This window comes from Amblyomma americanum, chromosome 10 (genome assembly GCF_052857255.1).
Source record: "Amblyomma americanum isolate KBUSLIRL-KWMA chromosome 10, ASM5285725v1, whole genome shotgun sequence".
NCBI lineage: Eukaryota > Metazoa > Arthropoda > Arachnida > Ixodida > Ixodidae > Amblyomma > Amblyomma americanum.
The window spans coordinates 107936432-108005035 of NC_135506.1; the positions used below are offsets into that span (position 1 = coordinate 107936432).

Genomic DNA, 68604 nt, shown 5'->3' on the forward strand with positions numbered 1-68604 from the left:
AGACAAAACGACAGCCTCCGACGAGAGCTGACGCGTTTCTAACCGCGAAGGATGGATGGATGGATGGATGGATGCGGCTGAACCCTTTACATCGGGCGGTGGCTCAAGCCACCTAGCCATGTCTTGTGAAATTTTACTCCTGTCTTGCTTTTATCCACCAATCAGATAACCTTCGCTTGGTTACTTCTAACCTCTTAAAATCCACTTTCCCATCACTATCCCTAAACCCCAATGCCTTGGGTAAGTCAGCCCCGCTGCCTTCCACTGTAGGGTGAAGCCCTTTACAGAAAAGTATCAAGTGTTCAGCCGTTTCCTCCTCCTCTCCGCACGCAATGCACAAAGTGTCTATCTCCTGGTACCTGACTCTATACTTCTTAGTCCGCAAAACTCCAGTCCTGGCCTCAAACAACAAAGAACTTCCCCTACAATTATCATAGATATTTTCTTTGACAATTTCCTGTTTAAAGGTCCGGTATGTTTCTAGTGCCGATTTCGTCAGCATCCCTGTTTTCCACAAAGCTCTCTCTGTTCCTTTAACCTTTTTCTTAACCGATAATTGCTGATTTGCCCCCTTACTGCTGTCCAGATATTTGCTTGTCAATTTTCTAGTTCGCTTTCTCCATTTCGTGTCAACATTCTTTATATACAGGTATCTGAAAACTTTCCTAGCCCACCGCTTTTCCTCCATCCTTCTCAATCGTTCCTCAAATGCTATCTTACTGCTAGCCTCTCTGCTCTCGAAAGACGCCCATCCCATATCACCCTGTACCCCCTGATTTGGTGTATTGCCATGTGCTCCCAAAGCTAACCTCCCTACTCCCCGTTGCCTAATTTCCAGCCTTGCTTGAACATCTGGCCTCATACACAGGAACGCATTCCCGAAGGTCAGGCTAGGGACCATCACCCCTTTCCAGATCCCTCTTACCACCTCATACCTATTGTAATTCCACAGTGCCCTATTTTTCATGACAGCTGCATTCCTACTAGCTTTATTCATTACATATTTTTCATGCTCTGTCAGATACTCAACACTGTTATTTATCCACACCCCAAGATACTTGTACTCATTCACTACCTTTAGCACTAACTCCTGTATTCTATACTCGCCGCCCTCTTCATTAAATGTCATGACTGCAGATTTTTCCTTACTATACTTGAAGCCTAATCTATCTCCCTCTGTACTGCATATGTCTAACAACTTCTGCAGGTCTTCCTTGTTGTCAGCCATTATCACTATATCGTCCGCATATATTAGTCCCGGTAATGTCTGTTTAATCAATTCCCCTTGCTTGAAAAAAGATAGGTTGAAACCTAGTTTGCTCCCCTCTAGCTTGGCCTCCAAACCTTGCAGGTACAACATGAACAACAAAGGGGACAGAGGACATCCTTGTCTAAGCCCCCGCTGTATCTCTACAGGCCCTGATACATTTTTTTCCCATTTTATGAGCACTCTGTTACCTCTATATATATCTTTTAAAAGATTAATTACTCCATTTTCCACATCCAATGTGCCCAATATGTCCCACAAATGCTCCTGTGTAACGTTGTCATAGGCTCCCCTAATATCCAGAAATGCTAGCAATAAGGGCCTATGTTCCTTTTCCGCAATTTCTATACACTGTGTCAATGAAAATAGATTGTCCTCCAACCTCCTTTGTTTCCGGAACCCATTCTGTAGTTCCCCTAGCACCCCCTCGTTCTCCACCCAAGCCTGCAGTCTATCCTTTATAATTTGCATCACCACCCTGTAAACCACAGACGTCACTGTTATGGGGCGATAGTTACTTACGTCTGCTTTGTCCCCCTTTCCCTTATATATCATGTTCATTCTACTTAATCGCCATTCATCGGGGACTTTCTCATCCACTATCATTTTGTTCACTACCTGTAATAATGTTTGCTTGGATTTTGGTCCTAACTTCTTTATCAACATAATCGGGATACCATCTGGTCCTGTTGATGTGCCACTAGGAACCTTCTTCTCTGCCCTTTCCCACTCTCCTTGCTCAAGTGAAGCTATTGCTGTAACCAGTCTATCCTCCTTCGATAAATTATGTACCACGTGCTTTGCTGAAAATTTTTCCGTCATCCTTGTTCCTATGTGTTTTATTGCTTCATCCCCTTCTAGTCGAATACCCTCATCTGTAACAATAAACCTTTGTTCTAGCCTAGTTTTATTACTCATTGCATTTAGATGTTTCCAGAATTTTTGGGCTGCTTTTCTATCCTTTTTATTTACTTTTGACATCCATTGGGCACCCTTTCTTCTAATTTTCTCATTAATCAAATAGGATGCGTCCCTTCTACACTTTATGAAGGTATCCCATTTTCTGTCTACTTCGGGTTTTGGTTCCCCCCTCTTCTTGGAATATCTGTGTTCCCTGGATGCTTCCTTGCGCTTTTCTATGGCCCTCTTGACCTCCTCATCCCACCAACTCTTGGGTTTGCATCTTTTCCCTTTTAGCTTTACTCCCACCTTAGCTAGCTCTAGCTCCAGTAATCGAGTTAATTTGGTATAAGTCCATTCTGTTTCACTATCCTCAAAAATTACTTTCTCGATTTGTTTGGCTGCTACTTCCAATTGCTTTTCTGAGTAAAAATTTCCCCCTGATTGTTTATCTTGATTCAGTCCTACATTGCTTTTTCTTCTGAAGCTCAACTTGATACGCTTGTGGTCACTACCTAGACTTCTGGAACCATCTTCATCTATGCTCATTACCCCTAATCTGTTATACATCCTCTGTGACATTAGTGCATAATCTATCGTCGAGTGCAGACTCCCCGCCTCCCATGTTATGAGCCCTTCACACTTCTCGGTGCTGTTGCATACAACTAAATCATGCCTGTCACACATGTCCTGCAGCATGCTTCCTGTCGAATCCGTGTACCCATCCAGGTCTTCTATGTGTGCATTCATGTCGCCTAATATAATTATCTCGCCCTGTCCTCCTAGCTCATCAATGTCGCTTGCAATACATTCTAACATTTTCCTGTTTTCCTCTTTGGCATTAACCCCTGTCCACAGGTATACAAAGCCAAGGAGTGTTTGCTTGCCTGCCACTGTTCCTTTTAGCCATAAATGTTCCCTGCATCCCAGTCTAACCCTTTGAAAATTCATACTTTTATGAACGAATGCCCCAATTCCACCTCCCTTTCTGCTGCCCTCTGTTCTATTGCAATATTCCCATGCGTAGTCTGGGTTACAGGGTGGTTGCTCCATGTCTCTAAGATGTGTTTCCGCTTAACCATATACCATTAATTCCTCCTGTCTTAACTGTTCTTCTATTTCCTCCCATTTCAGTCTATTCCTGCCACCTTGCATGTTAATGAAACCTCTATCTGAATTAACTTGGCCCTGGCGCCTGCGTCTCTTTCTTCCCCTATGGTTCCATTGTCCGTTTGATCTTAATTCTTCCTTCTCTACACTGGTTCCTTCAGAGCTCTGGGTCCCCCCAAAAAAGCTGTTGCCTGGCGACCTATCCTACTACCCACCTTCTTGCCAGTGGCACCACCGTAGTGGATGCCATCCTGTGCAAAAGGGTGGGGCCTAACCTCGTACACTTCCCTGTTGACCTCCATCACCTCGTATCTTAGTCGTCGACTCAATAACCTAATTACCCGATTAGTCTCCACGACCCTCCTTTCCGTTTCGCGAGCCTGCCTCTGGACCTCTGGGATTGTGCATATGGTCACATGCACACTCTCAGAGGCCTCTCTAAGCCTACGCATCCCCACCTCCAACTGCGTCTCAAGGTTCTGGCTCCTCCCCTGCAGTACATCATTGAGACCAGCATGGATGACCACAAGGTGTTCGCCATCCATGCTACCCACCACCACCTCCCGGGCTCTGGCCATTGCATCCACCATGCACTTTCCCGACTGAGCCTCCACCTGCACCCGCCTGTCTGCCTTCACTGCCATCAGAACGCCTCCCTCAACCCTCGCTACATTCGAGTCCCCGACCACCAGAACTCTCCTGTGCCCCAAACGTTCGCTTCCTAATTCCATCTGTTGGCCTCCGGATCGCTCTAGCTGACTCTCCTGCCGCTGTACGCTATTGTCGCGAGTTTCCATGCCCGCTTTAACCTTTTTCATTTCGTTCGCATTTTTCTCACTCAATGCTCGCTGCACTACAGCACTGTACGATCGACGAGCCTCGTCCTCCACCTGACACTTCTCCGAACTGGGGTGCCCAGCCGGCCGCGACCTGAGCGCTTCAACCTGTTTTTCTAGCTGGGTCCGCTTTTCCCGCTCTTCTTTAATCTCGCCCACCATTCGCTTCAACAGGGCGGCATTATTCTCCTCCTTTTTAATCAAATCGGCGACCTGAGCTTCCAGCTTAATCCGATCCTCTCGTTCGACCTGCCGGTCCGCATTAAGTGCATTAAACCCAGCTTCCCATTCCCCTTTTAACGCATGAACGGCGTCCCCAAACCGCTTGCACATCTTACACACGAAGCTAGCCTCACCCGCCTCGGCTAAGCTCCCGAACCCTGTCTCATCTAAGTAACACCAACGGTCGCACTCCTGGCACTGTACTAACTCCCCGTCCTTGTCCTCCTTAACTTTCCTAGCTTGCCGACCCATCGTCCGGCCGACTACGCCTTGTGAAAGCCCGCCAAAATTCCTATGCGTAAAAACCCGCCAAGAATATTACACAAAACTTCGGCACTACGCAACGTAAAAGCCCGCCAAAATTCCTAGAGAAGAAACCTTCGGCACTAGTCAACGTAAGAGCCCGCTAAAACTCCTGCACAAAACTTCGGCACTACGCAACGTAAAAGCCCGCCAAAATTCCTACAGAAGAAACCTTCGGCACTAGTCAACGTAAGAGCCCGCTAAAAATCCTGCACAAAAACCTTCGGCACTGCGCAACGTAAAAGCCCGCCAAAATTCCTACACAAAAACCTTCGGCACTACGCAACGTAAACGCCCGCCAAAAATCCTACACCAAAAACTTTCAGCAATACGCAAGGTAAAAAGCCTTCCAAAATTTCTACGCAAAAACCTTCGGCACACACACTTCCGCTAGCCTTTCTACCCTTAACTCGGTTTAAAACTACTGCCCGAAAGCATGTACAAGCGCAAAAACCAAAAGGCACTTAGCTTCAGACGTAGTCGCTGGAGCTCCGAAAAAAAGCGTCCGCCTCCGACGGTGTCACGAGCGCCCTCTAGCGACGCTGGTAGAATCTTCTCTAAGGGAATCTCTGTCACTGGGGTTACAGCGGCGATAAGTGACCAAGCTTTTCCTACGCAGCCCCGAGGGCCTTGTAATTATACCTTCCAGATAACCAAACTGTGCTTCGTTCCGATGGTCTTCGAGCGCTACCACACGTGCGGACCCGAAGCCGTGACAGCGCATTTCGCTGCCGCATCTTTCATGCGCGGACAGTGCGCGCCGCTTTTCCCTTGACGATACGCGTTTTCTTCATCCTTAGACGTCGCGGGGGTGATGGCTTGCGATGAAGTGATATCAAGATCTTGTTTCAGACACGCGCGCGTCTCGTCTGGCACGCCTGCAGGCAGTTGCTTAGACCGCGTTTTCGTCGCTCTTGTCTGCGATCCTAAAAATGGCCGGCGAGTTAAAGCTTCGGGGTACTTTTTTCTCGCATCACTCCGTGTTAAAAGGACACTAAAGGGAAATGTAGAACCTAGAAAGACGGATAGATTATTCTTCTGGAACTCTATATATATGGATGTTTATGACGCAGTAACTGCCAACTTCTCGTTAGACACCTCAACCGTGCCGAGATGGAAGGGAGGTAGGAGTGAGTGAAAGAAGGGAGAGAGAAACAGGTGCCGTAGTGGAGGTGTGCGGAATAACGCACTAACATCGCCAGCACACAGGTGCCGTTTGCTCTTCGCCTCCATCTAAACGCGGCCTCCGCGGCTGGGATTTGAACCCGTGCTTGTAGGTTCTGCAGAAGAAAGCCATACCCACCGAGCCATCGCTACGGAAAAGAAAGAAGACAGATGTGGAGGGTGAGCAACGTAAAAAAATAAAAATGGGGGGGAGAGGGAGGCGGACCTCGAGACTTCGGATGGGAGTGCCTTATATAAATCAGCAGCCTTGTACAGAAATCTGGCTGAACCTTGTTGAATTTTAAGCAAAATTTCAATCTATGTCCTAATCGACAGCAGCAGCTGGATTATGAAATTGGCTAAACTTGGTTTTGGTTTATGGGGTGTAACATCCCAAAGCCACTCAGGCTTTGAGGAACGCCGTAGTGAAGGGCTCAGGAAATTTCAACCCCATGGAAATCTTTAACGTGCACTGACATCGCGCAGTACACGGGCCTCTAGAATTGCGCCTCCATCGAAATTCGACCGCCGCGGCCGGTATCTAATCCGCGTCTTTCGGGGCAGCAGCCGAGTGCCATAACCACTGAGCCACACGGAGGACTCAAGTATTGAGTTTTCCAACATTTCTCTATCCTTTCATCAGAATTTACTAAAAAAATTATCCATCAAACGGTTTCAGCGGTTTAAGTTTTCTTGGCGCGTGAAATATTATTTTACCACTTCGGCGTTATTCAACAGAGAAATTCATCATTGTTCGCATATTTGAGCAGTAAGTGAAGACCGGGGCTCGAACAGAGGTTCTTTCCTACACTCATGGCAATCACATTTGTCGTTCTGCTGCATAGGCTATCTGTGTCAATCAAACGGAATCTCGCAAACGCCACAGGATAGTCCACGTTTCGTCCAGCATAAGAGGAATCCTACGGTGTATATGACATTTCCAGGGGTTAACACGATTCCACCGTTTTGTAGGAAGTGTCTTTGTATTCGACTCACCTATAAAGGCGCTTTGCAGTACAGTCGTTGTTGTTGTTACTGTTAGCCTATCAAAAGATGGCACATACACTGAGGGATCGGCAAGAATCGCGTGACTATTCACCTGTATTCAGGTAATTGAAATGAAAAGCACGCGGGAAAGCCACACCGTAGGATTCTTCCTCATGAACAGAAAAGGGATGAAAGTTTTGACTTCAAAATTAGTAGTAATAATAATAATAATAATAATAATAATAATAATAATAATAAAGAAGAGAGGATCTGCATGGAACAGAATTATTAAGCCAAAATGTAATAATTGAGAAGAAATAAAATGTTGTAAGCCATAGCATGGCAGTCGGTGAGATTCTAGCAGGAAATTTACAACAGCGGTACAGTCAGTGCAACGATGGCGCTGAGAAGAACCTTCATTCTCTTTCTTGACACTAGACACGTGGATGCTAGACCGTTATGGCTGCCTTTAAGTCGAGGGGCCTTCCGCGAAGCGTTAAATACAATTTTAAACGCACACTGCGACACTGGGGCCTGTGGCCCTTTGCTTTTTTATTCATGACAGGCGCTTTCATTCGCATGTAATTAGATATGAATTATAAAAAAAATGACCACCTGGTTCCCGCTCTTTAACGCGAATATTGGTGAGAACTGTCAATGGCGCATATTGTTGCTAATATTCGCATTACGATTTGGGGTCATTTTTTTATTTTAACGCGTAACGTCATCGCATGGACCGGCACACGGCCGCAGCTGCTTGTTTTGCCTGCCTGATATCACTCTACTTCGGTGACTCACGGCATGTCTAGACGTTTGTTCTGTTTGACCTGATTGAAAGTTTGTTCTTCACTTGCACCGAGTAGTTAAGACTGCCATAGAAAATCAATGGGGTGCATTTTTGACAATAAATGGCAGGCAGCTGCGACCATCCTGATGAGGGAGAATAATAACTAGAAAAGAAATGAACAGTACTCACGGATTGAAATAGGACATTCGGAGCGCGTGGCCGTCGCTTCATGGAGTGCCGCCCGTAGACGCTCATGAAACCAAGGTGGTGCATTGTGGTATGGCGCAAGAGGGAGAACATCTACAAAGCAGAATTGTTCCTTCCACTAGCCAATGAGCCGGCCTGTGGTTTACCACATGCCGCGTGGCACTGCAAGGTTAGCGCTCCGAATGTCCTATTTCAATCCGTGAGTACTGTACATCTGCCGATCATTTTCACAGCGTCAAACTTCGCCCTTGCGTTATATTACTGGTCATATTTTATACATGTAAATATTGTATACTTAGGGCTTGGACTTCTCGGTTTTTCTTTTGAAAATTTGGCGAAATATAAACGGTTTTTATTTCAGAACCGAGGTTTCGGTTTTCTTCGGCGAATATTATTTCCAGGTATCAAATACTGACTTTTTCTGGTATGGTTACGCGGCAATACTATGTGGTCAAAAGCCAATTGAAGTCTGTGTTCTTGTCATCACGAACAATTTATTCACCACTAATTAGCGTGCAAACGTTATTACCACTGGCTGTGCTTGTAGAAGAGTTTGCTGCCTTCATTAAAAGAGTAAGTCAAGTTATACATGATAGCGCCCAGACAAAAACGAAAGCTGAAATTAATTTCTAAGATCTAGGTTGACTTATTAACACTGGGTTGTCGCGCTGGGCTGAGCGCAAGGGCGGGGCATCACGTGGTCTCTTTGTTGATGGCAGTTATTGAACTGCCACCTAATTTTTGGTGGTAGCCAGAACGTACCTTTTCGTGACGCCCGTGCACGGTTCCGTGCCATTGTCCTGCATGCAGTTGATTAACATGCCGAACTGACTAGCTGCTCTAAGCAGGTGATGATAGTGAACAAACAGTGCTTAGCCTGCAGGCGGTGAGAGGGTGTTGCTTCCCGGTCGTCACAGGCGTGTAAACAGCAGAGCAGTACCTCAAGTCACACAGCTGCGCTGCTTATTCAACAACACCATCGTCGTTTCATGCCCCCGGCTTCCTGCTTACTTAATTTCAACTTTCACTGAGTGCACTTGCATTTAACAGCAGCTATCTGTGCCTTGGATGCAAAGAATTCAGAATTAGGTTGAAACTGAATTTTGAAAACTAAAATCAGCCCACACCTATCGTTTTATTTCGGCTTAAAACGAAATGTCCAACCCCTAGGTACACTGCTAGGTGGCTGAGCCCTTTGCGAGATTGTTACAATTAGGCTTGTGCGAATATTCTTTGAAGTGAATATAAAGTGAGTAGTAGTAATTGAAAATGGTGGTGGTGGTAGTGGTTTTATTAAAAATAATAGTAAAAAGGAAGGAAAAGATTTCTTGCTAGCCCCGGCATCTGCCATCGATACTGAAGCACCTGAGCTGGGGCAGCGGAAATTAAGAATAGCAGGCAGAATGGAGAAATGAAATGAGAGAGGTGAGGGGACAGGAAGAGAAGATAGGGGGAGAAGTAATATGTACAAACTATTTACACAATAAGAAATGTGTCCAGGTTGTGCGCGTGATTAGTTCATTTAGAGGAATTAAATCACACATGCGCACAGCACTGTGATGGTTACAACTGGAGTGGGGCGTCCAGTTACTAATCGTTCAAGGTAGAACACGCGGAGCGTTTGGTCACTGCGTGTAACTACCTGACGGAGAACAGACGGGACGTCAAGCCCGTGTGTTCGAGGAATGCACAGACGCTCACCAAAGTTCGCTCACGAGTGCGCGCACTGCCCTGCGGCCACAATAGCGTCTTGATGGAGTCTGGTAGTATGCCTTGCGCCCTATAGGCCGCGAGCATATGGCGACGACCATCGGCGAACGCGGCACAGCGAAGGAGCAGGTGTTCTAGTGTTTCCACTGCACCGCATCCGTCACACACATCACTCGTCGCGATTCCGTGACGCACCCGTCGTTCCCGAGGCCACACGCAGCCAATGCGCGCGCGGAGGATCATTGCACGTTGTGACCTTGTAAGTGCGAGACAGCCGGTGACACTGTCGATGCGCTCACCTCCCGCGATGCGTGGGTCGGTGTGTGTCTTTCGGAGGTGGTCGTGGATGGCCGCACGCACGTCCTCCAGCGCAAGGGGCAGATCGCTGGCAGGTAGTTGGTGTGCAGCGGTCGCGAGGTCGTCAGCTTCCTCGTTGCCTGCGAGGCCGCAGTGACCGGGCACCCACTGTGCACGCACGGCCCAACCTCTCTGCGCGAGGCGCTCGATGCGCGAGCGAATTTCCTGCACTAGTGGGTTACCGTGGCCGTTAGATTGCGGGCGACTGAGGGCGGCGCGGGAGTCGCACAGCAGAGCACTCCTGGGCGGCGGAGGGCCGAGAGTGAGCAGCAGGTCCAGCCCTAGCCGGATCCCCATCAACTCCGCCGTGGTGGAGGAGCCCAGGAAGGCTGCGTGTTGCTGGCTGTGCAGTTGCAGGGCGGGGATGGTGGCCGCCGCAGCAAGGGAGCAGCTGTCGCGGGCCACTGAGCCGTCGGTGTACACGAGGAGATGGTCCTGGAGCTCCTAGTGTATGACGGCTCTGGCCAGGTGCGGCACAGCACAGAGTAGTGTGCTCCGCTTTCCCGCAATGCCGACTATCTCTCGCTGTACCTCCGAGGCAGCAGGCCATGGCGCACAGGAGGCGTAGGGGGGTTGGCCTTGTGTCAATTGCTTATACTCGAGCAGCGCCGCGCCAATTCGTGAGCGCGGGTGCGAGCGCAGACGCTGCAGCAGCGAGCCGCCGTCCGGTGCGCGGTGAAGCTGGTCGATGTGATTCAATGCCCTGCGCGCTGCTTGGAGCTCAAGAGGCCACGCTCCTGCCTCGGCCAACGTTGCGGCGCACTGCGAGTTTTTGGGCAGGCCTAGGCACACGCGCAGGGACTTGCGGTGCTGAAGCTCGAGTTTCTTCCAGCACGGCTTGCGCACCGTGACGAGCGGCAGCGCATACAGCACCGCCCCCAAAGCTGCGGCATTGTATAGACGCAGCGCGGCTTGCTGGGAGATGCCCTGGCCTCGAGCGGTGAGCTTGTGCACGGCGGCGGTGATCCTCTTCATCTGCTGACAGGCCTTAGTCGCCGCGGGGCGGAAGGAAAGGCGAAGTAATTAAAAATTAAAATTGGTTTTCAGGATAGGAAATGGTACAGCAAGTGTCTCACATATCTCAGTGGACACCCGAAGTGCACCACAAGGAAAGGGATAGAGGAGGGAATGAAAGAAGGGAGAAAGAGGTGCCATAGTGGAGGGCTCCGGAATCATTTGGACCACCTGGGGACCTTTAACGAGCACTGACATCGCACAGTACACTGAGTAATTGCAATGTGAATATTTTGAATTATTTAAGGCAGGCACTCTCAATCTTGAATATTTGGCTTTCTACGAGAAACCTCCCAAATTTTCAACTCTGCCCTTTCTTTCTTAACGCGCATGCATAAAAGAGTATACACATGCGTGACCGCTAAAAAATCCAATCAAATTAAATTAATAGTGACTGGCTTTATAGTGTAAGTCTGCTACAATAAATTACAGCACAAGTCCCAAAATAAAGTACGCCAAAAAAAAGGAGGGATTGGGGCAGCTGGCATGGTGGCGGCGGAATGTGTCGATTCGGCAGTTCTCGAGCAATCACATGAGGATGACGACAGCAAAGTGAAACCCAAGACAGTCTAGTGGTCTCCGTCATCTGTCAAATGCTCAGCGTGGAAGACCTGCTGAGGTGGCTCGCGAGCTCACAACATGACCACATGCAATCCTATCGGGCATACGAGCGACGGGTAAACCTGTTGTTGAAGGCGAAGGAAGAGCAGAAAGAAAGGACCATTTTCACCACAAATGACTTTTTTCTCCGTGAGGAATTTACAACATGCTCTGAAGGATTGTTGGCACTCTAAATACGAATTTCTATTCAGCGAAATTTCAGTGTCACAAAGTAAACTGCTGATTCGACCAACTTCGTTAAATCCAGGCCTAACTGTATAACTCGACCTCAGCCTGTTCAAAACAGCAACAGCCGAGGGCTCTGCAAAAATGGAAACGGCACACAAAAATAGGAAAGCAACAAGTGTCTTAATATTATTGGCCAAACAACATATCACGCAGTAATGCGTGCGACACAAGGAGTGCAGCAAGGCCTTCGACACTTTGATGCATGCAGACACTCATGCACTAGCAGCCGCCATTGCTGCATAGCCACCGCTGCTTCACGCTTCGTGCTGTCTGCTCCCAGTGCCCATTTTTTCTTCTCTCTACGGCACTCGTCTCTTCCAGTGCCTTCTCTTTCTCATCGGGCCGAGCCACGTTCGCCTTTGCCCATGCACACCAATAGACACCCCAAGTTAAGCTGTCTTCTAGCAGTTCGCGAATCAAGTGGCGAAGCTCGCTGTAGCTATCATAGAAGTAGCCGAAAAAAAAAACACTATGTTCGTATCTTGGTTTTGAATATAACGCAAGATGTGTTCCCAAACCGACGGACTAAGGAAAAAAACTCTCGTTACGTTCCTGCAAATATGGTAATTGCAAAGGTACTGAGTGGCCATCGATGCAATACCATCAAAGTACCACGGATCCTGATTGCTGTACTGTGACTTATACTTGCATTGCAAAGAGGAGCTCACCTGCTGGCGGAGTTTCGCGATTTCTGCCTGGGTTGGATCGATGTTCGCCTCCGGCTTGTTCTTGGCCATCTTAGCCCGGTCGGCGTAGCACAGTGTGTCCAGGGTCTCCTCACGGTTGCCGATTGCCGGACTAATACGAGCGATCGTTACCGTGTGGCTACTACCTCCCAGCGAATCTGAGGAAAAAAAAGTAAATAAATAAGAATGGGAAGGAAAGCAAACGCTAGGGAGTGACAGATTTTTAAGAAAGTTCCTGCAAACAAAATATAGTGTCGAATGCAGAAGTTAAACTGCACAGTCCACGAGCATACCAAACACAATAGAACTTTGACCAATTAGAAGTCCGTCGGACCTTGAAAAACATTCGAATTAAACCATAAATGGCTGATGCTTCTCATCAGAAAAGTAGTAATAACGGTTCTCGAATTTCAGAGCCCGAAGCTGCAAACTACGCCTCTGTAAGCTTGGAAAGCTAGACAGGTACTTTATTGGCCATATCACGAACACCAAACCACCTTGTGGGAAAGTCAAATTAATCTGAATATTTTATAACGGTCCCTAAAACTTCAAGGAAAACACAAAAGGTAACCATTCATGCCAGAATGTAAAGTTCGCTAGTCAGGACCGCGCACAGACCGAAACATGTCCCCTGAGATTGCTTCCTCGGCAAGAGGCGCTCATCTTGGAGGTCACGTTGTGCGCAAGCCGATGTTGCCTCAAGATGCAAGGGTCAAGATATAAATTACGGAGGGCACTTCAGGCTATTTACCGGTTTTGAATGCGGAGCATTCGTTGTTCATTTTATTTTCTTTATTTAAAAAATGTTTTCCTTCTTTGTAATGACACACCTACTGATTAGAAACACTCATAAGGCAACACATATACTAGGTTCACCTTAGTTCGGCAATCGACCATGCGGATTTTTGTCCAATGTCTGGCGTTCCCTCCTAGCGACCTGAAAGTTCTGGGTTCGATTTCCCGGCCTGAGGAAGGAGTTTAACTTTTTTTGCGAGGTAGCATATGGGTTTTCTGACACGCACCGTCTGTCAGAAATAATTGGGAGCTGTGTAAAAAAAATGTATCATGATAATTTGTGGTTCTAGTGATTGACGATTGATTGGAGTGCGACAGGCAATGATGAGTTAAGTAAATCTTTTTTAATTAAGGAAATGAAGAAATGAAAAGAACTAGAAAAAGCGGTTTCAAAAGTGTCACAAAGTGTCACAAAATATTAATACACCGCGCAAGCCTCCGCTAAGTACATAAGGAGTCTGCCAGGACCGCGTTCCCTAGCATTTCGTTTCGCTGCAATGACGAGGTGTGGTGTGTCGATGTGGCTATGTCTGCAAGGAGGACAGCGAAACGGGGAAAGTACGCTGTGTGCAAAAAGTCGCATTGGCGAGGGAGGAGCAGCGGTGGGAGACAGTACTGTGCAACGCTTAGTGCCCGGACGGACCGACGCCACGTGGGCGATTGTGTAACAAGTTCGCACCTGCAGATTGCATAGGGGTGCGTAAGGGCCGCTGCTCCTGTGTATCTTACTTCTGTGTTCCCCACTATGAGCTGCTGTCTACCGACCCACTTCCTTCACATCAACATAGATGGCGTGCTTTCTTCTCTACTTACCGATCCTCATAAATCATGGCCGACGTCAAAAAAATCTCTCACTGCCTTGCATGACGCATAACAAGGAACTGGAGCCCGCATGACACTTTGCAGTACTGACCACATGTAACGCGCTATTCACCAAAGCTTAACCTCAAATATTACCACGTCAAAGGTCAAAGAATCTGCCATCGCCGACACAGAACACCCAAACATACGGTATCTCCTCGGCGCACCCAATATTATAAGAGAGCGTGCGTAAAACAGGTTGCTCAAATTACCTAAAGTCTCGGCAAGAATTTGTCCGGGAGCAGCACCTGCTTCGCAGTTGCAGCCTCAGGGTTCTTGACGTGGCAGCGAAGCCTGCTGTTTGGCTTCTCCCGCTTTCACTCTGCGGCTTGAACGGGTTTCCGGTAGTTCCAGGCCACAACGGAAACGCAAGTTTCTTCTCGATGACATCTGCAATGAAAATATTCATATGATGCTCTAGATGTTTTCAGATTCAGTTATTATGCCTCGACAATCTGCGTAGCCGATTATTGGGTTGACAACTGTACCATTTTCAGACAGACGCAGATAAAACGCCGCCAATAAATACTGCACTTTCGGGTGCCTGGCCAGGCATAGAAGCTTTGTTTTCGGCAGAAACGTAGAAGCTTCCTGTCCGTATTTAAAGCCTTCGATGTCCTCAGAAAACAAAATGTCGTCTCCCGGCGGAAAAAGGTCAAACCTATACGGAAGCGCCCGCATGGGGATACAGCCACCATAACCCTCAGGAGAGCGTCGCTTATAGAGACATTACTATGGTTCGGCGCGATCTTCGTTTGTTCAGATCCACAAGGGGCCTTGCCACAGTTCGTTCTCCGTTTAGGCGGGGGAGAAGTAGCAATAACGTTGACTACCAGGGTCATCGACGGAGCCCAGCTAGATATCTCTCAAGATGTGCGCTTTACCATAGCGTCGCGGATGTCATATGAGCACTTGCTTATAGACAAAGATAATATGCGAGCACCTTCCTATAGACCGAGATAATATGCGTTCGAAGCAAGCTAGAGCTAGTCATGTATTCTTGTTTTTTTTACTTCAGATGGGTATTATGTGAGCCTGAGGTATGGAGCAGAAAAACATGTCATGGTCACGTGAAGCAATCAGTGGTATTTTCTTGTAGCCGGTGACTCATTATAGGTGGTGCTTTGTTCCAGCCGGTTTTATAGCTGGTGACAGGCGGTGCAACACACGGCGAAATCGGCTTTACCTATCGTAGTGAAGCTTTAGCTTAAAAAAGGAAACTTAAGAGAAAACAGGGGTCACTTACTACGAAGACAGAGGAGTTGAATAATTTACTCATTCCTCCTTAGAGATAGAGCCACCATTCGGAGCAGTCAGGCACGGAGGAAAATATTAATGGAGCGCGCACCATGCCCATTGGCTCAGCCATTGCCGCATTATCAACTGCACTGCAAACTGCTTATGAAAGTCGTGCCATCACACGATGTCTATGAGCTTTGGCGCCCAAATTCAGAGGTTGCACGAAGCGGGTTACCCGCCCCATTTGATTTTGGCTGTTTCTGAAATGTTAATCCAGAAATTCAAGCAGCCTTGTGATGAGAAACTTCCGGAAGCAAAAAAATTGGTCCCTGTGATTCCGTACATGCATAAGGTGTCCCATGGTATAAAAAAAGTCGCAAGCAAACATCAGGTGCAGGTTGTGTTCTCGGCCCCATCAAAGTTGTCAAAGATTTGCACAATGTCAAAACCGGATAAGAAACGACCGGTTTGCCCTATTAAACATCAAAAACTGTTCACGAAATGCACATCACAAGTTGTATATCAGATTCCTCTAAGCTGCGGTTTAGTTTACATAGGGCAAACTGGTCGATGTTTTAATGAACGTGCCAGTGAACACTTGCGGAATGTGCGCCAACATCATGGAAGTTTCCTTGCAGATCACTGCAAGACGTGCAAGGGGTGTAGTCCGGATCTGAGCAAAACAACTTTTTTGAAGAGCGGTAAAGACAGATTTGAGCGAGAAGTTGTGGAGGCATTTTTTATTAAGAAAGCAGGAAGCGCATGCGTTAGTAGGCCGTCCATTTCAATTAGTGATGCTGAGGTGGTGTTTCTCGAAGGCTGTCTTTAGGTTTCAACGTTTGCAAGTTTTCTGCATACATTGTTTTTCATCGATGTGTTTTATCGACCGAAAAGACGTTTGTGTAGAAACCAATATTGTAGCACTTTGACGCTGGGAGGTTTTCTCAATGGTTTTAAATTTTTGACGATAATTATAGTACATTGACGCTGGGAGGTTTCCCCGAAGGTTCAAGTTTTCATGTCCACCAAATTTTCCGCGTTTGTTGTTGGTCATTCTTTCATTTTCACTCTTTGTGTTAAATCACGATTGTTGAGTTTGCGCGCTGGTTGCCTTGCCCAAGCGTGTGTGTATCATTTGGATGATCAATTGCTTTCATGTGGGTTGCGCAATCATTTAATCTGGGGACTTATAAAGTAAGAATAATGCTGTTATCAAGTGGATAGTGCAGAAGGCGTCTCTGGTCTGTAAAAGTAGTGCCTACTTCCGATGTTCTTACTATTGAAGAAATTGCGTTTTGTTGTGTGATAAGCTTGTTGTGATACGGCTCAGTTGATGCATAAAATGTAGGGGTTTGGTGCATTAAACTTCAGTTGCAAGTTGGCGCCCGTCCTGTTGTGTTCGTGCCTCTTTGTCTTTGTCGTTTTAGCGCCATCCTAACTTCTTTCAAGATATGAACCAACTAGCCCAAATCAAAGTACTTATGAGACTAAGTATGGGCGAATGAGGAAACTTGTGACCCTCCTTTTCTTGCTTCTCGCTCGTGATTAGAAAAATGGGAATCCGTCGCGACTCACGAGCTCAGTCAAACCAGGGAGCATATGAAGCGTTGCTAATGCGTAACACGGAGGTTACAGGACGAGTAGACACTCTTTAACAAGCCTTGTTGCAGAAATGGGTGACCGCAAACGAGCAAGACAGCACGGAAGCACCAACAAATTTATTCTTATGGTTTTGTCTTACGCGACAGGAGGCAGACGAATAACTACCGACTACCCCACACCTTCGCTTCTATTTATCGAGAAACCACAGGCTTACCAGACAGATAGGAGGCAGTGACTGCCTGAAGCATGCTGCTGTGGTGGCAGTGCGCAAAAAACCTTCCTGCTTCCGTGCTACGGCTGGCCGGCGGGAACCGCCTTCCATGTGTCTGAAGAAAAAGGACAAATGAGCAGTTATCAGTTAGAAACGTACCTAAGACCCACATAGCCAAAAATACAGGTACCTCGCACGGAGCGAGCAGTAAACGCATGCGTTGACGTTTTTGCGATGAAGAATTTGCAGTGACATAGATGGGCGCTCATAATGGTAGGCACTCCGTTTTCGTTTATCATAAGCAGAGAGCGAGGTGGGGAGGGGGGGGGGGGATTGTGGTATTGCATTAGCCAGCAACAATTTAAGATCGAAGGGACAGATGCCCTTCAAAGGAGGCCCTCCATCCAATGGCGCCGGCCCATTTTCTTGAAGTCGCGGTTAATCCTATTAACACTCTTTAACTTCGGGATCTCCTTCTGTTTGATATACTGCACGTATGTAAAATATTAACAAATAAAGACAGATTCTCATTCTGAAGCCGTAATTATCCTCCATTCATATGCCGCCCCCTGGGATTTCCCGCTAACGGGTTCAAGGGCACATGTTAACAGGGAGAGGTAGAGAATCATTCAAGGGGGAGGATTGATCGACGCCACTGGCTGGAAGGGCTCCTTTGAGGGGCACTGGCCGCTTCATTCTTGAGTTGCATCCGAGTACAGCAACCAACCGCTTTTTCCAGCGTCAGCTCTGCGCGGAGATCAAGTCGTTCGCAATAAAATAAGACGCTGATGTCTCGCCTTCTTATTTATATGTGGACAAGCGACGCATTAAAGTTTTAACGCGACAGCTCGCGTCGTCGCGTCGCAGAAAAGCCGGGGTTGTCAGCGTCAGCCGTGAGTGAAAAATCCCTCCTCCTCCTCCCCACAATGTATGCCACTGCCTCAACAAAATTGAGGAAGGAAATGGAGCAGTAACTGTCTCACATATGTAGGTGGACACCCGAACCAGGTTTGAGGAAAGGATATGGCGTATAACTGTCTCGCATATGTCGGTGGACACCCATGCGAGGGCTCGACAACTAATTATATACCGTACGCGCATTTCTGTGACGGCCACTGGCAGACGTATCTTCCTTTGTGGGTCACCAGGGCTGTTCGTAGTGTGCGAGCCTAAAGGTTATCGCTCGTTGGCCAGTGCGAAAGCCCCGAAGTCTCGAACCAACCGGGCTGTGTTATCCTGGAGCAGCTTTCCCTTATGACGAGGAGCTCCTCCGTCTCGGATGCTCTGAGTGGTTTGACGTCGTTGAAGAGGTTAGGCCGGAATCCGCCAGCGCCGCTTACCTGCGCGACGAAATGAACATCCTAGAAGTGGAATGATCTATCGCCGCGCAAAGAGAAAAGGAGGGGACACAAGAGTTTGGCAAATCCTTAGATTCAGCTTGCGACTATCACGAATCCTACGCGCTAAAGCGCTGCACGTAGTAACAGAGTTGTTTGTAATGGTGACACATATCAGATAAGAAAGCCCAGAAATGACAGCGATAAACATTTCCGATGTCTTGTTTTGTGCAGTACATTTCAAACATACATTTGCATGCTAGTGCTTCTGATGTGACGGACACACTTTTGCTGGTTGTTCTATATTATCCAAGTCGACACTGATTAAGAGATCTGGTCTGCCTCGAGGCACAACGTAGTGATATTTCAAAAACGCTTCCTAGGACCTGTACCGATCGCTGTTGCACGAATGGCAGTCACTGCCTTTATGACGTGGATAAAAATGTGCAGTACAAATCTGGTACTTACTCAAAGGCTAGTCGAGAACAATAAAAAAGAAAGCTGGAAAAGCGGGTAACTCGATCAATAAGAAGGGCAAACTGTGCTAATCTTAGCTGTTAAAAAAATGTCTACATGTGACATGAATACATAAAACGTTTGCACAACCTTATTACTATTTTTGAAGCAAAAGCTTTACTACTTCCCTATGCAGCTTCTTCGCCATGTGCGCCGTGTGCGCGACTTTGACTGAACCGAGGAGAGACCACGTGACAGCTATGACATCACTCACCCGCCAGCCCAGAAACCGAGCGCTCGCCTGTTTCTATAATTATTAGTATAGGCTGTCCGCGTTCATTCTGTTCATTGGCGTTGGCGTTACACTTTTCGAACAAATGATCCTGAACTCCTGTCCTCGCATCAAGGGAGCGATGCCTGGCCAAGCATGGGAAAGGTATAAATGATATAACCCATTCCCCAGAATACCTGCCCACAGTAGTTCCGGGCACCGGGATTTATTTTAACGCCATCATCCACCATTCTAGGCGGGATTGTCGTATACACTGTCTTCATGTACCAAGCAGCCGGAGGCTGAGTCAGAGATAGTGACCCCTTTGCGCACTGAATTTTTATCATTCCGTACACAACAAATTCTGACTCATCGAATCTACTATTTCCATATCATACATGATGTAGCGGAGTGGTACGCTTAAGTTTCAACGAGACGGTTGTGTACATTTGGCGCATCAAGTTTTAAAAGGTACTCATGTATGTGCCTCGTTGTTCCGTTTTATTTCCCATAAACCTGAATTCAGGCTACGCAATATGAGACTGCGGTCCAGTTGTTACGTGATGTCCCATTTCTCCTCTGGCAATGGTCCGTCGTGTGAATCTACCTTAAGCGGCGCTTTCATGCGCCAAATACAGGGTTAGAATTGTCTTCGTTTCTCGCGGGCTCCGTTTTTGCAAGAATTACATATCGCTTCCCATATTTCTGCATAGAAAAGCATTTGCTCATAACAGTTGCGTGAAGCCACGGGATCGAACCTTGCAAATACAGGTTGCAAATAGTTATACAGCGACTGCTATTAAAGACCAACTCACTTGGCTTAGCGGCGTATTGTAGTAGTAGCAGTCGCGTAAGCAGACTCTCGCTGAATCTCGCGTTACGTAGTGGCAGCCGTTCTGTAGTTTTTTTTTCTCTTTTGGAGCACACTAGAATGTCCATCATTCGGCTTGGTTTGGTCTAGGCGGGTTTCACGTCCCAAAGCGACTGAGGCTATGAAAGACGCCGCAGTTGGTTGCACACGTAATGAGCTGCGACGGGTGCGAGACGATTTTGAATGAGACGAAGATTCTTGGCAAAGGCACAGATAAGACGGCGCGTGTTAGTCTGGAGGCTTTCTACATCAAGAAATATGGCAGTAGGTGCATCAGTACCCCTTCTTTATCTCTTTTTGATTCAGAGTATGAATTTTTAGATTCAGTTATCATGTAACTTTTTCTTTTTCTTGTATGATTTTTTGGCTGCCTGCCTGTTTTTTGCGAAGCGATGTTCCCTTTGTTCACCTTCTCCTCCTTGTCACCCTTCTCTCCCCTTGAAGCTTAACCGTATATAAACTGCTTCCTGCTTCAATAAAAAGCCAGTTGTGAGTTAAAAAAAAATAGCGCTTGTGTCTCGTCTGTTCTGTCTTTGTGGTTGCATGTTTTTTGCGCTAGGTTTTCTCTAAATCAAGTAGTTAATGGCTCCGGAAATTTCGACCACCTGGGGTTCTTTAACGTGCACTGACATCCCGCAGTACACGGGCCTCTAGAATTTCGCCTCCATCGAAATTCGACCGCCGTGCCAGGGATTGAACCCGCGTCTTTCGGGCCAGCAGCCGAGCGCCATAACCACTCAGCCACCGCGGTGGCCTAAGGGAAAGGTATTGGTCTAAGTCTAAGGTAAAGGTATTCGAATTACGAAGGGGCACCAAAACAGGAGATACTCGCAAACCAAACGTGCAGTTCGAATCAACTCGAATTCGAATTAAGCGAATTAACGAGATCCTGCCCTAGTGGTAGCGGCTCTGTTTTAGTGGGGTAGAGAGGCTACACAGGCTACGGGAAGGCCATTGAACCCATGCCTACCGATGGTTCCCAGCGTAGCAGCCGCCCGATGTCGTCCGTGTGGCATCGTCCAAAGCGCCACCCGCTTCCTCGCTGCGGTCGCTGGAGGTGGAGCCTCACGTCCAGGAACTGCGTGTTATTCCCCCGATGAGGTATTGGAAGCGCACGACTTTCCTCTCGAAGCAGAGCATGCTGGAATGAATGCAAGTCTCATGTATATAGCAGATAGACGAATGATGCGGCGAAATGTCATGTGCATTCGGTCGGGGCCACGCATATACTGAAACATGCACTCATATATTACTCGCACGGCAAGGGCCATCACCAAAGAATATTGCCACGTGAAAGGTCAGAGAATATGCCATGCCGTGACAGAACACTGAGACCTTCCGGGTCTCCTCGGTGCACAAAAGCTTAGAAGATGTCGTGCGTACAACCCGTCGCTCAAATTACCTAGAGGCCTGCTCGCACGTTCCCAGGAGCCGCCGGCACCTGCTTCCCATTTGCAGCCTGATGGTTCTTGTTGAGTCGGCAAGATGTTCGTCGGCCCCACCTGCATTCACGCTGCGGCTTGAACGAATTTCCGGCTGTTGGCTCGCTGTGCATAGCTACAGCGGAAACGCTAATTTCTTCTCGACGACACCTGCAATGAAAACATCCATATGACAGCCTAAATATTTTCAGATTCCTTCATCATGCCTCGATTATCTTTTTAGCCGATTATGGCGTTCACAACCGTACCATTTTCAGTCAGAGCCATATAAAACTCCGCCTATATTATTTCTAATTGCCGCAGTTTCGGCTTCTTGGTCAGGCATAGAAGCCTTGGTTTGGACAGGAATTTAGGAGCTTCCTGCCCCGACATGAAGCCAGGCAAGAAAATGGTGCCTCCTGGCGGAACATGGACAACCCTAAGCGTTGGCGCCGTAACGGAGACACCCGTTTCTCGCAAGAGACCTACTTACAAAGACGCTTTTATGCATGGGACGATCTTGGTTTCGTACAGGGGCATAGAACTTCGGTATTTCTACCTCGATCAGGCTTGACAAGGGCAGTGTTATCTTGCACTGCTTGGAAACGCTATGTATTGAGCAATATCGGCATTAAAACAAGATTTTTAGATATAATGGTCAGCTTTTTTCGTATATGCTCCGCCGTCTTTGGCTGGCGCCATCAGCTTCCCTAGAAGTCTGCCTTGTGTGACATTCCTTGTGTGTACTACGAGGTACATTCCTTGTGTGTGCTACGAGGTACATTCCTTGTGTGTGCTACGAGGTACATTCCTTGTGTGTACTACGAGGTTCCGCGTTCGACGGCGCGGCGTAGACGGAGACCCAGATGACAGCGGCATCATCAATTACCCAGCCATGCTCTTTGAGTGACGACCAGAACGAAGGGACCCGCCGCCGTGACAGCGGCATCATCAATTACCCAGCCATGCTCTTTGAGTGACGACCAGAACGAAGGGACCCGCCGCCGTCGCCGCGGGGAAACGGGCTTATCCTCCCCTAATTGGCGTGGCGGTTCCAGGGGCGGCTCTCGCGAGCACATTCCAGGACAAGGGAACTGTCAGCGGGCCAGAGCGCGCCTTACCACAGCCGACGCTATGCGCTACCTCGAAGACAACATTCTTTCCCTCGGACTCAACACGTGAGGGGGGCGAGACAATAAGTGCGGTGGTATGTTTGTGCGCCCAAGTGAAAGCCATAGCCCCCCTCCTTCCCCTCCGGCGTGGGCGTCCTCACCCTAGGGGGTGTGGAGAAGAGGATATAAAAATCGAGAAGCAGTACGGAAGAGGGAACGCTCAGGACGACATCGTTCGCCAAGAGGGCCTTCAGCGCTGAAGCCCGTCGGCGTGCAGCTTCTGCCAGAAACCGCTCGAGCCCAACTCCGGAGCCACTCCATCGCCCCCATGAAGTCGTCGGCACGTAAGCTCGGACGCCCCAGCCTCTGATGTATAATCTTATTCATGTGTAATTATTGAATATACCTGTTTGTTTAAACTGAGCCATACGGTGTCTCTTTGCCTCTCCGTCCCGTGTGGACCTGCGCATTATGGGGGTCATCACACTGGTGTCAGAATTGGGGTCTCAAAAGCAAATGTCCTCTGAATGCTGCGACATTCATGACTTCAAAATTGTAATCAAAAGGGAATCACGGGACTGATTGTGGGACTTTTACCCCCATTTGAGAGGCTTGAGGCGCCGGAGGGCTTGAAAAAAAAATGTCTTTATCTGAGGGAGCTCCCACTCCACAGCCGTCGCTCGGAGCAAGCATGCTGGCATTAGGAAGCGTCATTCCGACGTTTACGGGAGATAAGACAGGGGTTCCAATCTGCGATTTCTTTTCCATGCTAGAAGAGATTGGGAAAATGGGGGGATGGTCCGATGCTCAAATGCTGGGAATGGCGAGGTGTAAGATGGCAGGAGCTGCTCATGATTTTGCATGGCGAGACGAAAAAGTAAAATCCACAAAATCATTTGCGGAATTTAAGAAGCTCGCGTTTGAGCATTTTGACACTGAACCACGTCACGTGCGAGTACAGAGGTTCCGTGACGCCGGACAGATGGTAGGGGAGGACGTGCGAACGTTTGCGTCGCGGCTTCAGCGCTTAGCGCGCGATACGTTAAGCAGGGAGGAGGAAGGAGACCAGCTAAGGAAGAAATACGCCGAGGATCTACTTAAAGAGGAAATGACCGCTTTGTTCGTGGCTGGTCTGCAAGACCCCGTGCGCCGGTTCGTGCTCTCGCGCAAGCCGAGCAATTTCGACCAAGCCGTGGAGGCCGCATTGGATGAGGAACAAAATGAGGCGTTAACGACAGCCGCAGCGAGAGTACGCGTCATAGAGAGAGCGGTGCTCAACCCTGAGGTTGCTCTCTTGACAGAGCGGTTAGATCGCTTAGAACAGCTGCTATCTCAGCAGGTAGAATGCCAGGTTGAAGCGCGCGCTCAACAGCGCCCATTCGCTGGAAACCGGAGACCGCCACAAAGCTACAGGCGCGGTATGCGAGATTTTGAAGAAATCGTATGCTTCGCTTGCCAGGGTCGCGGACACATCGCCAGGTTCTGCCAAAACGTGCGCCGTGGGGAGCCACAAAGAGAAGCAGGCGAGACACGCCCTAAGCAAGCCTACAGCGGGGCTCCAGATACCGAGACAAAAAAACTAGTTAGTCCACCCCAGCCTGAGGAGCGTGGGGAGGGCGCAGTAGATGATGAGGTGGTGGTAGTTTGTGTGGCCGACGAGGCATGCCCTGTTGTGCGTTGCAAGTTAAATGGTTGTTGTATGGAATTGTTGATAGATACGGGGTCAAAGGTGACATTGCTTAAGGAGAGCAGTTTTAACACGCTTCGAAGGAAGGGGGACCGCGAGGTGTTGGAAGCGTCTGGTGGTATGGCAACCAAATTTGTAGGCATAACGGGGGATCCTCTTGGCATAAGTGGACTCTACCGGTTACACTTCTCTCTCGGCGGAATTGCATTGGAGCACCCCTGCTACGTATGCCCGGACACGGTGTCTCTGCCAAACGGAGTGTCAGGTATATTAGGGCAGGATTTTTTGAGAAAAGGGAAGGTAGTAGTCTCATTCTCTGAGGAAGAGGTTAATGCGGGCGGCTCAAAAGTTCCGTTTTTGAACAGGAGAGGGGCTGAGATTCGCATTACCGATATTGACACCAGTCAAACAGTGGGATCATTGGAGAAGGTATATTCGCGGGTTGCCGTCCGGCTGGTCGAGGAGGCGGTCGTCCTTCCTTGGTCGGAGCACATTTTGTACGCGTTTGTGCCTTCAGATGTAGAGAGCGGCGCCGTGGGAGTGCTTGAGCCGGTCGACTCTCTCAGCAATGGCCTGAAGGCAGCCGCGTGCCCCGTGACAGTTAATGACGCCCACAGAGTGCCCCTACGGGTGGTTAACTGTAGCCAGCAGCCACTGAGCCTTCCCAAGAACAAAACATTGGCTTTCTTCACCTCTGCGATAGAGCAACGTGAGCCCACCGATACGGTACTCGCAACTGTGGAGCATGCTAGTCCTTCGGCTGCTCCAAAGGTGTCGTTCGATCTTTCTCACGTAAAATCCAGGGAGAGGGAGGCTCTGGCTGGTTTGCTGAACGACTACTCGGAGGTATTCGCCGCGTCCAACCTGGATTTGGGCTTCTGTGGCGTTATAAAGCACAGGATAGAAACCGGCACTTCATCGCCCGTTTACAAGCGTGCGTACAGGATTCCTTACTCCCAACGTGAGGAGATGGAGCGGCAGGTGCAGGACCTGATTGATCGCGGCATTGTCGAACACTCAAAGTCACCCTGGGGAGCACCAGCACTATTGGTGGAAAAGCCAGATGGCTCGTATCGATTGGTAGTGGACTACCGCAAACTAAATGCCGTAACTCGCATCGATCCATACCCCATCCCCAATATACAGGAGACGCTTTCTCAGCTGGGCTCTGCCAGGTACTTCACGGTAGTGGACATGGCGGCGGGATTCTGGCAGATAGCAATGGATCCGGCAGATGCCGAGAAAACGGCATTCAACACGCCCTCAGGGCACTATGAATGGAAAAGAATGCCGATGGGTCTGGCCAACAGCCCTGCTGTCTGGCAGAGAACCGCTGATGTTATCCTGGCAGGTCTTCTGGGGAGGCTGTGCTTCGTGTATATGGATGACATTATCATATACAGTGACAGTTTTGAGAACCATTTGCGCGATATTGAGCAGGTTTTGGTGCGACTAAGAGGAGCGGGTCTCAAGCTGAAGCCCTCTAAGTGCCAATTCCTCAAAAACGAGGTGAAATACCTCGGGCACGTTGTTTCAGCTGACGGCGTGCGACCGGACCCTGAGAAACTAAGGTGTGTCTCGGATTTTCCATCCCCGACTAGCGTCCGCCAGGTCCGGCAGTTTCTCGGCCTGATCGGTTACTACCGAAGGCACATAGAGGAGTTCGCCAAGCTCGCTAAACCGCTCACCGCCTTAACAGCCAAAAATGTCGCCTTTCGCTGGGACGAAAACGCGGAGAATGCTTTTGGGGCCCTGAAAAGGAAGCTAATGAGTGCACCGCTGTTGCGCCACCCGGATTTTAATTTGCCCTTCGTTATGGCCACAGATGCGTCAAAGTTCGCAGTTGGTGCCGTGCTATCTCAGGTTATCGAGGGCAAAGAACATCCCGTTGCTTTTGCTAGCCGACAGCTGAGCCCCACAGAGCAAAAGTACGGAGCTACGGAAAGGGAGTGCCTCGCAGTTGTCTGGGCAGTAAAGCACTTCAGATGCTACCTTTACGGCCGCAAATTCAAGCTAGTCACAGACTGCCATCCTCTGAAATGGGTGATGAGTGTCAGGGACCCTAGCTCGCGACTCGCTAGATGGAATCTACACCTGCAGGAATACTGCTTTGAAGTTGAGCACAAGTCAGGAAAGACGCATCTGAATGCTGATGCACTCAGCCGCACAGCTGCCGTGGCAGCTATAGATGAGTTTGTCCCCGTAGTCGACCCCACCGAATTACGCACAGAGCAGTGCAAAGATCCTGACCTGAAGCGAATAATCGAAAGCTTAGAGGGCGCACCGTCTCACCCCGAACAGCTAGGTTATTTCATTGGCAAAGACGGCACCCTGTGTCGGCGCACGAGGCCAACCAGGAAAGGGAGACCAGAGAAAACCCCTTGGGAGAGAGTCGTCATACCTCGGTCGTGGACAGAAAGGGTTCTTCGCGCGTTTCACGATGCGCCATGCGCCGGTCATTTTGGCGTAGCGAAGACACGCAGGCGTGTGGAGCGTTTGTACTTTTGGAGTGGCATGCGACAGGATGTTAGAGACTACTGTGCGAAGTGTCATTCCTGTCTCGAAAGAAAAACACCCAAGGGACGAAGACCAGCTCCAATTCAGCCGTTCCCTGAGGTTTCGGCTCTCTTCGAGCGGACAGGTATGGACATAATGGGCCCCTTGCCCACGACCACTTCCGGAAACAAGTACATTTTAGTATTTGTCGATCACCTTTCAAAATACGCGGAAGCGGTAGCACTCCCAGATCAGAAGGCAGACACGGTTGCAAGAGCATTTGTCGAACAGATCGTGCTCCGACATGGACCCCCGAGGCAACTCTTGACAGATCGGGGAACGAACTTCGTGTCGCAGCTAATGAGGAGAGTTTGCGAGCTGCTTAAGATCGCTAAGAAGCAGACAACACCGTACCATCCGGCTTGCAACGGCGCGGTGGAGCGACTGAACCAAACCGTGGCCGGGTTCCTGTCGCATTTTGTTTCGCGCGACCAGCGGGACTGGGACTTGTGGCTCCCGTATGCAATGTTTGCCTACAATTCCGCAGCACACGAGAGCACGGGCGAATCGCCATTCTTTCTTCTCTACGGCCGAGACCCGGACCAGCCTAGTGAAGTGCCAGAGGGCCCCCGTCGTGTCCCATACGCTTCACTGGACGACTATAAGGTTGAGCTAGAATCGCGCTTGCAAGTGGCGAGGGACATCGCAAAGGAGTCCTTAAAGAAAGCGGCGAAGCGCAGGAAGGAGGTGCATGATCGCAGTGCTAGAGACGCGCCGTTTGATGTGGGGGACAGCGTGTACATTGAAAACTGCCAAAGGCAGATTGGGCCAGCTCGTAAGTTCCAGACGAAGTAGAGAGGACCGTGCGAGGTTGTCGAGAAGCTTTCTCCGGTAAACTTCAGAGTCCGAGACGTGAACCGGCGCTTGATAAGGATACACGCAAATCGCCTCAAGTCGGCACCGGTTCAGTATTCACGAAATGAGGAAAGGGAAAGCGCGGATTTTGATGGGGACAGAAGTGAAGCGGAGCGCGCAGATAGTTCGCAAGAAACGCCCTCTCCTGCATTTGTTCGGCAGGCGCCCGAGGTGACGGCCGGAATGCCACCGGATTTACTTCATGCATTGCTAGAAGAAGAAGCGCGCGAGGTTGCCGCGCAGATAACGCCAGGAGAGGCTCCTGCCACGAGCCCTCGCGAGTCCCAAAGCAGACAAAGGGGCACAGACTTACTTAGTATGACTCATGAAGGCCGATATCCGCTGCGAAATCGGGAAGCTAAGTCGGACTAATGGCGTAAACAGAGCGGAGTTGTGAACTGGTTAGAATTGTGTAATGCCGCAGCTCATAACATTGCTATGTGCTTATGTGTTAAGTTATCGGAGTTGGTAGTTAAACCTTTCTGTCATTAAGTAACACCTTCACAGGAGAGCATGTGGAGCGCATGCAGAACCTGCCCTACTTCCTTTCGTTATCTATATTTTTGTCTGTGCCGTGATCGTGCTAGAAGTGGGAGCTCCTTTGTAACTGTGGTAAATTTATTTCGTCCAGTTTGGACTAGAAAGGAGAGGCTTGGGTGCTGAGTTTCATGTTTATCTGTAAAAGAAGATCAGTGCTGCCCCTGGAGACGCCAGTTATGACAGCGGAGGCATATGGTGTTGTGCAGTGGTGTTGAGTGCAGCGAAAAGTGTTTTGTCGGACGCACTGTGCGAGGCGATTCAGAAAGACAAGGGGAGCTGCGTGGACTCAAATGTTCGGAGAACATTCTTCTGGAGGGTGAGCGAGTGTGACATTCCTTGTGTGTGCTACGAGGTACATTCCTTGTGTGTGCTACGAGGTACATTCCTTGTGTGTGCTACGAGGTACATTCCTTGTGTGTACTACGAGGTTCCGCGTTCGACGGCGCGGCGTAGACGGAGACCCAGATGACAGCGGCATCATCAATTACCCAGCCATGCTCTTTGAGTGACGACCAGAACGAAGGGACCCGCCGCCGTGACAGCGGCATCATCAATTACCCAGCCATGCTCTTTGAGTGACGACCAGAACGAAGGGACCCGCCGCCGTCGCCGCGGGGAAACGGGCTTATCCTCCCCTAATTGGCGTGGCGGTTCCAGGGGCGGCCCTCGCGAGCACATTCCAGGACAAGGGAACTGTCAGCGGGCCAGAGCGCGCCTTACCACAGCCGACGCTATGCGCTACCTCGAAGACAACATTCTTTCCCTCGGACTCAACACGTGAGGGGGGCGAGACAATAAGTGCGGTGGTATGTTTGTGCGCCCAAGTGAAAGCCCTAGCCCCCCCTCCTTCCCCTCCGGCGTGGGCGTCCTCACCCTAGGGGGTGTGGAGAAGAGGATATAAAAATCGAGAAGCAGTACGGAAGAGGGAACGCTCAGGACGACATCGTTCGCCAAGAGGGCCTTCAGCGCCGAAGCCCGTCGGCGTGCAGCTTCTGCCAGCAACCGCTCGAGCCCAACTCCGGAGCCACTCCATCGCCCCCATGAAGTCGTCGGCACGTAAGCTCGGACGCCCCAGCCTCTGATGTATAATCTTAATCATGTGTAATTATTGAATATACCTGTTTGTTTAAACTGAGCCATACGGTGTCTCTTTGCCTCTCCGTCCCGTGTGGACCTGCGCATTATGGGGGTCATCACACTTGCATCTCTATGTATTGGGTCCATGAAGTTTTTCATATATTTTGTCAGACATGCCAGACTGTATACTCACTGCACATTTTTCATTTACCCTTCTACGTGCTTTTTTTTTATTGTGAGATGTATCCGTGGCTAGCCCTTTGTCTGGAGAAATGAAAAGCACTCCCTCTTCGTATCGGCTGGTATTTAGTATAGGCCGCTGAGCCAATTAAAGCATTCGCGGGACTTACATCCGTGTCTATTATATACAGTATCATTACTCGAAAAAGCCTGTGACAGAAAGCACATTGGACCTGATATACAAAATCCTATTGATCGTAACTAATCAAAGACATGAGTAGAAAATAGGAAGTTCATTTCCTTTGCAGTAATGCTGCAGTGGCAAACGTACACATTAAAACGTTAGGAAGATGGTTGTTCAGGAGAGCCCAAACGGCAAACACAAAATTCCCGATGTAAATAAAAAAGATCGCGAATGAAGAGTAACAACATCCTGAATCACATGTCTTATGCGGATATATCTCCTTTTTTCGGCTCGACTTCAAATCAAAAGCGCTCTTTACTCTTTTATAGCTAGGCGTTCATTCAGCATATGCGACGCACTCTTCTCACTGACTTGAGCCCCATATCTTTGGTGAGAGGATAACGTGTTTGGCAAATATTCTCACGCGTTAGAAGATTTCTGCCCGGACAGTTTTCTTTGCTCCCGCCTTGACGGGGTGCCGCTTTACAGCGCCGAAGAATATTTTGTAATTGTCGCCGATATTGCATCTACCGCCGCATCGAAGCTACACTTAAAGCTCACTGATGTTGAATGCAAGTGTCAATTTCTCTCACAACCTAAGTTACGGCTATGTTTAGTTGGAATGTTATTCGCTTACTGCCACCAAAAATCTCAAGTAGATAGCAGTCTCAGTGGTCTACACACACATTTCTCTTGCGTTTTGCTTTACTTTTGTTTAAACTATAAACTACCACACTTCCTGAATCGTCCGTAGCAACACAGCAGATTACAGAACGCAGCAGAAACTTTGTTCCAGGCTAGGTACTTTCAGCTTTAAATGCAACTGCGGCGTGCTGTTGGCACGAAGAATTTGCACTGCGTTGTATTTTTTGCAGGCCAAGGCAATATCACGTTATCTCACAGCTGCCTCGTTTTTACACCAGTGATGTCAACTGCGCCTTGTCCACGTATACATGCACGCCCACGCACACAGACATGTAGTTTATCGGTAATTTACGCATGTAATTTACCTGCAGTTGTTGGCGGACTTCCGAAAAACCTTGTTGGAGCCAATGTGGTGTCTGAATTAGACATATTTCAGAAAATCTGAGGAACAACGAAATATAGTACATGTAATGGCGCCACCGAAGCGTGGATTGCATTCTAATCTGCACAGAGGTTAGTCCGGCAGAGACGTGGTGCGCTACTTGAGCAAACATGAAATCTTATTGGAGATCGGGCAGGGGGTACCCACGCCGTGCCCACCTGCTATCTCGCTAAGGCTGCCGCCGCCTAGGATGTTCCTGGGTGACAGGAACATAGATTATATAGGGGACAGAAAAAATGGTGTACCAACTACCCCAACCCTTCCCTTCATAAGAAAAAGTATCCACAGGCTCACCCGACCAGAAGAAGACAGTGGCGCCTTTAGGCCGCCGGTCGGGCAGAGGGTGTACAGACCGAGGCCACCTGCTTTCTTCTTAAGGCTGCTGCCGCCTAGGATTTTCCTAGGGAATGGGGACATAGAGTATATAGGAGACATATAAAATTGTGTGCCAACTACCTCAATCCCTCCATTCAACACAAAAAGTATCCACAGGCTCACCCGACCACAAGGTGACAGTGACGCCTTTAGGCCGCCGGTCGGGCAGAGGGTGTCCACGCCGCGGCGACCTGCTTTTTCGCTAAGGTTTCCGCCGCCTACGATGTTCCTGGGGATCAGGGACATAGATTGTACAGGAGACAGATAAAATGGTGTGCCAAGTACCCCAACCCTTCCCTTCATCACAAAAATTATCCGCAGGCTCACCCGACCAGAAGGGGACAGTGACGCCTTGAAGTCACTGGTGGGGCAGAGGGTGTCCACGCCACGGCCACCTGCTTTCTCGCTAACGCTGGAGCCGCCTTGGTTGTTCCTGGGGAGCAGGGACAGATTATATTGGGACTATAGTGGTACTATATACTGGGATTATTTTGGGTCTATATTGATTATATTGCACTGATTTAAATTTGACGCGCTTGCATTCATTTCAGGTTAGAGGAAAAGAGAATCTTGCGCGATTGTGGCGCCACCTGACCTAGGTAACGTGACCTAGGTGGCGATGTAACGGACGGACGGTCACCGCGAGGAGGTCACCTGACCGGACGCACGGTCACCGCGATTATGAGCCATTAAAGGCTTTTGCTTTAGAGTATTACAACTGCGCCGAGTCTGAATTAAGGGGAGCATTCTCTGTACACTTGGTGTTGAGAAAATGAAAGTGCCAATTCGAAACAACCGATTTCACGCTAACAAGATTCCATTATAGTAGAATCTCGGTCATTCGTTCTCGAAAGGGACCGAAAATTCGAACTGAGCGGGGTTCGCGTTAAGGGAGCTTCCTCAATACACTTGGTTTTGGCATACGAATTAATGAATTGCTGCTTTACTGGCGCAGGGACGATTGATACCATGAGCCAAGTACTCGGGACTAACCGGAGGGCTCAGCCCTCAGTTGCGGCGCAATCAGCACCGATGGCTCCTCCTGCTTCCGCGTTGCGGCTTCGGGGGCGGAACCGACCTGTGGGTGCTTTCTCCGCAGGAATAAGTGGAAACTCGAGTGTCTACTCCAAGACCGGCTGGGATGACAATCTTTACTCCAAGACCGGCTGCATTGAGAGGACGTCAAATGAGAATGCCACAAAATGAATAGGTAGTTCAATTCAGTACACTTCATTTTAATTTAAAAAAATGGAATGCGATAATGCCTTGGAGGCGATGCAGGTATTCTGTAAATAAATAAATAATAAAAGACATGAATCTGTCGAGACCTTGTCTCACCTTGAAAATTAATAGCAGGGGAAAATTTTCAACTTTAATATTCAACTTCAATATTTCAAGGCGCCGCCCGGGGACACCTGGCGGCAATATATTCAACTTAAGAGATAAAACGTCGACACATGCCAATACTCAGTGCAGGCTGTAGATTAATACAACTTACGCTTTGAAACAAACATGATCGCGACAACGCACTGGTCAGAAAACTGGTCGGAAATCTCAAAGTGGGAATAATTTGAAATAGTTAACATGGAAGAAACCTGACAACAAAGTTATGAGGTCTGATAATACATATGAGTGTCTGTTGTATGTATAAAATGTTCAATGGCCATTAAGACGTGTATACTGTAATTCGAGTGGCTTAAATGGCAGCGTAAGGTCAAAATAGCGCTCGTGATGGCAACGAAACTTTATTGCTTGATAAGTAAGATCCTGTTTTCAATAATTAGTTCTTACGCTTCTTGCTTTGTGTGCGTAAGTTCTAAAGCGATATTGAGGAGATATATTATTGACTTCTTTAAAGCCTTTTGTGTGGAATACTTGAGGCAGTTTAGACTAATGTACCTTGTTGGTAGGCATTAAATCGCATCTTAAGAAGAGTGGTTGGGCTGACAGGGGCTTCCACAAATGCAAAACCACCACAGGGTTCTTGGTAATTGATTGTCATGCTTCTGTTCGCGTAGCCAATGTATGTGCAGGGTTTTACTCCTCCTGTTTTCCTTCTTGTTGAAAATGTATTCAATTCCGCCAGTGTTGATATTAATGCCACGTGTTTCCGGGAAGATTCGTAGAGCAAAATGTTGGGCCTGTTGGTGTAGCAACATATTCACGAAACCTTTGCGCAGATTAACACAGGGCGGAAGGGAGAAACATACACACACACACGACCACAAAATACTTTCAAAAATGTTCGAAAATAGGCCTTCCGGGATGAAAATACGGGTTTTGCAGCGTAATATTACCATGTTCGCGTACATCGGAAAGCTGGTGAATTGTCTTCAGTAGCAAGCTGGTTAACCAAACTATCGCTGACAGACAACTAACCGGCTACAGTATGGTCAGCCTTACCGGTCGCTGAGGGGGGGGGGGGGTGTGATGGAAGTGGGTGCGACCAAGGTGCTGCTGTTCCAGCAAGCTGCCCCCTGTTGCCGTGCTGCCGCCTGAATCCCCTGTGAGGGGGGGGGGGGGGAGCTTCGGCGCAGTCCCAAGTATTTGCACACAGGCAGGAAGCTTTTCATGGTGTTCATCCGCGACATCCCCAACCGCTTTTTGTCATCAGTATCTAACGAAAACACAATCCTACAACACCCAAAACATATGTTATAATAAGGAAAAAATACGTACAAATCCAGTTTTTTAAATGATCACCATCCTGCTGTAAGCATTATCCAGGAAAGTCAATCATTGAAAGCTTTCAAAAATAGCATCACTATTTATCTGTTGTCACTGCAGGCATGACCACTATTTTTGTTTTTATTCTGTCGTTTCTCGCAGTTTTTGCCCTACTGTTGTACATAAATGTTCAATATGAAGTAACTCAAGTTTCAATGTTAACCAATCCACTCTGTAATTCCTCGTTTAGTGTTTATTTTATACGCTGAATGTCTTGTGCTCTCGATTGGGAGCAAGAAGGGCACAGACTCTTTGTCAGGCATCCATTTGCCTTTTGGTCTGCGCCCTAGGCAAATGTACCACACGTTGCCTGAATAAACTCTTTGACTCTTTGACATGGAATGCGAGTCGGTTGCAAATTCTCCACAGCCCAGACTTCGTTTGTCTGGCTGGAAGCCCCCTCGAAGACCCCACTTCGATATCGGAAACAAACACGCAGCGGCTGGGTGCCGCGCTCTTTTCACCAAAAGGGAGTGCATGCGGCATAGTCGTTTTGGACATTTTGGTCGGCCTTTGAAGCCACGTCGGCCAGTACCCATTCAAACACCCCTCCACACCTGCTACCATACACTGACAAGGGGCATTGTGGGCCGCAGCCCACTCACATGGCCACGGAGAGTGCCCTGACAGTCCTCCTGGGGATTCGCAACTCACTGCAAGGTAGGCCCCCGTGGGAAACCTCGACTATCGACGTAGCTACTGGACACGGAACAGCAGCCATAACCGCCTCACAGCCTCCAGCACAAATGAGGGGCAACCAACCAGCACGTCCTAGTCGGGTTCTCCATCGGCTGACACACCTTTGTGGAATGGGACACGTGTGGGTCAAAATGTTTCGGAAATGCAATTAATTCCTTTTCAGCCTAAACATGCAGCCGCAAACCAAAGGAGATAGTCTGCACTGCCCCGCCGTCAACTGCACCTTGCATACCTAAATACGTGGCCCCGTCTCTAAGCAGCCAGAAAATTGATCGTTTTCTTTAGATTAGTGTCTCGAGAACTTCTTGGACAGCCGCACCTTGGACGAACAGGGAAGCCAGGCTTACCTGATCAAGTGCCTCCTTGGTAATCGAGCATAAGCCGAGTGCTCCAGGCATGTCCCTGAAAAAAAAAGAAACTGTCAATGATCATTAAGATTTCAGTGCCATCTGAGTAATCGAGGACGCGGTGAAGTGGTATGTCATAGGGACATCACCCGTAAAGGAGGACGAAATGGTATACGATAGTAGCGGCAGTAATGTGAGACTTTATTTAGGCACAACACTTAGACGCCTAAGACGATGATGGCCTGCTGCACGAGAAAACGCTGTTCGTGTTCACCTACAGCTTCAAGCCAGTCCAGCCAGCTCCCGACAGTGCCTGTAAGGGGGTGCGAAAGAAATACGATTGCAGAGAAACCGGGTAGGAGAATAAACAGTAGGCGAGGTTGGCATAAGGGGCAGGACCGTTGGTATATGAAGGATCGCGACGGAATTTGTACAGGTAAAGTCGTGCAGTTGTGACAAGTGTGTTGAGTTGTATCTGTCGAAGGATGTGATTTTCTCGCTCAGAAAGACTAGGGTGAGAGTTGGGTTAAAGCTTACGGTTGAGTCGGAGAGCGTTGTATATAAAATTCTTCGATGGAGCAAAGGTTGCTGTAAACCGCAATAATAGTGCAAAATTCATGTGGTAGAACGCGTATCTTGTGTCATAGAAGAGATGTTTCCGGAAGGGAAACATCCTTCTAAGGCAAGGATACATCCTCGGATGTTTGGATTTATTCTTCACATTTGCTGAGCACGCCGAATTAAACACTATGATCCTTAAGTCAGGGGGCAGTCGCATGCACCGGAGTATCACCCACACGAGTGTGAGAGAGGATATACAGACATCCTAAACCTACACAGGGGGACGAGATCTAAATACCCCCCACCGCATAAAGCCCTGACGAAAGAGGAAGCAGCGTTTTCGCGCAGACTGCAAGCAAACTCCTTCCCAAATTTATACATCCTAAACAAAATCTACCCGACGCAGTATAGAGATACCTGCCCCTGGTGCGGGGCCACACCCACACTCTACCACATCACATGGGAATGTAAACGCAACCAAACATTCCGCCAACACAATAACCCGAGTGCGGAGCAATGGGAGAGTCGGCTCACCAGCTGCGAGCTCACGGCCCAAAGGGCTTTAGTGCAGCACGCAAGTGAGGTAGCTAGGCTTAGTGGACCCCTGGAATAGGGGCCCAACCTTGCTTAAGAAGAGGCCTCAAGTCGCCAGCGCAGTGAAGACGACGGAGGCCTCGAGAGGCCAAGCTCTTGAAAGCACCCAAATAAAGTTTTTTTTCTCTCTCTCTCCTATGAATTCACTGCAAAATCGAAACACCGACAGAGCTGCACTCAAATTTCGCATTGAATATCGTAATCATCCTTAGAATTGTTTCGTTCAGGTAACAAACAAACCGAACCGTGAATTTCTTTACGCACACGAGAACTTTGCGGGTGGCACGAAGGATCAGTCTCGACCCGCCCTCCCAGGTTATTAGTAAAATTTTGATAAGCAAGTATGATGATGCGTTTCCAGAAATGGACAGTATAAACGGACATGAATCATTTCCCGCATTTAGGCGTCTTACCTCCCAAAAGCAAGTACTTGTGCGTTACTTGTGTGCGCGTGATTCTCACTTTGGAATGCACTTCTCCTTTAAGAATGTGGTTAAGAAGGCCCGAAGTTTTCGTTCGCTGCGTTCCCTATAAGACAAAATCCATCTCATTTGCGAAGATGACGGATGCAAAATTGATCTGAAACAAATCACTGCTTAGTGCAGCCAACTCTCAGAAACAAATCCAAGATCACTTCGTACAAAACTGTGTAGTACACAGCGTGACAAAGCGTTAAGTTCATTCACGGGGAGCGACATCACTGTTCAGTATATCTGACTGAAATTTGACATCGCGTGAGGACTGTTTTAGGTGTTTCTGCCCTTGGACGGACGGAGTTGTTCGTATCAGTAACCCGGTTTCCGACGATTACGTAACAGGAACACCTGAAGCGTCTGCACACGATGCGGATGCTCAACTATATGACAGGACGCATTATCTGATTGGCCGACAAGGGGAAGTGAACTCAATAACGACCCGCGAAATATCCACAGTTGCACTTTCCTCTTCCATCAAGACTGGTAATGCCAAAATGTGACTTCGTGTAAAACGCCAATTCGAATTACGGGAATTAGTATTCAGATTCTACCGCAGTAGTTCGGCACTTTACCGTTAAAGCTAACTATGAACCGAGGCATATCGTGACTCACCGAGGCACGCAATCCAATAATTCCGGAGGCTGGCCACGCACCACCGGCTTCCACGCTTCGGCGTCGGGGCTTCGGACGTTGGGTGAGGTCCTGCAGGCACTGTGAACTTTTCCCGTGACAGGAAAGGAAACGCAGGATTCTGCTCGAGCAAGCAGGCCTGGCAAGAATACAAGGATGCCTCATATAGCAGGTCGAAAAAAAATTAGCTGGGGCTTAACTCGCTTAAACCAATGTGCGACGTGCGAAAGCGTGGTGAAGTAAAGGATGACGCCACAAGCGACGCCATAGCAAAGAGATGGCGCAAAACGCCATTATATGTTGGCGGCTTTTGATGCTTTTACAAGATGTAGCTTGACCTCCGGATTTTTGAAGTCACTCCACTCCAGTCAAAGAGAATGCTTCCGTCTGATGAGGTGTGTGCCCTCCATCTAGTTGGAGAATTATAAGACCGCCGAAGCATTTTGGCCTCATGGTGCGTTATTGCTATTGAGTCAAAACCAAATGAAACATTTACTTTGCTCTTTTAGTACAAATTCCTGTCGTGAACACTGCCAGTCCTGTGGAACTTCCGTGTCCGTTCAAACTCTTCCTGTCTTTGTTTACGAATAATTCCCCGGCAGCACAACTGATCGGCCCAATATTGGAAATATATTGGCAAAGGCCAGTCCGACGTAGGACCATAGTGAAACCAGTCATTTCCAATACTGAGCCGATAACCTGTGGTGCTTAGGTTTCGCCTGCCTGAGGATCTTAACGTGCAATGAAATCGCAAACCAAACGGGTGCCTTCTGTGTTTCGCCTGCATCGAAATACGGCCACTGCGACAGTGACAAATATTTGGCGATACCGAAATTAAGGAAGCAGTAACCGCATCGCACTCGGTAGACACCTGAACTGCACCGTGACGGACGGTATGGAGGAGGGATAGAAAAAAAGAAGGGAAAACTAGATGGTGCAGCGGATGACTCCGGATTAGATTCGACTGCCTTGTGTTCTTCCTGCACTGGCATCGCAGAGCGCACGGCAGTTTTATACGCATCACCTTCACCGAACCGTGGCTTGCATTTGATACCGCATCATCGGGCTCAGCGGCCGACTGAATGAGTCACCATGGCTGATACTTGCTTTCCTTCGCTTCTGCACGGCGATCACCTTCGTAGAACACCACCGCGGCCATTTTAAGTTCCAGACAGCCTTGAAGCCAGACGTCTTTAGTGATATTAACGCTTTTTATTACATCAGGCCACTAAGACGTGGGGTCACTGCGCGTTTTCTTTAGAAACCTGTTTTGGGTGCCTGAATCGATGTGCCCTACTGAACAAGCGTCTGCATCTGGCTTTCGAAGATGGCAACAAAACCATGAACTCGAGATCTGCAGCGAACGTCATATAATATAAGGCGTAGCGGCGAGTAGGATATGAGAAAAGCACACCCTGAATGTTCCCTTCTTTCAGTCCCGGTTTCTTCTGCTGAAGTTGCATTATATACAACTGTCAGAGATGTGCAGCTCATTGCACTCAGAGACAAAAACACGAGGCCACGCTCACTCACCCAGACCGTTGACCACACTGGACAGCCACGTCGGTGGATTTGCCTGCTTCCAGGTTATGGCTTGGTGACTGGGCGGCCAACATGGACGGAAAGCTGCTCTCCAGCATTGATGCTGCGGCTGCCTCGCCCTGTCTGCCCATAAGGAGGAAGACTGCGAATATGCGGAAAATGCCAAGCCTCTTCTTTTGGGATGTGACAACACCTGTGACAGGTAGACATATCGCACTAATCACACTGGAATCTGCGCTGTACAGCTGGCCGTACGATTATTCCACTGCGTGTATTGAATGTGTACTGTCACAAATTCTTTTCATGCCAGTTCCGTCCTGGAATACACCTTGCTCAATATTACTTGCAATAGCACCAAATACTGGTCAACGGGTTTATTACGCGAAGCTTTACCATTTGGCCGCAGAAAAACAATAATAATTCCATTCAAAGAATAGTAGTTGTTTATGCTGACGCTGGCGCATTATGCTTCGCTGCCTCCGTGCAGTGCCCCATCTGACTGCTCCTACGACCGAGACCGCCGGAAGTAGGTTATCACCAGGACTCACTCTTGCACATAAGACATGCAAAGAAAACCGTTGTGCGTTATGGGTATGGTCCCTAGACCCTATGGGTTTAGGAAAAAGGAGAGATTCTTAACAAGATTTATTGTTGCCGGCATAACAGTGGCCATGACACCATAGCCTACACCTCTTCATAGCAGTAGGCCATAGAGCCATCTTAAATGAAGCTAGTTTTACCAATAGATCACGTAAAGTAGTTTTTCCAACGCCCGTCGACCGCCGAGGCACGCCGAACGCGCCCTGCGTCCAACGCGGGTGATGGGTGAAAAATCAGACGCGTGACTGCCCTGTATCAAGCAGTTCGACGGCCCCAACTTTTTGTGCCAGTATAAATGCCACCACAAAACGTTTGGCCACGGTTCCGGCCCAGGACACCCAGGCATATAGAATGCACGAGGCAGACTGCGTTGTCCCGAGCACAAAGTAAGAAAGCGGAAAAGCATTAAACTAAACGCGAGCTGAACCAATGCGAAATGTTCCCGAACTTGCGAGGCTTTCCAGAAGAGCGAGCTCCACAAGGTACTCGTCTACAGACGTAGGAGAAAGTCATGAGTCACGTGTCATGGAAGAGGACGAAGAAAATTCATAACAGGTAGAAAAGAGAATGAAGGGGCGTGTATAATGCCAGGTGGGAAAGAAGTATGGTATGATGCGGTATGACGTGCTATGGTATCGTATGGTATCATACGATATGGTATGGATGACAGAAGCCAGAGTGCAGAGTTCCGGTTTAATTTAAGCTGCCGGGGGCTCTGCAGTGGGAGGGTGTTCCAACCGGACCCCGAGGTAACCATAGCCGACAGCGTGGAGTAAGGGCCGGATTTGCACAGGTCCTGCTGCCTTATGCTGCGTAGCCTTGGGGTTACTGCGTTCTATTTGGAGGAAACACAAGGATCTTTTCAAGGTCGGCTACCACGTGTATTCAGAAGACTCCCAAACAGGAAGTCACAGAGGGCTCGGCATCCTAAGAATTACAAAGAAAAATACACCTATGGGCTGAACTCCCTGCTTAGAACTCGCGAATTTGGACCTCGGAATTCACGATGTACAAATTTGCAAAATACTTCTTGATCTCAAGGCGCCTGCACCGGCGTGCTTTCAAGGCAGCTGATAGCGGACTGCCACGAGATGAGAGAGAAAAAACGAATTCAAATTCGAACTTATTGTTTGGAACTCGAAACAATGGCGCCACCGTTAGAGGCGGAGGTTGTTTGCAGCTCTTGCTGTGCAACATAGCTGCAGTGGCGCCCAGGATACGTATAAGGATCCCACCGCATGGCTATTCCAATGTGTATCATCGTTATGCTAACAGCTCTGAAAGTCATCTATAATTTATAGCCAGCCGGCTTTGCCAAATTCCTGCTACAAGGAACTTTCGACTAGCTACAAATTTAAAATCTCATTTTCCTCTAAGAGCGAGCTGCAGCAACGGGATGGAGCCCGCAACATTAGATTGTCTCTATTTTTGTGGTACAGTCTCAAGGCTAATATCCGAAGCTAGAGAGAAACAGACGAAGGCGTCGAATTATGCAAGATTCAAATACAGAGGTTATCAACAACGCTAACCCTTAAGTTTCCGTTAATCACGTTAGCATTAACGGGATTTCACTTTAATGGCATCGGCTGCGATTTAGTGGCTTAGAGCAAAGGCAGGCATTGCGCCGAAACTTGATCCCATGCCTACCGGTAATCCTCAGTGTGGCGGCTGAACGTAATAGTCCGGTTATCACCACGTCCACCTGCTTTCTCGCTGCGGTCGTTGAATGTGCAGTCGCTAGTTTTCCAGTCTTGACGTGCTTAAGTCGCGGGAGGCAGTGGAAACGCAACTCTCTTTTAGGAACGAGACAACGCTGCAAATAAAAGAGAAAGTCTCGTATAGTTGGTTAAAGAAAATGGCGGCGTGTGCAACGAGCCTTCAGATCATTCGTCCGAAATTATTCGCTCGGAAAATAACGGTCCGTCGGCGCAGAGGTCGCTTTGCCCACACGAGCCATGGGTCATAAGGATTTAATGGTTCTGTTTCGATTTGGTTTTATTTCTAACCCTTCGTCAAAGGCTGAAACAACGCTATGAACCCGGCATAAAATTCCTGGCAACGCGCTCCTTTCAGATTTATAAGTCACAATAATGATACAGAAGAAATTATATCAAAACATGTAATTGCTTGGCTAGGTTACAAAAGGTAGGCTCTGTCCTGTTCGTGACTAATGTCTCTTCAGTGCTCATATTCTTATGCGGCAGTATGAGCGTGCGTTAAACTATCTTCTTAATCTATTTCATGCGCTCTAACGCTCTTCAGTAAAGAGTAATCTGCGGAAAAAATCTGTTTCAGCTTCAGGCAGTGGTCCTTAGAGAGAGGTTGAGAGGTCGGCCTGCGGCGCGGTGACCGTGGCCTGCTAATCCACACTGGGGAAGGGGGAACGGGACATTTTGGGTGGATAAAAGTTCAACGTTCAGAAATGTTAAATACATTTGCCGTAAACGTTAAAACTCTAAAGGGGACACCGAAGACAAATCCACTGAATTACTGTTTTCAGTATAAAGTGAATCTCTGGCTCTTTCTACGTACGTTAAAGTAGGCCAGGCAACAAAGCCGATATTCACAGCTGAGAAAACTGAATTTTTAAAGCCAGATTTATTGTCTAAGGGCATCAGTGATGGGCGAAGGTGTGATGAACGATTTAGTAATGATTAAATTAATGAAAAAGGCTAGATGATAAAGTCCAGTAGAGAGCGATGGTATGGTCTCTGCGTCCTGGAAATATATGAAGCAGGGTTGCTTGGTGAAAGACCCGCTACCTTCAGGTGCCGGATCGTTGTAGGCTTGAGTGCTTGGCAGTCCCACAGTAAGTGACGAATTTAGGCTTCAATCTCCTCGCGTTTATATATCGGACAACAAGGCCAAGAAAAGAAATAGCGGCCAAATTACAGATTTTGCCCCCATTAGTTTCAAATTCTTGACATCTACACCGAGAACGACCGGTTCCCGCTGTTTCAAGTGAATGGCGGTGCAGCCTGCCCTCCGGGATCAGCGTTTGAAGTTCGATATCGACGCCTGCATTTTGCTTGCGAAATCGACCGATGATGGAGACACTCGTATTTGCTTTCTTCTCTTTACTTCGTTATAAGCGATCTGTTTTCTGTGAGAGTTTTCTCTTTGCTGTTAGAATTCCATAGTCTGTTAATACAAGCACTTTACAAGTCAGCCTTCTTACAGAAAAATTGGGTGAAAAGGAATAATTTCATCTTAAAATGAGGAGGAACACTTGTTTGCTAAGTGGTTTATATGTTTTGCACAAGAATAACGCGTGATTCGCTCAAGCTATGTCCTGACGATATTCAAGCTGAGCCTTATATGGCGTTTATATGGTATGTGCACTTTAATACAAAGGCTGCTTTCGCTAGAAACCGCATAATCTGCTTTCTACGCATCAAAACGAGAAACAGGCGAAAAGCGCCATCCCGAGAATTTATGTGAAGAAAGCCTTCCCGCTGGGAAGAAGGGGAAAGGTATGCATGTGGTCGACACAAAGCGCAGGTGTTTATGCAACCTGTCGCCTGTTGCTGCGCTGCAGCCTGCTTCATATTCCTACCCTCACCCCCCCCCCCCCCCCTGGAGCACCCAGTCCCTTCCGGGGGAGGGTGTGCTTTGTCGGCGCACTCCCAAGTATTTGCAATGCCGCGGCGATGGCGCCCTCGCTGCCAATTGTGGGCTGCTGTTCCCTTGCTAGACTTTTGAACATTACCTTGGTTCTCTGGAAGTTAAATTTTAGACCCAGCGTTCTGCTCTCCCTGTCTAACTCATTGATCATGATTTGCAGTTCACCTCCTGAGTGACTCAGCAAGGCAATGCCATCAGCGAACCACAGATTATTTAGGTAATCGCCATTTACTCTTATTCCCAACTGTTCCCAATTCATGCCTAGGAATACCTCCTGTAAACAGGCGGTGAATAGCAATGGCGAGTTCGTGTCCCCTTGCCGGACGCCCTTCCTTATTAGAATTTATTGCTGACTTTATGGAGGAATATATTTGCTGTGCAGTTGCTATATATATCCTCCAGAATTTTGACATAAGGCTCTTCTACCCCTTGATTACGCAATGCCTGTATGACTGCTGAGGTTTCCACTGAGTCGAATGCTTTCTCGCAATCAATGAAGGCTATATATAGAGGTTGGTTATATTCTGCGCATTTCTCTATCACCTGACTGATAGTGTGAATATGATCTACTGTGGAATATCCTTTACAAAAGCCTGCCTGATCATTTGGTTGATTAAAGTCTAACGTGGCCCTCACTCTATTAGCGATTACCTTAGTAAATACTTTGTAGGCAACGGCTAGTAAGCTGATCGGTCTGTAATTTTTCAAGTCCTTGGCGTCTCCCTTCTTATGAATTAGGATAATGTTTGCATTTTTCCAAGCTTCCCATACAGTCGAGGTCATAAGGCATTGCGTATGCAGGGTGGCTAGTTTTTCGAGCACGATCTCCCCTCCGTCCTTCAAGAGAACTGCTGTTACCTGATCCTCCACAGCTGCTTTTCCCCTTTGCATTGCTCCTAAGGCTTTCTCTACTTCCTCTTACGTTACTTTCGAGATGACCCACTGCTGTGTACTACTGTCTTTCTCATTAACACTCTAATTACATTGGCTACTGTACAGGTTAGTGTAGAACCCTTCGGCTACGTTGGCTATCTTATCCATATTGCTAATGACATTGCGCTGCTTGTATTTCAACGCATACATCTGGTTTTTACCTATGCCTAGTTTCCTCTTCACCGCATTTAGGCTACCTCCGTTCTTTAGAGCGTGCTCGATTCTCTCCATATTAAACTTCCTTATGTCGGTTTCTTTGCGCTTATTTATTAACTTCGATAGCTCTATCCCTTCTTTTCTGTCGGTAGGGTTAGACTCTCTCATGCTTTGGTGTTTCTTAATCGGATCTTTCATCACCTGAGATAGCTTTTTGGTATTCTGTCGAATTGTCCTACCGCCTAATTCTACTGCGCACTCCGTAATGATGGCTGTCAGATTATCGTCCATTGTATGAACATCACGATCGCCTTCCTCAGTTAAAGCCGAATATCTATTCTGCAACGCTTTCCTAAATTCCTGTACTTTCCCTCCTACGGCTAACTTGTTAATGAAGGTTTTCATCACTAGCTTCTTCCGTTCCCTCTTCAAGTATAAGCTAATTCGGGACCTTACCATTCTGCGGTTGCTACAGCGCATCTTTCCGAGGACGGCCACATCCTGAACGATGCCAGGTATAGCGCACAGTATGAAGTCGATTTCTTTTTAAGCCTCAACACTGGGGCTCTTCCCGGTCCATTTCCTCTTTTCTCGTTTGCGAGAGAAAGCATTCATGATCCGTAAATTATATTTATCGGCGAATTCGACTAATAACTCTCCCCTGATATTACTAGAACCTAGACCATAGTCAACTATCGCGTGGTCGTCAGCCTGCTTCTTGCCCACCTTCGCATTGAAGTCGGCAATCAGTACAGTGTACTGTAATTTTACTTTATTCACTGCCGATTCTACGTCCACATAGAAACTTTCAACGGTGTGGTCATCATGGCTGGATGCAGGCGCGTAGGCCTGCACCACTTTCAGCTTGTACCTCTTATTCAGCATAATTGCAATAGCTGCTACCCTCTCGTTAATACTACAGAACTCCTCTATGCTGCCAGCTGTATCTTGATTAATGAGGAATCCAGCACCTGGTTCTTATCTATCCTCTAATCCGCGATAGCACAGTATGTGTCCGTCCTTTAGTACTGTATACGCCTCACCTGTCCTCCTAGCTTCGCTAAGTCCTATCACATCCCATTTAATTCCCGCTAGCTCCTCGAACAACGCTGCTACGCTTGCCTCACTAGATAAAGTTCTAATGTAAAACGTTGCCAGGTTCAGATTCCAATGGTGGCCTTTCCGGAGCCAGAAATTCTTAGCACCCTCCGCTGCGTAACAGGTCTGACCGTCGCCGCGGTCAGTTGCTCCGCAGCCGCTGGGAACTGAGGGCCGAGGGTTAATTGGTTTGTTCGTAGAAGGTTGTGGCCAAGTACTACACCAGGGTGGCGGAGTCCTGTTCTGTTGAGGGAGTGCGTTATCGGTTCTGGTCACCGAGATCAGGCCGCACCCCAGGCCTCGTTATGCAATTCCATCGACACACGTTTTTTTTTTTAAACCCGGTGGAGAATTGTGCGGCACCAGGATTAGAGCCCCTGTCCTCTTGCACGCGAGGCGGCCGCTCTACCTCTACGCCATCGCTGGCTCCTCAGAAAATTTTAGTAATTGCAAAAATAATCTGCTCATGAGAAACAGTAAAGACCCCCACCTGGATATCCGTGAAAAGAGGCAGGCTCTTTCACCATTTAACAATCTTGTAGAGACGATGATCGGCCACATTGCAGAGCTTGCACAACAGGCTTGGGCCCCCGTCTGCTCCCAGGGCGCCAGGGGAATAAGGGCCACCAGCATCAAGTGCTGTGGCTCCAGTAGCAGACGCCTTGTGGCCAAACTGCTCGGACAACATGAAGCACATTTCATACAACACATGAGAGAATTCATACTAGTAAGGACCCACATTATACTACAGAAGTCTTACTGGACAATACTTGGGTTTCAGTTAATTAATCACCACACTTGCGACACGCAAAGGTGCCAAGATGACCTCTGTAATTCATATAGTAGAATGGGCGAATTAACCTGTTCCGAAAAACGGCCTCCAAACTAAGAAAGGAGAGCCAATTATTTGCCTTTAATCACATAAAATAATGTTCGACCAATGGCTGCATTTTTTTCTTTAGCAAGATATGGGAGCCTATTCCAAGGTTAAGAAAAAAAGACCAAAAACAGCTCAACCACACGAAAATGGCCAATGGTTGTTTGCATTCCCCGTGTTGCATAGAACCTGTCTGACTAGTTCAAAGCGTCCTAGCAGAGCTGACAAGAGAACAAAAGTCTCAGTGTGAGGTTCCTATGCTACTTCACCAGTATTTGGGTCATTCCATGCCAAATGCAGCAGAGTTTGCGCTCGACCCTCTCTGCTTTTTCACACAAAATCTGTAGCATTTTACTGAACTGTCCAAAGCAATTTCTCTTAATATCCGCTTGGAAAAAATTTTCCTGTCTTGTGATAGTCCTTTCAATTTTGCTAACTAGTGCAAAACAGCCTGTAAAAAATTTATAAAAATTATCTCCTTTTTCCGCTCAAACTTTTTTTATAAACAATGTATATGATTTTTACTCTCGTATCATGCATGAACAAATTGCCAGTGGGAAGTTTTGTGTTCTTTATTTCGTTTCTTTGAACCCAAACCGCATAATTTTTCACTTTAAAAACCTCTATGTGGCATTAATGAGGAATATAAAAGCTTTAATCAGCTGCAAAAACATGTACTACTAGGTAATAATGTTTACAATAAAACTGAATAACATTCATTAAACATAATATTCCAAAGTTGCAAAAAAGTATTAAGGTGCATTGTAGGGCGAGTTGGTGAACGAACATTAGGAAGAAACACAGCGCTAAAGAAACGGGACAGTATGGAATGGGACAAGGTATTTGGCCGGAAATTTCATACAGGGGTGGCCTTAGGAAAAATGCGAACTATGACCACACTAATAGTCCGTTTCAAAGCAAATTCATCCCAGGCGACATCAGGCTGGGCTAGCTGCGTATTAAAGACGCGTTGCCAAAAATAAGCACGCGCTCCATATTGTGGGTGTTCGACAGCGTCCTCCGTCATTTTTTGCATCACAATGTCTGCCTTACGGAAACAACTCCTGATGCACGCTGCAGGCAGTTCTATCCACGCGAACTTTTTCCATGGTGGGGAACAGAGTCACCCGGACAGAGACTTCGGCACCTTATCAGTCAATTGCGATCATTGCTCTTAGTATGCACAGGAGTCGGGGCTCCGACAAAACACCTGGAGCATGTGAATTACGCCAATGTCAAGAGGCACGTCTGGCTCGTCGTGTTTGTTGGCAGAAAAATGTGGTTGCCACAGTCAGAAAAGGTAGCACATGGTGCGCACCGACGGTTGTCGAGAACGAACGGGATACTCAAATTTTTTTTACAAGCCACTCGGCAAACAAGTCGCAAAGTTATGTTTAGTGGCGTACTCATTGATTAAACTCTCATGCATTGCCCAGTCGTCGCACGAGTATGTAGATTTTAAAGCACTGCAGCCTTGCTACTCTCCGCAAAGACACATGGTGTCCGCTGGTCACTCTCTTCCATGCTCAGCTATTCAAGGACGGTAACTCAAAGCTTACTGCACTTTTCATCACCCTCTTTGAAACCATGCGTTTTCGATGGTCGCATCTTAAGAAAAGCATTGTTGGCGCTCCATACAGACCGTAATTTATTCTTTTATTTTTGCTTTCCGGGGGTTGCGCTCTTTCTTTAGAAATAGGGCAGGTGTTGTCATGCGGACTTTGAGGTGCTCGTCGCTCTGTGCTCCAAAGAGAAACTGAGGTTTTCTACTTCAGGACCGAGTTCACAGTGCCTCCTCAATCGCTGTAGCTGAGTTGTGCAGCCACACTTGTTCACTGTATCTGAGATGCAACGCCATTGCCCTAATACATGATTTGATAGTAGGTCTGCCTTTGTTCGTAATAAACGAGTGTTCGTTATAACTCCAGCAGTTATGAGTGGGCTCGACTGCATTCGCGCACCCCTACATAAAATGCAAGCTGTGCTTTAGATATCTTAAATAATCTCAATTTTGTACCGGTTGTATCCTTGCTCGTTTACGCAGTGTGGCAACATTGTAAGAAGTGCCGATGCCATCATATGCCTGGGAAACACTTGGTAGCCAGGTTGCCATCACAGCATAGGTGCTTCTTGCTAACTGTCCATATTTTCTCTGATTTATTGAATACATAATTTTAAATCACTTTATCCAGAAATACGTTCGGTGACCATTTGTTTTAACTGAAACTACTTTATTTGTTATCCACAAGCGACAGTGACGACACCTGCAGATTGCCTGAAGTATTGTGCGGCAGTCAGGGTTCCACTAGCACTTCCTGCTCATTGCGTGCGCGTCCTGTAATCGATAGTTGACTTCTGGTAACTGTTGTCAAAACTGTTGGCCCGCACGTGATTGACAGTCACACTCCATGCCACATCTTAGCTCTCCTGGAAGCAACGACGAGTGAATAGGATCTGCCACTGGAAGAGGTAGCTATTTTTGTTGTGTCTGACAATGCTCCAAATTTCCGCGCAGCTCTCCGGGACTTTCAGTGCAGTGTTCGGGCCAAACATTGCAGTTGGTCATCAAGTATGCCAATGAAGAAACTGCAGGAGTACCAGCCATTCTTAAAAAAGGCCGTGCAATAGTAGGCTCTTACAAGCACAGTGCCCAAGCTGCAGCAAGACTAAAGGACTGCCAGCAGCGGATGGAGCTACCCCTCCTGGAGCTCGTCCAGAATGTAGACACGAGGCGGAATAGCGAGCATGACATGCTATCACGTCTCCTTCAGCTTAAAGAAGCAGTCTGCCTTGAACACGCTACGTCGGAGACAGTGGTATCCAACCTGACACCACAGGAATGGAAAACAGTGGCTGGACTGGTCAAGGTCCTTGAGCCAATTGCATCAGAACAAAAGACATGAGTGGGCAGAAATACGGAACGCACATAGTGCTGAACGACTGTACTGCAGCGGATGAAGACAAGTCACTGTTCGCAAAAAAATACAAAAAACTGTGAAGGCAAGATCTCCTAACCACAATGAGCAAAAAGAGTACATCATGGCAACGGCATGCGGCCCATGATTCAAAAACAACTTCTGTACTGAAGCTTTACAAGAAACAAGGCTTCTGGAACGATAAGGACTGAGCTGCAGAGCTCGCCAATCCCACCACCCACTGACTGTGCGGAGCCCTCAACATCTACACCACAAAAGCAGTGCAGTGCCAGCATATGGGACAATATTGACAAACTTGCAATGTCATCTGGGAAGAGATACAACCGTGAACCAGGCAACATTGATGAACTTCAGCGGCATCTTCGAGAGCCAGTTTGCAGCAAGGATGAAGACCCTTTTACGTACTGGAGGAAAACAGGCAAGCAGAAATTTTAAGGTCAGCTGTACAGAATGGCCAGAAATACCTGACAATATCAGCAACGCAAGTTCCAAGTGAAAAACTGTTTTGTACAGCTGGCAACATTGCCACGTCCAGGCAAGAAAACCTGTTGCCGGATCACGTGCAGCAGCGGCTTTTTTTTGCATGAGAACTTATAAATTACAAGCACTTCAGCACATGTTTGAGTAAATTTGTTACTATTCGATATTCGATTCAAGAGGTACTATTCGGTATTCGCACACCTCTACACTTGTTCTGTAATGGCTTTACCGGAAAGAAACATGTAACTATTGGAATCATTCTCTAACCATGCAGGGATAAGGCCCAAGACTACAACCCTTGTGACTACACTGGAGGAGTCTTGTTCTTTGTTTGTTATGCCTTTTACGCTTTACATTTTAATATGCAAACCTCGGTCGAGAAATACTAGTTTTGTCAATCTGTATACTTGTCGTTTTTTTTCAATCTACAAAGCTCAGCCAGTGGTTTGTTCATTGCAATGTTATCATCAACATCGTCACCAGTAGCAATAAAACTGTATGCTGTTTCTACTATTTCATTCATTAAGAAAAATCTCTACGCTGGTGAAATTTGACTGACATTTTTTGGAACATTGACCTACTAATAATCTATGCTGACTTAATATTTGGGTTTCTAGTCCCTTTAAAGTTTTTATGTGATGCCAACAGTGTTGGGAGTGTGGACCATTTTAATTGACTCAATGAAACCAATTCAAAGAAAGGTTATGTTCTGGTTCACATTGAATAGGTGAATGGTTTAAGTTGTCAGCTGCTATTGATGCCCGATTCATGGGCAAAATGTCAGTACGTGAGGGACCCAGCTGGCATTGGCTAATGGTGTGGTGGAGAGTCTGGCCATCAATGAGTTTTATACTCCACCCATGCAGCTCTGGCAGCTGTGGTCCTGTATGTTCTGTCGGAGACAAAAGTGCCCAGAGAACGCAAGATCTAGCTGAAATGCAGTGCTATATCACCTGCCAGTTAACCACTTCCCTATAGAGAGGTGCGGTCGTATGAAAGCATCCATGGAGAGGTGTTCTATTTTTTCGGTTCGATGGAAGAAGTGCTGCTGTTGAAATACAGAGAGTGAAATGTTGCTGATCTAAATTGTGTTGTCAACACCCTATCAGAATAGCGGCATACGGCAGGAGAGTATCCACTTTCATGATTCAGTTGTTGGGGTCGTTTCCTAACTAGGGTCCAAAAAAAGTAGAGCAGATGCTTTTATATGGACCCCTCAGTACTAATAACATCATGTGTGGGATCGATTCAACAGGTGCTTGGACGTCCTGGGAACTTTTGCTTAGATTAGAACCCCGCGCCGCTCCATTGCTGCCGCGGTTTTCGGCTCCGTCGCCGCCACGGCGTAGAGGAGGCCGGCTGTGAGAATATGCACGAACGCGGTGTGATGTCATACCAAACGGCGGCGGCGACGAGCCGCGCGGTGTGCCGTCATGCCAGATGGCGCGGCGAGCGCGCGAAGGACAGTAACCGTCTCACATATTTCGGTGGACATTTGAACCGCGCCCTAAGGAAAGGGATAAAGGAGGGAGTGTAAGGAGAAAGGCATAACTGAAAATTGAAAGTTGCATTTTGAGGAAAGACACGGCGCTGCGCAGCGGCGGAACACTTGTGGCTCGGTGCAATTAGTGGCGCATGTGCAATATTGACTAGGTAGCGAGAGAGAGAGAAATATCTGCGGTGAGGCGCGCGCTGTGACTTTATGTGCCTCGTTGGAGCACGGCCACGTCAAAATCGCAAGTTCGGGGCCAGTGAAGCTTTCGCTTTAAAATAAAAAGACGCCCGTGCGCTGTGCGGTGTCGGTGCAAATTAAAGAGGTACAGGTGGTCGTATGTCGTATTTCGAGATAAATCCGGAGCGCTCCGCTACGACGCCTCTTTCGGTACACATGGCCCATTAAGGACACCGTTGTGGTGGTCCCCGGAATAGTTTTAACTAGCACCGAATCCTTAACGGCACCTAGAAGACTTATAACCAGAAATGTTCGTCTTAAAAGCTCAAAAATAGTAACTGCTGACTAAAAAACCCAGTTGGCAGTCGCAAGTCGACTGGGGAACAGTGCAGCTTGGCACTGAGACATGGTTTAAAAGGGTCCCTGTCAGAATCTACAACGCTGCTCGGCTAGGTTGCAGTGTGCAAGCATTTGCAAAAGGCAGAAATGAGAGTGCACAGCAAGACTGAAGACGTTGGTCGAGCAAGCCTGAGCAACGACATAGTAGCTCGCAACTCAAGAACGAAGCGACGTATCTCCATGAAAGGAGGCCCTCTAAGCCCACTGTATTGATGTCGTGGTTAATGCGGTTAATCCTTGCTTAGTCTCCTTGCAGCTACCAGCCGCCTTGAGATGCCACGCTTGAATGTGCATGGAGATTAAAACCACAACGTGACAGGCGGTCGATGCTGTTGGCTGGAGGGCCTCCATTTGCCCGTTGAGGGCATTTGCCGTTTCTGTCTTCAACTGTATAAAACTGTACCTGGAAGTGACCATTGAGTCTGCTTCCACGGCGCCGCGTCACAAAAGATAAACTCTGTTCGAATAACGATCAGCACCCACTTCGATGTTCACAGACTAGTCTACAAGTAGCATTGCCATAGTTCCTACCAGTTTGTAACCTTTCCGTAAGGGTACACAGTAGCTGCGGAATACAATCTAATAACGTTGATGTGGTAACTTATCCCTAACCAGACCTTTCATTCCTGAGAGAGCTTGCCGGTATTCTGTGCAGCCATCCTATCGTCTGGTTCTGCTGCGAACTACGTAACACTAGCTGTACTGTGAGGTTAACGTTTGCTTCAACAATAGCGAAACGAGCGCTTAGAGGTCTGTCGGTTACTAGAGAATTCTTGCTGCACCTAACCTGTGAGGTGATTCCACAAGTTCCCTTAAACATGCACCTTATCTCACCCAAGTCTCCCAATTCAACTTACCTGTTGAAGGGGTCATGCCTGCTTCTTCCGGCTTAGGAGGTGTGCGCCTGCGGCTGACTCCATCTGCTTTCACGTCACGGCTTGGCGACCAGGCAACCATTTCGATTCTGCAGTCGGACCTGCTTTCACATCATGGCTTGGCGACAGGGTAACCCTCCGCGATTCTGCAGTGAGACCGGCTTTCTTGCTAAGGCTTGGCGTATTGGTGCCGCCTTGGGTGCAACGATTGCAATCAAGTTGGACGCGGTGTAAGCGCGTTTCTTCCAGCCAAGGAATCCGCCTGAAAACGAAGACGCGGTGGAGATCACCCTAAGACCTACGATTTTTGGACGCTATCATCTTTGCATGGCGGAACAAAAAAGAAACTGCTGTCGAACGCCACTTTAGATTATTTAGGAGTCTATTTGCACAAAGGCGACCAAACTGTGACCCCGTTCTACAAAGACGCGAGGCCGACTCATGGCGTTCTTTTGGTGCTCCCGACTGTTGAAATTGCGCAGAAGCACGGTACACACACGCTCAAAGCTAGTATTATAAGCTCTGACCTCCGCTCATGAGCGTGTGTGTTGCGGCACTGTGATCGACTAGGAACTTTCCAACACAGATCCTTTGCAACATTCTCTCAAGGAAGGCGCAGCGCACAGTCAAACATGTCCTGCGCACTTTGCATCCAGGGCCTAAGTTCTAAGGGTTGGTGGAAGCGCCATTCCTTAACCAGAACCATTAATCGGAACGATAACCATTAATCGCAAGTGTTTCACAACGGCGCTTAGCTGAACGCACTAATCACCGAGCCACAGGGGGGGGGGGGGTGCAATTAATCCGAAACATTTAATTACGCCGCCCAAGTCGCATCTGTTTTTCACTGCCATCATTCTTTCTCCCTCGATGAAGTGTGCACTGAGAAGTCACACTGTTACTGCGGCTTTGCTCTCCTGAAGAGAGAAATTATGATCTACGACATAGCACGCGGCTGTTAAAGAGTTTATTGATATTGCATGGAGATGTTGTGGTACCAGACCTGCTACAATTTCTTCAAAATAATCGCTGTGCGGGGACAGCCTTAAGGCGATAAACGTGCTTCTTAAAATATATAAACGAGTGGATGGGCAGAACGAAAATCAACACTCATCATCATATTCAATGGCTACCAAGCAGCAGAGAACCTGTCCCATGTGTCTTCACTCCCACAGGCAGACCAGTACTGAATAAGCAGACGCGGCACACTGCACAGATCCTGTTACTTATGGCTCGAACTCACCTCTGCGCCGCTCTCATTTTTTAGCCGAGAAACGTGGTATTTTTAGTGATGCTGAAGCTGCCCACCCGGAAGAATTGTTACTGTACTGCGAGGTACGCGATGTAACCATGCTAGTGAACTGGTGTCCTCAACTTAGAGTAGTCAGCGTCTCGATTTGACAGCGAGTCCTCTCATACGGCCAATGCGCATGGCGCGTCTCGCCCCTCTTGGCTGCAGGCTATTCCGCAGGCCACGCGGCACAATTTCTTGGAAGGAAACGTTTAGACGCGACCGAGCAATGCAAAACGCTCTGCGGCACTACGTGCGCACCCTTAATATGGACGGCTGGCACGCCTCAAAGCCCGCGACGCGTAGTACTCAGGACACGCCTAGGTGATCAGTGTTTACGGCGCTCGGCTACTGACACGGTGTACCCAGGTTCGAACCCGACCACAGCGGCCGCGTTTCGATGGAGGCGAAACGCAAAGGCTCCTGTGCGCTGCGCGATGTCAGTGCACATTAAAGATCCCCAGGTGGTCGAACTTATTTCGGAGCCCTCTACTACGGCACCTCTTCCTTTCTTCTCTAGTCCCTCCTTTATTCCTTACCTTACGGCGCGGTTCAGGTGTCCGTCGATATGTGAGACAGACACTGCGGCAATTCTTTTCCCCAAAAACCAATTTTCATTTTCATGGGGACACCTACGCATTTCTTACATGAAAATGCGGAAACAAGTGTAACTGGCTCCCTGGGTCAATGGACAACTCAGTCGCGCTGTGAGTAGGCGGTCGCGTGCGTCTACAAATTGAGGCAGTTATGAGCCTTTCCTTTTCTCGAAACCAGCCTAATTGCATCCGACTCTATTTTGAGGAAAGGAAAGACACCTAACTGGCTCCCCGGGTGGGTGGACACCTCATTAGTGAGAGAGTGGACACCTCATTAGCGCTTTAATCTACGTGGTGGTGAGGGCGCCGGGACTCCATGGCTGCAGGAGGGGCGACGATGTCATGTGCATGTCCCGATCCGGCCACATGTTTCTGATGACGGGTGGGGGTTGCTCACATGAGTCAAGTCTACTCTCGCAATGCAAAGTGCGCCGGCGTACTAAAACAACAAGCCTCGAGATGACTAACTTCTCTTCAAAGAGCATTTAGAGAAGAAACGGGCACCTCGTGCCACATGATATAATAATAATAATAATAATAATAATAATAATAATAATAATAATAATAATAATAATTGGTTTTGGGGGAAAGGAAATGCGCAGTATCTGTCTCATATGGTTGGACACCTGAACCGCGCCGTAAGGGAAGGGATAAAGGAGGGAGTGAAAGAAGAAAGGAAGAAGAGGTGCCGTAGTGGAGGGCTCCGGAATAATTTCGACCAACTGGGGATCTTTAACGTGCACTGACATCGCACAGCACACGGGCGCCTTAGCGTGTTTCCTCCATAAAAACGCAGCCGCCGCGGTCGGGTTCGAACCCGGGAACTCCGGATCAGTAGTCGAGCGCCCTAACCACTGAGCCACCGCGGCGGTGGTGCCACATGACGCCACATTTCATTTTTCTTCAATTATTCAATTAGGCAGCAGCAGAAAGAAGAGAAAAATTTGTAATAATTAAATTCGGCATATGAATAAATGAAATGGCGCAGTATCTCTCACGCCTTGGTGGACAACTGAACAGCGCTGTAAGCCAAGGAATCAATGATAGAGTGAAAGAAGAAGGGAAGAAAATGGTGCCATGTAGGGCTCCGGAATAATTTCGACTATCTGGGGATCTTTTACGCGCGCTGACATTGCAAAGCACACTGACGCCCTTTTGCGTTTCGCCTCCCCGAAAGCTGTTCGGCTCTATGATTCCACTCCAGAGGGTGCCCGGAGACTGAGTCCGGGTTCCCTGTATGAGCCCTCAAAGTTTGTCTTACTACACTGTAGATTTTGCAGACAGTAGTCCACTACAATAACTGCGTCTAGCAAAGCTCGACTAGGTTTTGCAACCAGGCTGCAAACTCTACAGTGGAGCCATGCTACAGGCAGTTCTTGCTGTGCTCTACAGAAAGCCTCTCATGGCTTTACAAAGCTTTCAATTATCTCACATAACAGCACAATCGAACTAACGGAGTCAAGCGTGATGGCCGCCACTTTCGATGGAACGGTGGCACCTGCTTTCACGCTACGGCCGGACGCCGTATAGTTTCGCCTTTGATGCTCTGGACAGGTCGGTTCTCGACGCCGAGGAAACACGTCTCTTCTCGAAGAAAGACGCAGCCTGCAGCGAGGAGACACGCCGCAATGATCACGCCGGAATCTGCGTTGACGAAGTATCTTTCCACCGTGCAATTAAAAGAGAGCTAAGCTCCAATAAGCACGCCAATGAGCGAAGGCAGTTTTAGCTTTGGTTTAGCCATATATAGCGCTGCATTCTGGCGTGGTGGACACCTTCTGGTTTCGCATTCCTCCGCTCGCCGCCTGTCACCCTCTCTCTCCTCCCTATCCTTCCTCTCATAATCGTGGAGAGGACCATGTCCTTCTCTTTGGTACTTGCTACGGTTCGCAGATGGCAATAAATTTTAAATAAAATATATAATCCCATGATTGGGCTGACCTGTTCACCAAGTAGTTATGACCATATGGCAGGCGCTGCAGGTTCAAGATAAAATGCAGGGCTATATCGCTGCACCAAACCAATAACATACTTCTCTGTAAAAAGTGCTTCGCTCCGATGAAGCCTACTGATGCAGTAAGGAATGCAGTGTAAACATCGTCCGCAAGACTGTCGAGGAGCTAAAACAAGGAGCAACTGAGCATGTTAACGTTGTTTAGCAAGCTGCAAAGCTGAACAGAATTCCCTATTTAAAGCAGGCGCTACCGCCTGCCCACAGCTTCTACCATCCACCTTCTTGAATCCCAACTAAGCACATCAGTTCACCCATCGCAGTGCCCCACGAGGCGAAAAATATACGGCAGTTCTATGCGTACCCCAAATCATTCCGCATAGGCATGTTCCAAACCACGAGTGAGTGAGTAAAAGCTTCATTGGTCGAAAGAGTAGAGCGTTGGTTAGGGGTCTCGGGTGGTATAGTCCCATTCCACGGCCTTGATTTGAGTATCTCGGGCATCGCTGGCCTTTGCTGAAAGCCACGCGTCAAATAAGGGAGCAGTCATGAGAGCGGGGGGTGGAAGATGTGCTGTGGAGGATGCGCTCTACAGTCCCGTGTTATGTGGTCCAGTGGCTTTTTCGCCGTAGAACCGACAGTTCGAGCTAAACATTTCAGCAAATAAAATTCAAAATTGGTTTTTGGGGAAAAGAAATGACGCTGTATCTGTCTCATAAATCGTTGGACATCTGAACCGCGCAGTAAGGGAAGGGATAAAGGAGGGAGTAAAAGAAGATAAGAAGAAAGACGTGCCGAAGTGGAGGGCTTCGGAATAATTTCGACCACCTGGGGATCTTTAACATGCACTGACATCACACTGCACATAGGCGCCTTAACGTTTTGCCTCCATAAAAACAGCGACCGTGGTCGGGTTGGAACCTGGGAACTCCGGATCAGTTGCCGAGCGCCCTAACCATTGAGCCACCGCGGCTGGTCGGGACAAAGAGAAGGAAGAAATAGGTGCCGTAATGGAGGGTTCCGGAATAATTTCGACCGCCTGGGGATCTTTAACGTGCACTGACAATGGACAGCGCACGGTTTCGCTTCCATCGAAACCCGGCCGCCGTGGTCTGCTTCGAACCTGATTATTGGTTTTGAGAAATGGAAGGCGCAGTAAATGTCCGACTTCCCAGTGGATACGTCATCCGCACCGTGAGGGAAGGGCGGAAAGTGGGAGAGAAAAATACAGAGAGAAATAAGAGACATTTTGCGAATTTTGAAAAGCATATGGAGCAGTAGCTGGTTTTCTTCTTGGTAGACACCTCCACTGCGCTGTCAACGAAAAAAGGGAGGTGGGAGCGGAAGAAGAATTTTAGCTGTGACTTTACTGCTGAACCTGGTTAGAGAGCGAAATCTGTGGTGTATCGGGCAAGTAGACGCGGCTTGGCGTCTGTTACCTTGAGTGCGCTCCGCACACTGGATAGGCAGCGTGTTCGCCCTGCCACACTGGTAGGTGGAAGTTAAATTAAAGGTGTACTGCGAGAGTCTCGTCACCCAATGAACGCTGCGGCCTATTCGTGCAGTGCTGCCTGTATGCTACAACGTTGTCAGCGCTAATGCATGAAGCCTACATCTCTCTCACCACCGCCAGGTACATCAAAGCGCGTTTGAGACGTCCACCGACCCAAGGAGCAAGATATACGCCCTTTCTTTCCTCAAAATCATAGGAGTCTAGAACGTTGCCGACGCCCACGAACACAACGAACGCCGACGGCCTATAGAAACATACGCGCGCTCGGTTTCGGCGGCGGCGGGTAGTGACGTCATAGCTGCCAAGTGGTTCAAGGTGGGTTCGATGTCAAACCCGCGTACGCGGCTAAAAACCTACGGATGGGGTGTTACAGCTTTCATTGAAGAAAAAAAGAGGTGTAATAGATGAAGGCTCCGGGATAATTTCGACCACCTGGAGATCTTTAACATGCATTGGCATCGCACAGCACACGAGAGCCTTTTGCGTTTCACCTGAGCCGAAACGCGGCTGTCGCGGTCGTGTTCGAAACGGGATACTCTGGCTCAGTAGCGGAGGGCGCTAACTATTCGGCCACAGCGACGGGCGAGCAGCAAACCACATCCTAAGCCGTTTACAACTAACCAATTTACATGCCCGTGTACTTTTCTTTTCGTTAATCCAGTGGCAAAGTGCAGTATGGTTGGAAGCCCTTGACTACTCTATTGTGAAGACTTGCATTTCCCTGTAAAACCCTTTTGTGCAAAATTTTATTCCAGCTGCTGAGTTCTTCCTGCTAAGAAATCTTGCCCCCAAAAGGGGGACACTTATTCGCTGATTACATGGGACAAAGCGATAACATAGTCGCCCGCCCTAGACACCCGCTCCCATTGGCACCAATGCATGTGCTAATTGAAGGCTCGAGGCCCGACCAATGGCTAGCGTAACTTCCGACTAGCAGTTCAGCGCTCGACCTCACGCATATTGAAACGCTATCAGCAAAGCACTAGTGCGACAGTTTGGGGGACGCCTCGTCACAGAGTGTGGGCCACACAACGACGCCGGGATATCGCCTCCACGTGCTCACGCCCTGAGGGTTCCCTTCACGTCGAATAGGAAAGCTTCGCCACCGGCCTCAACGTCTCGGGCACCAAATCACTGTAACCGTGGTTTCAAATTTCTTGAAAAGTCTCCTTCACGTGGAAAAGGAACGCTTCGTCGCTGGCCTCAACGTCTCGTGGTCGAAATTACTGTGAGCGTTGGTTCAAATTTCATAAAAAGCCCTTCACTTCGAAAACAAAAACGCTTCGCCTCTGGTCTCAGCGTTTCGCGGACCAAATCTGTAATCCCTGGTTCAGATTTCATGAAATGTCTCGTTCACGTTGAAAAGGAACGCTTCGCCGCCGGCCTCAACGTTTCGCGGTCCATATTAGTTTAGGCGCTGGTTCAAATTTCATGAAAAGTCCTTCACGTCGAAAGAAACGCTTCGCTTCCAGCCTCAACGCCTCGCGGAAAAAATCACTGTAACCGTTGGTTCAAATTTCATTGAAATACGATTCTGATGTGGCCTGTGCGCTACCACGGCCGCCGTAGTGATGTGCTTTTACGCGAGAGCGTATACTGCTCGTTTGGTCGAAATGCCCTCGGCATAGTAGTTAGAACCCCGTGTCGGAAATAATCGAGGGCTGCGTGGAAAAAAATCGTATCATGGTAATTTATTGTTCTAGTGACTGATGACTGCTGTGTGATAGGTGATGGTGAGTTGATGAAATTGTAATAAAGACATGAAAAAAAATGCGAAAAAGAGGTGTTCAAAAGTAAAATCGCTGAGAATTAAAAGCAACTACTTGATGTTGCTAATTAAGGAAATTTAGAGCGGGTCATTGATAAAATATATGAAACAATTGAAAGAATGAACAATGAGTTCAAAGGTATGCTCAGAAAGGTAAGCATAAGAGAGCGTTGTTGAAATTGTAAGCCTAACCCACTATGTACGCTATCGCGTCGTACCCTTAAGGCTGTTCATCGCATGCGCTTATAAAGCGTTGCTCACGATATTTTCGAACCAGAAAGCTCCACTTTTCGCATGCAAAGCTGACGGCCGAATGAGGCTTAGATTTCACCTCTAAATTGAGGCTCGCCATAGAAAAGGTGCATGGCGGGTTCACTTTGTGAACGCCCGAATAACTCCACGAACGCCGACTGAAACAGTTATCAAGCTGTTTGTGAGCGTTCGTGGTGCGCTTGAGGAGTCCACCAACAAAGCGAAGGCGCTGCGCACCGCAGGGATCGCTAGGAGGAGCCCGGCGCCTCCAAAGCTCAGTCGAAGACTTGCCCCGGCTCTGGCTCCATGTCTTCGGCGGTGCACTGGAGGCGCAGGGCTGCTTCTGGCGATCCTTACGACCGAGAGCGACACGAAGCAGCGTTGGCTAGAGATAAATCGCGAAAGCTGGCTCGCCGGATTCGAGGTTCGTTTCCGGGAGCCTGACTCATGCGCCGAACGCCGAAAATACAAAGCCACAGTGGCGGGTACTCACCTCGGGAAGCTGGTTAACGACGTATTCTTCGGCAGGAACACTAACACTGACGCCGTCTGTTCCGTAGATAAATCCCTGTGATCTCACGTTTGCAAGTCATGTGCACTGAGGTCGAACTCTTCCAGAAACTAACGAAGTGCGGCCAACCTCAACCTGGCACAGCGAATTCTCTTTGCAATCCACGTGGCAGCCTTTCATTGGCGGAGACAGTCTAGTGTTGACGAATCACGGCACAGGAGGCAGCAGCACGTGCTCTAAGGTCCCGCACGCGCACTCTCCAACGCCACCTGTATGGCGTCTCAGCATTAGACGCCGACATGCAACATGGAGATGTTCGAATGTGTTGAAAAAAATTTTTAAACACATTCTAACATCTCCATGTGTGATGGCTCGATGGCTGAATGGTTGGGCGCTCAGCTAGAGAGCGGGAATACCCGCGTACGAACGCGGCCGCGGCAGCCGCATTTCTATGCAGATGAAAAATTAACAAAAACTGAAAATGGATATTGGTTTTTGGGGAAAGGAAATGGCGCAGTATCTGTCTCACATATCGGCGGACACCTGAACCGCGCCGTAAGAGAAGGATTTTTATGGGTTTATAGGGGTTTAACGTCCCAAAGCGACTCAGGCTATGAGGGACGCCGTAGTGAAGGGCCCCGGAGATTTCGACCACCTGGGGTTCTTTAGCGTGCACTGACATCGCACAGTACACGGGCCTCTAGAATTTCGCCTTCATCGAAATTCGACCGCCGCGGCCGGGATCGAACCCGCGTATTTCGGGCCGGCAGCCGAGCGCCATAACCACTCAGCCACCGCGGCGGCTGAATATAAGAGAAGGGATAAAGGAGGAAGTGAATGAAAAAAGGAAGAGGTGCCGTAGTGGAGGACTCCGGTATAATGTAGACCACCTGGGGATCTTTAACGGGCTCTGACATCGCACAGCACACGGGCGCCTTAGCGTTTTTCCTCCATAAAAACGCTGCCGCCGCGGTCGGGTTTGAACCCGGGAACTCCGGATCAGTAGTGGTGGTGGTAGTCGTTTTATTAAAAATAATAGTGAAAAGGAAGGAAAAGATTTTTTCTAGGCCCGGCATCTGCCATCGATACTGAAGCACCTATGCTGGGGCAGCGGAAATAAAGGATAGCAGGCAGAATGGAGGAATGAAATGAAAGAGGTGAGGGGACAGGAAGAGAGGATAGGGGGAGAAGTAATATGTACAAACTATTTAAACAATAAGAAATGTGTCCAGGTTGTGCGCGTGATTAGTTCATTTTAGAGGAATTAAATCACACACGCGCACAGCACTGTGATGGTTAAAACTGGAGTGCGGCGTCCAGTTATTAATCGTTCAAGGCAAAACTCGCGGAGCGTTCGGTCACTGCGTGTAACTACCTGACGGAGAACAGACGGGACGTCAAGCCCGTGTGTTCGAGGAATGCACAGAGGCTCACCAAAGTTCGCTCACGAGTGCGCGCACTGCCCTGCGGCATCAATAGCGTCTTGATGGAGTCTGGTAGTATGCCTTGCGCCCTATAGGCCGCGAGCATATCGCGACGAGCATCGGCGAACGCGGCACAGCGAAGGAGCAGGTGTTCTAGTGTTTCCACTGCACCGCATCCGTCACACACATCACTCGTCGCGATTCCGTGACGCAGCGGATCAGTAGTCGAGCGCCCTAACCACTGAGCCACCGCGGCGGTTGGAAATGAAAAACTTAAAATTGGTTTTTGGGGAAAGGCAATTGCGCAGTATGTCTCGCACCTCGGCCAGCACCTAAACCGCGCATTAAGGGAAGGGATAAAGGAGGGACTAAGCGAACAAAGAAAGAGGTGTCGTATAAATAATAATAATAATAACTCGTTTTTGAGGAAAGGAAATCGCGCAGTATCTGTCTCGCACCTCGGCCAGCACCTAAACCACGCCTTAAGGGAAGGAATAAAGGAGGGACTAAGCGAACAAAGAAAGAGGTGTCGTATAAATAATAATAATAATAATAATAACTCGTTTTTGAGGAAAGGAAATGGCGCAGTATCTGTCTCGCACATCGTTTGACATCTGAACCTCGTCGTAAGGGAACGGATAAAGGAGGGAATGAAAGAAGAAAGGAAGAAAGAGGTGCCATATTGAAGGGCTCTCGAATAATTTCGACCACCTGCGGATCTAACGTGCACAGACATCGCACAGCACACGGGCGCCTTAGCGTATTGGAGGGCTGGTTTCTCTATGTGGCAAGAGTTCGCTGCCAACCGGCCCCAGCTCAGTCCCAGCCAGCCATTAAGGAATATCCACCGCAGAGCCTACGAAACCTGGGATGGCCGCCAGAAGACCAGACGCGTCCCCAGCTGACAGCCTATTAAGAACCTTCCGCCATCAGTTGGAGAACAACGTTCAGTTGCTCACCTATAATGCTGGTATGTGAAATACGCTTCACCCGCCGCGGTGGCTCAGTGGTTAGCGCGCTCGGCTACTCATCCAGAGTTCCCGGGTGCGAAACCTACCGCGGCGGCTGCGTTTTTATGGAGGAAAAACTCTAAGGCGCCCGTGTGATGTGCGATGTCAGTGCACTTTAATGATCCGCAGGTGGTCGAAATTATTACGGAGCCCTCCACTACGGCACCTCTTTCTTCTTTCACTCCCTCCTTTATCCCTTCCCTTACGGCGCGGTTCAGGTGTCCAACGATTTATGAGACAGATACTGCGCCACTCTCTTTCCCCCAAAACCAATTATTATTATGATTAAATACGCTTCAGCTGTAGTTTTATTATACTTGTGAATACACTTAGGTTTCTACTCAAAACCGGGTTCCCAGAATGCAATGGAGTGAAGGTAGCGCCCACGCAGGTGCCTTTACACCAGCGTGAACATTGAGTCCGGACCACACCACACATGCAGGAGCCTTTTCTTTCGGCTCACAGAATCCTTCACAGTCGCGCAAAATTAACTTGGATTGCGCACGCTGAACACTCATTGGTTATTGTTTTTTTTTAACTTAAATTGAACCTTTTCTTATTGGAATGTAGTACGTTCCCATACGTTCGAATTGGAACGTCTCTCCTGCGCGCACAATCGAGTAAGCGGGTTTCCACCGAGGTATGTAAGAAAGTTACGGCGTCACATCCTTTCCTCAAAACAAATTTTCAAAAAATTAAGGGGGGATGGGGCACTTTGTTGACCTATAGTGCGGTGAGACGAGAAACCTTTCGCGTAATGTTGCTGCTTGTATCGCTTATGTGTGGTTAAGATGGTGATTAAATACTACACAACTGATCGCTTCCCGACGCTTTCGCTGACGTTCATTAGCGCGCGCACGCTTGGTTGTCGGAGGCACAAGAGAGCGTTTAGGCAGCATCTTTAATAATAGTAATAATAATACCAATAACAATAATTGGTTTTTAGGGAAAGGAAATGGCGCAGTATCCGTCTCATATACCGTTTGACACCTGAACCGCGGCGTAAGGGAAAGGATAAAGGAGGGAGTGAAAGTAGAAAGGTACAAAGAGGTGCTAGTGGTGGGCTCAGGAATAAATTCGACCACCTCGGGATCTTTAACATGCACTGACATCGCACAGCACACGGGCGCCTTATCGTTTTGCCTCCATAAAAACGCAGCCGCCGTGGTCGGGTTCGAACCCGGGAACTCCGGATCAGTAGCCGAGCGCCCTAACCGCTGAGCCACCGCGGCGGGTAGGCAGTAGCTCTCAGATCTAATTCTCGGTGGACAGCGCAAACAAGTTACATTGACAGCTATAGTGCGACATCATCGCTGGCGAGCCGTAAGCCTATAAAGGCTTTCTTCTTAAAATTAGCTGCGATTTTACAGCCACTGAACCTGGTTAGAGAGCAAAAGCTGTGGTATATCGGGCGACTAGGCGCGGCTTGGCGCCTGTAACGTGAGTGCGTTCCGCAGGCTGGTAGGCAGCGCTTTCACCCTGCCACCCTGGCAGTAAATTAATGTTTGACCGCGAGAGGCTGGTCGCCCAAATAACGCTGCGGCCTATCGCTGCAGTGGCGCGTCTCTTCCACAATGCTGTCAACGCTAATATATGAAGCCCACATATCTTGCCAGGCCACGTACTTCAAGCGCAGCTGAGGTTCCCTCTGACCTTGGGAGCCGGTTATGCGGTATTTCTGTCCCCTAAATAAACGCCGACAATGAACGCCGATGGCCCATAAAAAAATTGGAATTGAAAATTGGTTTTTGGGGAAAGGAAATGGCACAGTACCTGTACGCCATTTCCTTTTGCCCAAAAACCAATTTTCATCACTTTTTTTAAATTTTTGATCTGCATAGAAATAAGGCGGCCGCGGCGGCGTTCGTACGCGGGTTTTCCCCGCTCACTAGCTGAGTGCATAACCTTTCAGCCATCGAGACGTGTATGGCATCTGAGCATCAGACGCCGACGTGGAGATGTTCGAATGTGTAGAAAAAAATTTTTTTCAACACATTAGAACATCTCCATGTTGCATGTCGGCGTCTAATGCTGAGACGCCATACAGGTGGCGTTGGAGAGTGCGCGTGCTGGACCTTAGAACACGTGCTGCTGCCTCCTGTGCCGTGATTCGTCAACACTAGACTGTCTCCGCCAATGAAAGGCTGCCCCGTAGATCGCAAAGAGAATTCGCTGTGCCAGGTTGAGGTTGGCCGCACTTCGTTAGTTTCTGGAAGAGTTCGACCTCAGTGCACATGACTTGCAAACGTGAGATCACAGGGATTTATCTACGGAACAGACGGCGTCAGTGTTAGTGTTCCTGCCGAAGAATACGTCGTTAACCAGCTTCCCGAGGTGAGTACCCGCCACTGTGGCTTTGTATTTTCGGCGTTCGGCGCATGAGTCAGGCTCCCGGAAACGAACCTCGAATCCGGCGAGCCAGCTTTCGCGATTTATCTCTAGCCAACGCTGCTTCGTGTCGCTCTCGGTCGTAAGGATCGCCAGAAGCAGCCCTGCGCCTCCAGTGCACCGCCGAAGACATGGAGCCAGAACCGGGGCAAGTCTTCGACTGAGCTTTGGAGGCGCCGGGCTCCTCCTAGCGATCCCTGCGGTGCGCAGCGCGTTCGCTTTGTCGGTGGACTCCTCAAGCGCACCACGAACGCTCACAAAAAGCTTGATAACTGTTTCAGTCGGCGTTCGTGGAGTTATTCGGGCGTGCACAGACAAAGTGAACCCGCCATGCACCTTTTCTATGGCGAGCCTCAATTTAGAGGTGAAATCTAAGCCTCATTTGGCCATCAGCTTTGCATGCGAAAAGTGGAGCATTCTGGTTCGAAAATGTCGTGAGCAACGCTTTATAAGCGCATGCGATGAACACCCTTAAGGGTACGACGCGATAGCGTACATAGTGGGTTAGGCTTACAATTTCAACAACGCTCTTATGCTTACCATTCTGAGCATACCTTTGAACTCATTTTTCATTCTTTCAATTGTTTCATATAGTTTATCAATGACTCGCTCTAAAGTTCCTTAATTAGCAACATCAAGTAGTTGCTTTTAATTCTCAGCGATTTTACTTTTGAACCCCTCTTTTTCGCATTTTTTTTTCATTTCTTTATTACAATTTCATCAACTTGCCATCACCTATCACACAGCAGTCATCAGTCACTAGAACAATAAATTACCATGATACGATTTTTTTCACGCAGTCCTCGATTATTTCCGACGCGGGGTTCTAACTACTATGCCGAGGGCTTTTCGACCAAACGAGCTGTATACGCTCTCGCGTAAAAGCACATCCCTACGGCGGCCGTGGTAGCGCACAGGCCACATCAGAATCGTATTTCAATGAAATTTGAACCAACGGTTACAGTGATTTTTTTCGCGAGGCGTTGAGGCTGGAAGCGAAGCGTTACTTTCGACGTGAAGGACTTTTCATGAAATTTGAACCAGCGCCTAAACTAATATGGACCGCAAAACGTTGAGGCCGGCGGCGAAGCGTTCCTTTTCAACGTGAACGAGACTTTTCATGAAATCTGAACCAGGGATTACAGATATGGTCCGCGAAACGCTGAGACCAGAGGCGAAGCGTTCTTTTTCGAAGTGAAGGACTTTTTATGAAATTTGAACCAACCCTTACAGTAATTTCTACCGCGAGACGTTGATGCCAGCGATGAAGCGTTCCTTTTCTACACGAAGGAGGTTTTTCAAGAAATTTGAACAAACGCTTACAGTGATTTGGTCCGCGAAACATTGAGGCCGGGGACGAAGCGTTCCTTTTCAACGTGAAGAAGACTTTTTCATCAAATTTGAACCAATGCTTACAGTGATTTGGTCCGCGAAACGGTGAGACCAAAGGTGAAGCGTTCTTTTTCGAAGTGAAGGACTTTTCATGAAATTTGAACCAACGCTCACAGTAATTTCGACCACGAGATGTTGAGGCCAGCGACGAAGCCTTTCTTTTCAACGTGAAGAAGACTTTTCATCAAATTTGAACCAGTGCTTAACAGTTATTTGGTCCGCGAAACGGTGAGACCAAAGGTGAAGCGTTCTTTTTCGAAGTGAAGGACTTTTCATGAAATTTGAACCAACGCTCACAGTAATTTCGACCACGAGATGTTGAGGCCAGCGACGAAGCCTTTGTTTTCAACGTGAAGAAGACTTTTCATCAAATTTGAACCAGTGCTTATCAGTGATTTGGTCCGCGAAACGGTGAGACCAAAGGTGAAGCGTTCTTTTTTGAAGTGAAGGACTTTTCATGAAATTTGAACCAACGCTCACAGTAATTTCGACCAGGAGATGTTGAGGCCAGCGACGAAGCGTTCCTTTTCAACGTGAAGAAGACTTTTCATCAAATTTGAACCAATGCTTACAGTGATTTGGTCCGCGAAACGATGAGACCAAAGGTGAAGCGTTCTTTTTCGAAGTGAAGGAATTTTCATGAAATTTGAACCAACGCTCACAGAAATTTCGACCACGAGACGTTAAGGCCAGCGACGAAGCGTTACTTTTCCACGTGAAGGAGACTTTTCAAGAAATTTGAAACCACAGTTACAGTGATTTGGTCCCCGAGACGTTGAGGCCGGTGGCGAAGCTTTCCTATTCGACGTGAAGGGGAACCTCAGGGCGTGAGCACGTGTAGACGATTTCCCGGCGTCGTTGTGTGGCCCACACTCAGTGACGAGGCGTCCCCCCAAATTGTTGCACTAGTGCTTTGCTGATAGCTTTTCAATTTGCGTGAGATCGAGCGCTGAACTGCTAGTCGGAAGTTCCGCTAGCCATTTGTCGGGCCTCGAGCCTTCAATTAGCACATGCAATGGTGCCAATGGGAGCGGGTGTCTATGGCTGTCAATGGCGTGGGTGTCTAGGGCGGGCGACTATGTTATCGCTTTGTCCCATGTAATCAGCGAATAAGTGTCGCCCTTTTGGGGGCAAGATTTCTTAGCAGGAAGAACTCAGCAGCTGGAATAGAATTTTGCACAAAAGGGTTTTACAGGGAAGAACTCAGCAGCTGGAATAGAATTTTGCACAAAAGGGTTTTACAGGGAAATCCAAGTCTTCACAATAGAGTAGTCAAGGGCTCCCAACCATACTGCGCTTTGCCACTAGAGTAACGAAAAGCAAAGTACACGGGCATGCAAATTGGTTAGTTGTAAACGGCTTAGGATGTGGTTTGCTGCTCGCCCGTCGCTGTGGCCGAATAGTTAGCGCCCTCCGCTACTGAGCCAGAGTATCCCGTTTCGAACACGACCGCGACAGCCGCGTTTCGGCTCAGGTGAAACGCAAAAGGCTCTCGTGTGATGTGCGACGCCAATGCATGTTCAAGATCTCCAGGTGGTCGAAATTATTCCGGAGCCTTCATCTATTATACCACTTTTTGTCCCTCAATGAAAGCTGTAACACTCCCCATCCGTAGCTTTTTTGCCGTGTACGCGGGTTTGACTTCGAACCTACCTTGAACCACTTGGCAGCTATGACGTCACTACCCGCCGCCGCCGCCGAAACCAAGCGCTCGTTTCTTTCTATAGGCCGTCGGCGTTCATTGTGTTCGTGGGCGTCGGCAACGTTCTAGACTCCTATTGTTTTTAGGAAGGAAAGGGCGTGTATCTTGCCCCTTGGGTCAGTGGACGCCTCAAACGCGCTTTGTTGTACTTGGCGGTGGTGAGAGGGATGTAGGCTTCATGCATTAGCGCTTACAACGTTGTAGCACACAGGCGGCACTGCAGGAATATGCCACAGAGTTCATTGGGTGAAGAAACTTACGCGGTCAACCATTAATTTAACTGCCACCTACCAGTGTGGCAGGGTGAACACGCTGCCTATCCAGTGTGCGGAGCGCACTCAAGGTAACAGACGCCAAGCCGCATCTACTTGCCCGACACACCACAGATTTCGTTCTCTAACCAGGTTCAGCAGTAAAGCCACAGCTAAGTTTCTTCTTTCGCTCCCACCTGCCTTTTTTCGTTG

At 48.4% G+C, this 68604-nt stretch overlaps 2 protein-coding genes and 3 long non-coding RNA genes across 5 annotated transcripts in view; all 5 read right to left on the reverse strand.

The window, feature by feature from the left end:
- LOC144106313 (uncharacterized) overlaps positions 1-33 on the reverse strand; it is a 1457-nt gene extending 1424 nt beyond the window's left edge. Inside the window, exon 1 of the long non-coding RNA XR_013308970.1 lies at positions 1-33. This exon is cut by the window's left edge and continues 939 nt beyond it. This is a non-coding gene — a long non-coding RNA (uncharacterized LOC144106313).
- A 9161-nt stretch (positions 34-9194) lies between these two features.
- LOC144106830 (uncharacterized) lies at positions 9195-17311 on the reverse strand. The gene is made up of 4 exons (XM_077639776.1): positions 17111-17311; positions 14268-14445; positions 12382-12557; positions 9195-10837 (listed from the first exon to the last, which is right to left on the reverse strand). The coding sequence occupies exons 3-4, from the start codon at positions 12448-12450 to the stop codon at positions 10295-10297; spliced, it is 612 nt and encodes a 203-aa protein (XP_077495902.1). The 5' UTR covers positions 12451-12557; positions 14268-14445; positions 17111-17311; the 3' UTR covers positions 9195-10294.
- Positions 17312-21067: 3756 nt separating this feature from the next.
- Positions 21068-31555, reverse strand: LOC144108779 (uncharacterized). Its single transcript, XR_013309500.1, has 5 exons — positions 31444-31555; positions 31240-31345; positions 31036-31141; positions 21445-21634; positions 21068-21183 (listed from the first exon to the last, which is right to left on the reverse strand). It is a non-coding gene; the product is annotated as an uncharacterized LOC144108779 (long non-coding RNA).
- A 449-nt stretch (positions 31556-32004) lies between these two features.
- Positions 32005-41008, reverse strand: LOC144107990 (uncharacterized). The gene is made up of 5 exons (XM_077641244.1): positions 40940-41008; positions 38684-38834; positions 37133-37289; positions 34890-34944; positions 32005-32282 (listed from the first exon to the last, which is right to left on the reverse strand). The coding sequence occupies exons 2-4, from the start codon at positions 38821-38823 to the stop codon at positions 34894-34896; spliced, it is 348 nt and encodes a 115-aa protein (XP_077497370.1). The 5' UTR covers positions 38824-38834; positions 40940-41008; the 3' UTR covers positions 32005-32282; positions 34890-34893.
- A 4664-nt stretch (positions 41009-45672) lies between these two features.
- On the reverse strand, positions 45673-60353 carry LOC144106293 (uncharacterized). The gene is made up of 4 exons (XR_013308962.1): positions 60207-60353; positions 55684-55834; positions 52325-52604; positions 45673-45776 (listed from the first exon to the last, which is right to left on the reverse strand). It is a non-coding gene; the product is annotated as an uncharacterized LOC144106293 (long non-coding RNA).
- Positions 60354-68604: the final 8251 nt, after the last annotated feature.

What these genes read in the sequence shown, in the direction of transcription:
- LOC144106830 (XM_077639776.1), bottom strand. Translation starts at nt 12,450, where the DNA reads ATGGCCAAGAACAAGCCGGAGGCGAACATCGATCCAACCCAGGCAGAA. An exon ending in TCGCGAAACTCCGCCAGCAG is followed by an intron (nt 10,838 to 12,381) that starts GTGAGCTCCTCT and finishes GCGGCGACTAAG; the next exon opens with GCCTGTCAGCAGATGAAGAG.
- LOC144107990 (XM_077641244.1), bottom strand. Translation starts at nt 38,823, where the DNA reads ATGGGCAGACAGGGCGAGGCAGCCGCAGCATCAATGCTGGAGAGCAGC. An exon ending in CAGTGTGGTCAACGGTCTGG is followed by an intron (nt 37,290 to 38,683) that starts GTGAGTGAGCGT and finishes TATTCTTGCCAG; the next exon opens with GCCTGCTTGCTCGAGCAGAA. An exon ending in TTATTGGATTGCGTGCCTCG is followed by an intron (nt 34,945 to 37,132) that starts GTGAGTCACGAT and finishes TTTTTTTTTCAG; the next exon opens with GGACATGCCTGGAGCACTCG.